The sequence below is a fragment of the Ornithorhynchus anatinus genome, chromosome X2 (assembly GCF_004115215.2).
Source record: "Ornithorhynchus anatinus isolate Pmale09 chromosome X2, mOrnAna1.pri.v4, whole genome shotgun sequence".
In the NCBI taxonomy this organism is placed as follows: Eukaryota; Metazoa; Chordata; class Mammalia; order Monotremata; family Ornithorhynchidae; genus Ornithorhynchus; species Ornithorhynchus anatinus.
This window is the reverse complement of record NC_041750.1, coordinates 4,392,662-4,450,486: the sequence shown is the minus strand read 5'-3', so window position 1 is coordinate 4,450,486 and position 57,825 is coordinate 4,392,662. Positions and strand designations below refer to the sequence as shown.

General features: G+C 55.8%; 3 protein-coding genes across 4 annotated transcripts; 1 reads left to right on the top strand and 2 right to left on the bottom strand.

Annotated features, from left to right (window-relative positions):
- Positions 1-2,686: 2,686 nt before the first annotated feature.
- Positions 2,687-3,311, bottom strand: PFN3 (profilin 3). The gene has a single exon (XM_001517597.4). The coding sequence runs from the start codon at positions 3,254-3,256 to the stop codon at positions 2,843-2,845; it is 414 nt and encodes a 137-aa protein (XP_001517647.1). The 5' UTR covers positions 3,257-3,311; the 3' UTR covers positions 2,687-2,842.
- A 90-nt stretch (positions 3,312-3,401) lies between these two features.
- F12 (coagulation factor XII) lies at positions 3,402-13,397 on the bottom strand. Its single transcript, XM_029052450.1, has 14 exons — positions 13,294-13,397; positions 12,352-12,460; positions 10,627-10,726; positions 10,316-10,395; positions 9,518-9,625; positions 8,865-8,999; positions 8,635-8,739; positions 8,287-8,452; positions 8,075-8,184; positions 6,726-6,984; positions 6,200-6,336; positions 5,465-5,611; positions 4,173-4,321; positions 3,402-4,018 (listed from the first exon to the last, which is right to left on the bottom strand). Exons 1-14 carry the CDS (start codon positions 13,348-13,350, stop codon positions 3,821-3,823), a joined length of 1,860 nt encoding a protein of 619 aa, XP_028908283.1. The 5' UTR covers positions 13,351-13,397; the 3' UTR covers positions 3,402-3,820.
- A 9,037-nt stretch (positions 13,398-22,434) lies between these two features.
- On the top strand, positions 22,435-45,562 carry GRK6 (G protein-coupled receptor kinase 6). 2 transcript variants are annotated; one of them, XM_029053245.2, is made up of 16 exons: positions 22,435-22,544; positions 28,848-28,943; positions 31,576-31,688; positions 32,330-32,407; positions 32,869-32,969; positions 34,916-35,008; positions 35,145-35,208; positions 35,325-35,465; positions 37,563-37,753; positions 38,187-38,224; positions 38,628-38,717; positions 38,864-39,072; positions 39,809-39,946; positions 40,319-40,456; positions 41,137-41,271; positions 43,621-45,562. In XM_029053245.2, the coding sequence occupies exons 1-16, from the start codon at positions 22,493-22,495 to the stop codon at positions 43,672-43,674; spliced, it is 1,731 nt and encodes a 576-aa protein (XP_028909078.1). In that variant the 5' UTR covers positions 22,435-22,492; the 3' UTR covers positions 43,675-45,562. The 2 variants fall into 2 exon arrangements, with proteins under 2 accessions (XP_028909078.1, XP_028909079.1); XM_029053246.2 differs by lacking the exon at positions 43,621-45,562 and adding an exon at positions 42,771-43,614.
- Positions 45,563-57,825: the final 12,263 nt, after the last annotated feature.

Below are 57,825 nucleotides of genomic sequence, written 5' to 3'. Positions count from 1 at the left end.
CCCATCACCCTGCCTCATGTCACACTCCACCCTAATAAAAAGAAATTAAAAAAACAACCAAATGGACCTTTTGGTGCAGTCCGTGCTCACCCCGAGAGAGCATCCTGGGGGAACCTGGAGAACGCAAATCCCTCCTCTCCACTTTCACAGCCTTAGGGTAGGAGGCTGGAGTTTCTGGGCCTGACACAGGACCACTGCCATCCCCGCGCCGTCCCTTCGCGTCCAGGATCAATCTATGGTATTTATTGAGTGCTTACTTGGCACAGAGCACTGTACTAAGCGCTTGGGAGAGTCCAGGATAATAGAGAAGCGGTGTGGTGTAGTGGATAGAGCATGGGCCTGGGAGTCAGAAGCTCATGGCTGATCCCGCCACTTGTCTGCTGGGTGACCTTGGGCAAGTCGCTTCACTTCTCTGTGCCTGTTACCCCATCTGTAAAATGGGAATCGAGACGGCGAGCCCCACGTGGGACAGGGACTGTATCCATCGTGATTTGCTTGTTTAGAGTGCCCAGCAACCAGTAAGCGCTTAATAAATACTACAATTATTAATATTCTTAGAGTTGGTAAATACTCTGCCCACCAGAAGCTTACAGTCCACAGGAAGAGGGGGACATTAAAATAGATTTGAGAGAGGGGAAACGATGTCTGATGTGCTAGGGCACGGGTCAGAGGTTGCAGTTCTTCCAAGTTCTGCCCTCCTCCCTGTTTCCTTCAACCCGCATCTCTGCCCTTGGAAGGAGGACATCTCTCTTGTCTCGATTCCTCTCTCTACCCCTTTCATTGCCCCCAGAGAGAGGCTAGGAGGTGCTGGATGAGTTGGGGAGGGTCAGGAGGAGAGAGAGAGGAGGGGGGAACCATGCATTCCTCATGATGCCTTTCTACCTGGAGCTGGGCCAGCGTGGGGGCAGGGGGAAGCAAGCGCTTCTGGGGGAAAGTCAGGGGTCTAGGAGCTTGAAGCTTAGGAGTCAGAGGTCATGGGTTCTAATCCAGACTCCTCCGCTTGTCTGCTGTGTGACCTTGGGCAAATCACTTCACTTCTCTGTGCCTCAGTTCCCTCATCTATAAAATGGGGATTAAGACTGTCAGCTCCACGTGGGATAACCTCATTACCTTGGATCTACCCCAGCGCTTAGAACCCAGTGCTTGGAGAATGTTACAAAATAGATGACTTGCTGGGTGTGGATCAGATGGAGGGTTCCCGGAGAATTAGCTTTGTACTCTCCCAAGCGTTTAGTACAGTGCTCCGCTCACAGTAAGCGCTCAATAAATACGATTGAATGAATGAATCCGGCGGCTGGAAGGGGGCGAGGAGAGTGGGGCGGGGGGCGAGCCCCGCAGATTGCTCCCACATTTGACGGCCGGGCTAGGCGGGGGGTAGCCCCCTCCTCCTCCGCCCCGAAGGTCCCCCGGGACCCGCTGCAGATGGCAGCCGCATTCCTGCCCCCAGGTTCCGTGCCAGCCGGGACGGTGACGCGCAGAGCCCGGGCTCCGGGCCAGTAGGGCCAGGAATCAGCCCCGGCTCCGGGGAAGTCGAGTCGCCAAGACCCGCCCTTCTCCGCCACCCAACACCTGGCTCCGACCCAAGCTCCAGCCCCACTTGCCTGATGTGCCACCTTGGGGAAGTCACTTCACTTCTCTGGGCCTCAGTTCCCTCCTCTGTAAAACGGCAATTAAGAGTGCGACACCCATTTGGGACAGGGACTGTGTCCAACCTGATTTGCTTGTGTCCACCCCAGCGCTCAGTACAGTGCCTGGCACACAGTAAGCGCTTAACTAACACCACACATTATTATTATTATTAGAGAAACTGGCACCGGCGTCAGGTGGCCAGAGCCTTCCTGCCTCTGGGAAAAAAAATCATGACCGTACTCGTGAAGTGGTTGCCAAGTGCCAAGCACTGTGGTAAGCGCTGGAGTAGATAGGATCAGGTCAGATGGTCCCTGTCTCAGGGGGAACAGGTGTTTCTTTACCATTTCACAGATGAGGCACAGTTCAGCGACTTGCCCAAGGTCATACAGCGGGGAAGTGATAGAGGGGGGATTAGGACCCAGGTCTCCTGACTCAAACCTGGGCTCTTTCCACTAGGAGCCCGGCTTTTCGAAACCCCGCAACCACCAGATATCCGAAGGGGCCGCAGGCTACTCCACCTTAAGCTCGTCGTGGGCGGGGAATGTGTCTGTCTATTGTTGTCGTGTACTCTCCCCAGCGTTTAGTATGATGCTCTGCACACAGTAAGCGCTCGATACTCCCGGTTTTGCCACTCGTCTGCTCGGTGACCTTGGGTAAATCACTTCACTGGGCCTCAGTTACCTCTCCTGTGAAATGGGGATTGAGACTGTGAGCCGCACACGGGGGAGGGCCTGTTGTCCAACTCGATTTGCTTGCCTCCCGCCCAGCGTTTAGTACAGTGCCTGGCACATAGTAAGCGCTTAACAAATGCCATGATTACGATGATTATAGAGAAACAGTGGGGCTCAATGGAAAGAACACGGGCTTGGGAGTCAGAGGTCGTGGGTTCTAATCCCGGCTCCGCCACGTGTCAGCTGTGTGACTTTGGACCAGTCACTTAATTGCTCTGTGCCTCAGTTCCCTCACCTGTAAAATGGGAAATAAGACTGTGATCCCCACGTGGGACAACCTAATTACCTTGTATCCCCCAGAGCTTAGACCAGTGCATAGTAGGCGCTTAACGAAGATCATCATTATTATTACTATTATCATTCCAACCCATTCCCCTCCTTGGGCCTGGCAGAGTCGGTGCGGTCCCGGGCCCAGCCGAGAGAAGCTGGCCTTGGGTTATAGGGGCTTTATTTCGGCTCGGGGCCCGGCCGTCGGCCTCGGCCTAGGTGCCTTGGGATTTGAGGAGCCGGATGAGGCTGTGGGCGGTCTTGTTGAGCAACCCGCCGTGGACGCCCCTCCGGCCCAGCAGCACGACCAGGACCTTGGGGGTGCGGCCCACGCACACGGCCCGCCCCTCCGGCCCCGCCGTCCGGCCGTCCAGGACCCCGTCGCCGTCCAGCAGCAGGTGGTCTCGGATGACATAGCAGCGGCGGCCGGCCAGGCGGAAGCCCGCCAGCAGGAAGGACCGGCGGTCCGGCCCGGTCAGCACGCCCACCTCCTGCGGGGAGATGGCGGCCAGCAGCCCCCCGGGCCGGGAGGCCCAGACGCAGCGGTTGGCGGAGTGCCCCACCACGGCCACGTCCTCGACGCGCCCGGGCCGCAGCACGGCCTCCACCAGGATCCGCCAGTCGCGCATCGCCGGGACCGACGGGGCGCACGCCCCGGCCCCCGGAGTGGCTTTTTCGCCGCTGTGACGTCACGGCCGGGGCCCGAGGGGCCCGTTGTGACGTCAGAGCACCCACCCAGCCCGCCCCAGCCAATAAGAACACGGAGGCGGGGGCTGCCGGATGAAGCTCATCTTGCCTCCTGGGCTGGAGGGGGAGGCCGCGGGGGAGAACCCTCTTTCAGGGACCCTGGGCTGGGGGCGGCCCTCCCTTAGGGGCCTGGGTTCGGGGTCGTCCCTCCCTTAGAAGGCCGGAATTGGGGGCGCCCCTCTCTCTGGGACCCTGGGCTGGGGGCGTCCCTCCCTTAAGGGGTCTTATCTGGGGCTCCCCTTCCCCACGAGGCCGGAGTCTGCCCTCCTACAGGGACCCGAGGCCAAGGGTGTCCCTCCCTTAGGGGTCCGGGATCAGGGACAGCTCCCTCGGGGGGCTGGGGTCGGCCCCCCTCCAGGCCCCCTGGGCTGGGGCATCCCTCCCTTAGGGGTCCTGGATCGGGGGCGCCCCTCCCTTGGGGACCCCGGGCCTGGGGGCATCTTCCCTCAGGGACCCACGGCCGGGGGTCCCTCCGAGGGGCTCTCGGGGGCGATGTGAGTCCGGATCCAGGGCAGGTGGTGGGCCACGTTGGTGTAGACCCCGGGCTTGTTCCGGTCCCCGCAACCCTCTCCCCAGCTGATGATCCCCCGCAGGGTGACCCGGCCCTCGGCCTCTTCGCACACCAGCGGACCCCCGGAGTCCCCCTGTGCAGCGAGAACCCCTATTAGGCCCGTGCTCCGGCCGACGGCACCCCGGGTAGAGAAACCCCAGCCCTTGCCCACCCACCTTCCGGCGACCCCCACCATTCCCGGGCCCCAACCCCCACCGGGTTTCCATCTCGGGGCATCCAGGGCTCACCTGGCAAGCGTCGGTTCCCCCCTCCAGGTAGCCGGCACAGAGCATGTCCGGGCTGATCTTGGCCCCGTGCACTTCCGGCGATGAGCATCTCTCTTGGGAGATGAGGGGCAGCTGAGCCTCTTGCAGAAAGTTGGAGTACTTTTCGGCCCCTGGAGAATGGGGGAGGAGGGTGAAGGCTCCCGAGGGGTAGCCTACCTAAGGAGGTGCCCCAAAACCAGATGAAAGTCCTGGGTCGGCCCAGTAGGACTGGGGCATCCTGGACCCTCGGCCAAGCGGTTAGGGTTTTCCCAAGGGCCTCTCCCTGTCGTGTCCCGTTTATGCCACCTGGCACCCAGGCTGGCACTAACCAGCATCCGGCTGCCCCCGCCCCATCTGCAGTCCCCATTCCCGGCCATCCACCGGACCACTCCCTGGCCACCATCTTCCATTTCCTGCTTCAGAAAGAAAGATGGTATTTGCTAAGCGCTTAGTCTGTGCCAGGCACTGTACTAAGTGCTGGAGTGGTTACAAGCAAATGAAGTTGGACAAAGTCCCTGTCCCATGGGAGCTCATAGTCTCAACCCTCTTTTTACAGATGAGATAACCGAGGTCCAGAGAACTGAAGTGACTTGCCCAAGGTCACACTGCAGACAAATAGAGGAGCAGGGATCAGAACCCATGAACTTCTGACTCCCAGGTTGGTGCTCTATGCACTATACCATTCTGCATCAGCAGGCTACGATGTTCCCAGCTGAGCCCTTACCCTACCTCTCTTTCTAACTGCCCCACCTTCCAGGAGAAGCAGCGTGGAATAGTGGGCAGAGTTCTGGCCTGGGAGTCACAGAACCTGAGTTCTAATCCCTGCTCTGCCACTTGTCTGCTGGGTGACCTTGGGCAAGTCATTTAACTTCTCTATGCCTCAATATCCTCATCTGTAAAATACTGGTAAAATATCCTTTTTCCCTCTACTTAGACTGAAGAACAGAGACTGTGTCCTAGCTGATTACCCCAACACTTAAGTGGGGACAGTGCTTCCCACTTAATTCATTCTTACCAAATGCCATGGTGGTTATTATTTGATACCTCCCACCCCGCAGCCCCCCCAGCACTTAGGTACATGTTTTTAATATCTGTCTCCCCCTTAGACAGTAAGCTCCTGCAGAGCAGGAACTGTGACTACCAACTCTATTGTACTGTACTCTCCCAAGCGTTCAGTACAGTGCTCTGCCCACAGTAAGCATTAAATAACTACCATTGGTTGATTGAGTGTTATTATCCAGTACCCACGGCTAGGAAGGCTTCCCCCCGGTTACCTTCATACTGGTGTCCCCAGCCAGCAATCTCACAGAGGGGAGCGGGAGCGCTGAGAGGCTCGGTGACGTTGGGCAGACACGCGGTCTGGATGAAGGGTGAAAACTGGGCACAGCCACCATCCTCCCTCTCCTTCAGGTGCAGCAGGGCTGATGGACCGAGGGCGAGACCCAGGGGAAATGAGGAAACTGGGCCCCCTCAGTTCCCGAGGGAAAGCTGATGGTCCTGACTCTCCCTCCCTGGAGTGGACTCATTGAATAATAATCATTACAGTACTTATTACGGGCTTACTATGTGCCAAGCACTGTTCTAAGCTCTGAGGTAGATTCATTCATTTGATTCAATCGCATTTATTGAGCGCTTACTGTGTGCAGAGCACTGTACCAAGCGCTTGAGAGAGTACACTATAACAATAAACAGACACATTCCCTCCCCGCAACGACCTTAGATACAAGTTGATCAGCTTGGTCAGAGTCCCTGTCCCACGTGGGCCTCACATTCTTAATCACCTTTTTGCAAATGAGGTAACTGGGGCCCAGAGAAGTGAAGTGGTTTGCCCAAAGTCACACAGCAGACATGTGGCGGAGCCGTGATTAGAATCCAGCTCTTTCTGACACCCAGTCCCCTGCTTTAGCCACTAAGCCATGCTGCAGTTCTGAGACCGGGACAGGGAAGAGGTAGGCGCGGAACCGCTTAGGGACCCCTTGAGTCTGGGGTGAAGGTGGGGAGGGTCTCACCAATGTCGTGTTGGTAGGTTTCGGATTTGTATCGCTCGTGGAACCGGTATTCCTGCACAGCAAACTCCTGGCACTGCTCACAGCTCACGTTGTACAAGGCCTGGCCCAGCACCACCCTCAGCTTCTCCAGAGGGGGCCTGCAGGCATGCCCCACTGAAACCCTGTCCCTTCACCACCACCACTCTCATCCCACTCCCCACCAGCCCCTCCCTCCCAAAGTGGGCAGACCCAATCTAGCCGTTATCCCTGACTGATCTCTACATTTCACCTCAGGCTGCAGGACAAGCTGGCTGTACCCCATTGGTATCAGGGTCCCTCCAGCTTTGACCGCCCCCCCTTTCTTGCCCACTCACCGCCAAAGCCCTGCCTCTTCTTCCACTCCCTTCTGGGTCACCCTGACTTTCTCCCTTTATTCATCCTCTTCCCAGCACTCAGCACTTAACGCGGTTCTGATGATTATGATTATGATTCCCGGGGCCATCTTCACGGCCAGTTGTCATGGGCACAGGAAGAGGGGTGCACTTGCCTGGTGTCCAGGCAGTGTGCGGCGGTCAGCACCCAGCAAGGGGCGATGAGGGTCCCCGCGCAGAATTCGCCCCCCAGGTAGAGGGCGGCCAGGTAGGGGTGCGAGCCCGGCAGGGCCACCAGCCCCCCGACCACCCTGGCCAGCGGGGACAGCCTCCTCTTCTGCCGCTGCCCACAGACGTGTGGAGGAGTCACCTTCCGGACGAGCAGCTGGGTGTCGCCGGGGTCCCCCCCAGGGGAGGTCGGGCCCACCGTTGGGGCTGCAGGGAGAGTTGGGGGGCTCTAACCAGTGGTCATTGTAGTGATGGTATTTATTAAGCGCTTACTGGGTGCAGAACACTGGACTAAGCACTGGGACAATTGTGGTATTTGTGATATTTGTTAAGTGTGAATTAAGCTCTGGGTGAATAATTATGGTATTTGTTATGCATTTACTGTGTGCCAGGCACTGTAATAACAATAACAATTATAAAATTTGTTAAGCGCTTACTACGTGTCAAGCACTGTTCTAAGCCCTGGGGTAGATACAAGGTAATCAGGTTGTCCCACTTGGGGTTCAAAGTCTTAATCCTCCTTTTACAGATGAGGTAACTGAGGCACAGAGAAGTGAAGTAACTTGCCCAAGGTCACACAGCAGACAAGTGGCAGAGCTGGAATTAGAACCCACATCCCCTGACTCCCAAGCCTGTGCTCTTGCCACTAGTCCATGCTGCTTCTCTGTACTAGGCGCTGGATATAAGGAAATCCAATTGGACACAGTCCCTGTCCCGCTTGGGGCTCACAGTCTTAATCCCCATTTTACAGATGAGGTAATTGAGGCAAAGAGAAGTAAAAGTGGGAATTGAACACTGTCCCTGTCCCTTCAGTGGCTCACAATCTAAAAAGAAAAAGGGGGAGAGGAGGTTGGACACCAAGACAGCATAGAAGCAGTGTGTCCAAGTGGATAGAGCACAGACCTGGGAGTCAGAAGGACCTGGGTTCTAATCCCAGCTCTGCCACTTGTCTGCTGGGTGACCTTGGGAAAGTCACTTCATTTCTCTGGGCCTCAATTACCTCATCTGGAAAACGGGGATTAAGAAAGACTGTGAGCTTCATGAGGGACATGGACTGTGTCCAACCTGATGATCTTGTATCTTCCCCAGCGCTGAGTACAGTTCCTGGCACAGAGTAAATGCTTAACAAATACCATACCAAAAAAAAAAAAAGAAATAAAAACAAAGATCAATAAGGCATGATGGCTAGAGAAGCAGAATTTCAGGCTCTTGGGGAGTCAGCCCATCTGGGGTGCAAGTTGCCAGAGAAGTTTCCCTCCCCAATTTTCCCCCCAAATCAGCCCTTCCCTGTTCCTACCTGTATATTTGGTGAGCTCGGGCTTGCACGAGGGCAGCTTACAGTATTCCCAGCTGAACTGGTCCCCCATGAACACAAAGCACCAGGGCCGGATGTCACTGTTAGGGTTCCTGCAGGTTGAGGATGTGGGGAGAAAGAGGGTCTTGGGTTCTCCGAAGACAGACCGACCCAGATCCTATACCCTCTCAGGTTCCATCCTGCCCCTGGCTCACCTGCAGTAGGGGTGGGCACCCAGACCCTTGAGCAGGGCCTGCTCCTGGGAGAGAGCCTGAAACGTGATCTCTGAGTTCCACGCCTGGCAGGGCCTCCCGGAAGTGGTGGTCTGGGCAGTGCCCCGGTAGCCGATTCCATTCCCCTCATAGCAGCTCGTCCGCAGGTCTGCCACAGAAGGGTGGCGGGGAGAGGGGCTTCCAGAGCTTTCCAGCAGGTCTGACCCTCCCCTTATCACTTCAGCCACCTGAGTGACCCACTTTCAGCTCCTCCCTCCAGGGATTACCACTCCCTCAGTCCACCTCCTTGGCTCCCCCCAGCCCCCACGGTGAGCCCACCTCAGCCCCTACCAATGTCACAGAAGGGTCCAGCAAATCCAGCGGGGCAGCTGCAGACCTGTCTCTTCTCGGCCTCTAAACAGTTCCCTCCATGGAGACAGGGGTTGGTGGAGCAAGCTGAGGAAGCGGAGAGGAAGGACTCTGAACAAGCGCCCCCTTCTCCCCTTCTCCTTCAGTTTCCTTATTCTCCCACCTCTGCTTGCCCACCTCCCTCCTCCCCTACCCCTGCCGGTTCTTCTCACCTTTGGTTTGTGGCACCCTCTTGCAGATAACTTGGGGCCCCTGGCACTGACACTTGGCCACACCAGGTGGCTCAGCCCTCAGCCACATCTCATTCTCAGGGAAAAGCCGCAGTAGCTGAGGCTCAAAGCATTTCTCTGTGGGCAGAGAGAAGGAGCAGGATGGCTGCAGGGAGATGGCTGACAGAGGGATGGGGATGGGGGTGGGGGCGATGCCAAAAGGGACCTGCCCTTGGCCCCCATTATTCCCACTACCACCACCAGCACCGTGGCCACCCAACTCCAGCGGGCTCACCCCTCTTTTGGTTCAGTTGTGGCACCAGACCCGCGGTGTTGAGAAAGAGTGGGTTTCCCAGGGAAGATCTGGGACCACCCTGTTAGGGTCCTAGTAAACAGCTTCCCCTCCCCACAACAGCCCACTGGAGCTAATGGTGAGGATGGAGGTGGAGGGAAGAGAAGTCAGGGAATTTCACAACTTGTTCTCAGCTCTTTTCTCCAGGTTACAGAGAGGTTCCCTGTCACCTGCATGGAGTGGGATGGGTCTGCTCTGGAGGCAGGGTGATTTTTTATTGTTGTTGCCGGGGCGGGGAGGGAGAGTGGTGTGTGTGTGTGTGTCTGTCTCCTGGCCTGGGCAATGTCAGGGTCTGGCTGGGCACCTTTTTGGCAGAACTGCCCTGTCAGATGTGAGGGGCAAAGGCAGTGGACCCTCTTCAAGGTGCTGATGCAGGTTCCTCCCTTCTGGCATGGATTCTGGAGGCAGCGATCTGTAATCAATCAATCAATGGTATTTACTGAGCACTTATTAACTGCAAGCAGAGAAGCAGGGCCCGTTACCCTCCCCCTGATTCCAGAGACCCCAAAGGGATGGGACCGGAGGTGTCTCTCGAGGAAGGGTCCCCGAGGGCGGTGAGGGCAAAGGGGGGGATCCCGGGCGTGGGCGCTGGACTGAGAATCGGGGAGTCGCAGTGGGCTGCAGGGAAGAGCTAAAGCCCGTAGGGGGCACTGTACTCCATCAGGTCAGCAAGATTAATAATAATAATAATGATACTTGTTAAAAGTGCTTACTTTGTGCCAGGCACTGTACTAAGCGCTGGGGTGGATATAAGCAAGTCAAGTTGGACACGGTCCCTGTCCCATATGGGGCTCAGAGTCTCAATCCCCATTTACAGATGAGGTAACTTGAGGCCCAGAGAAGGGAAGTGACTCGCCCCAGCACACAGCAGACAAGTGGCGGATCCGGGATTAGAACCCATGACCTTCTAATTCCCAGGCCCGGGCTCTATCCGTCAGGCCATGCTGCTTCTCTTGAGTGAGCGCCTACTGGGGGCACAGCGCTGTGCTGAGCGCTTGGGAACGAGGGAAGGGAGAAGGAGAAGCAGGTTCAAAGCTAGGGGACAGCGGCCCCGAGACCTGATCCCACCCCAGGAGCAGCCGCATGGCTGGATCTCACGCACCTCTCCCTTTCTTCTGGTCCTTCTGGTCCAGGCAGTAGGACCACTGCTGGTCCCTATCGTAGTTCTTGGTGGTGGCGCACCTGGAGGCGGGGCCGAACCCCGAACCTGGTAGCTGGGCAGACCAGGGGAGCCCCAGGCCGGGACCCCGCTGTTCCTGCCCTCCGAGACTGGTTTCTTTCCCACCACCCTAGAGCTGGCTCTCTGCCCGCCTCCCCCAGATGGGTGAGTCCCTTCCCCAGGAGTCTTTCCGGAGGGGGGACTGTGGGTTGAGGGTGGGGGGAGGCTGGTGAGCGAGGGACACCCTGTCTTACCAAGCTTTGAACCCGGGTCGTCCCCGTTTGATGCAGCCGTGGTAGAGCCTACGGTGGAACTGGAAGGGGAAGTGGCAGGGTTCTCCGCTCTCGGTGATCACTAATAATGTAATAATGTTGGCATTTGTTAAGCGCTTACTATGTGCAGAGCACTGTTCTAAGCGCTAGGGTAGATACATGGTCATCAGGTTGTCCCACTTGAGGCTCACAGTTAATCCCCATTTTACAGATGAGGTAACTGAGGCACAGAGAAGTGAAGTGACTTGCCCACAGTCACACCGCTGACAAGTGGCAGAGCAGGATTTGAACCCATGACCTCTGACTCCCAAGCCCAGGCCCTTTCCACTGAGCCACGATCACTGTGACCCAGACAGCAGTCAGCAAACAGACTCTGGGTCCTGCCCTCGTCCTCCTCACCCCCAATCCCGGGGCAGGACAGTCTCCCTCAGCCACCAATCAATCCATCAATAGTGCTTATTGACTGCCTAGTTTGTGCAGAGAGCACTGTGTTAATCACTCGTGAAAGTATAACAGAGTTGGTAGACACGATAATGATTACACAATAAAAACGATCGAACAATAATAATAGTGGTATTTGTTAAGCACTTACTAGGTGCCAGACACTGTACTAAGTGCCGGGTTAGATACAAGATAATCGGGCACCACATGGGGCTCACAGTTTAAGTAGGAGAGAGAACCGGGATTAAATCCCCATTCTGCAGATGAAGGAACTGAGGCACAGAGAGGTGAAGGGATTTGCCCGACATCACACAGGAGACAGTGGAGATTAGAACCCGCGTCCTTTGACTCCCAGAGCTGTGCTCTTTCCACTAGTCCATGCTGCCTTGATCCCTGCCCTCAAGAAGTTTACAGTCTAGCATTGGAGACAAGGCACTAAAATAAATGACAGGGAGGGGAAGCAGCTCTGTATAAAGTTATGGACATCAGTGCTGTCGGGGTGGGTTGAATATCAAAGTGCTTAGGGCCATGAGGACTGAAGTACATAGGTGACATAGGAGGGAGAAGAGGGTGGGGGAGAGGAGAGGTTACCCAGGGAAGGCTTCCTGGAGGAGATATGATCTTAAAAGGGCTTTAAAGATAGGGACACAGGTGATCTGCTGGTTGTGGAACGGGAGGATGTTCCAGGAAGGAGGGAAGATAGGAGCAAGGGGTTGACAGAGAGACAATAATAATAGTAATTGTGGTATTTGTTAAGCACTTACTACGTGCCAAGCACTGTTCTAAGGGCTGAGATAGATACAAGGTAATCAGGGTGGACATAGTGCCGGTCGCACATGGGGCTCACAGTCTTCATCTCCATTTTACAGATGAGGGAATTTATACCTAGAGAAGTAAGTGACTTGCCCAAGATCACACAGCAGGCATGTGGCAGAGTCCGGATTCATTCATTGTCATTCAATCGCATTTATTGAGCGCTTACTGTGTGCAAGGCACTGTACTAAGCGCTTGGGAGAGTACAATACAACAATAAACAGACACATTCCCTGCCCACAGTGAGCTTAGAATCCACATCCTCTGACTCCCAGGCCCCTGCGCTGTTCCCTAGGCCATGACGTGACTGGGGTAGAGAATATGTTGGTGTTAGAGATGAAGTGTGTGGGCTGGACAGTAGTGAGAGAGGAGCAAGGATAGGTGGTGGGGAGACCCTCCCCCCCACAGTCTGTTTTCCCACACCAGGATAGAAGACCCTCCTCACCAACCCACCTATGGGTGGATGTGCTTCCTCCTCACTGGTGCTGGACTCATTCACTGTGGTCATCTTCTCCTTTGGGCCCTTTTGGGGGTGGCCCCATCGGGTATGCGATCGTGTGGCCTGAATGAGCAGGATGAGAGCCTGCAGTCACTTAGTGGAGGGGTCAGGGCCCCGAATGGGGGTCACCCTAAGAAGTATCCACTGTCCAGCCCACCTCAGGGCCAGGCTGGAGTCCTGCATGGGCTCCCTTCCCCCTCAGCACCTTCCTCCTCCCCACCCCTTTAGCTGCTGTTCTGTCTTTTAATATCCCATCTGGCTTCCAGGGCTCATGGAAACTGTGAGCCCCAGGGGGGCCCCAGGTGGATGGGAATGGTCCCTGGGAGATGTGGATCTGCACCTCTCCCACTCCCAGGCCTGGGAACCGGCCCCCACCTCCCCATGCCCCTCCCCCCGGGAAGAGGGGCAGGGCCAGAGTGGGCAGGACAGGGCTGCCGGCGAGGAGCCTGCCATATTCCCACCCATCCCTGGCTCAAGCTGCCAGCCTGGGTGCCATCTTTCCACACCTCCATGCCCAACAGGGAATGGCCCCTCCCTCCTCCAGATCCGGGGCAGCGGAGCCCTGCCGAAATGGGCCGGACATAGGGCGGGAGGTGAGGGGACTGCAGTGTTCACACCCGTCCCTGGCTCAAGCTGCCAGGCTGGGCGCCGTCTTTCCACACCTCCCCACCTAACCGGGAACAGCCTCTGTCTCCCTTCCTGCCCCGGGCAGGGCAGCTCAGCCAGACTGGACCTAATGGAGTGGGCGCAGAGGAACCAGCGGTGTTCATACTTGTCTGTTGCTCAAGCTGCCAGCCTGGGAGCCATCTTTCCTCACCTCCCCGGCCCGGCTGGGAATGACCCCCGCTTCCCCCCCAGAACCTGGGCAGCCCCTCTGCTTTTCCCAAGGGCCTCACCAGAAGTCCGGGCCCGGTGCTCAGCAGCAGGAATCCAAACAGGAGCAGCAGCCTCATGGCGTCTGGTCTCAGGGCCTGGGGACATACGGCCTAATCGATAGAGCTGACCAAAGGTCCTCAGAGCAGCAGGGGCCCAGGGGCTGGGAAGTGGGGGGAGGTGATGGAGCCAGGTCACTCCCAGGCCCTCCCTGGACAGAGGAATGACAGGTAAGCAATCAATGCTCTCTACTGAGCCCTGACTATGTGCAGAACACTCTTCCATTGATTGATTAATTGACCCTCAGAAGGGGCTACATTTTGGAGTTCAGATCCCTGCTAGAGTAGAATTGCCAGCCTTCCCAGATTCCTCCATGCCTGGGCCTGACCAATGACATCTCTGGAGCCCTACCCTTGGCTAGGGTTGGGGAGAGCAGGAGGTCAATCAGTCAATCAATCACATTTAGTGAGCGCTTACTGTGTGCAGAGCACTGTGCTTAGCACTTGGGAGAGTAAGATATAACAATATAACAGACACATTCCCTGCCCCATCCACACCTTCCTCCTCTTTGTCCCCTGAGTTGATCTCGGGAAGAAACTCCAAGCAGGGTGGGAGAGAGAGGGTGGGAACAGCAGAAAGATAGAGTGGTGAATTATGTATTATAAATTACTCAATTATATTAATGTCTATCTCCCACTCTAGGCTGTAAGATCATTCAATCATTCAATTGTATTTATCGAGGACTTACTATGTGCAAAGCACTGTAAGCAGGGAAGGTGTCTGCTAACTTTGTTGGATTGTACTTTTTCAAGTGCGTAGTACAAGGCTGTGCCCATAGTAAACACTCAATAAATATCACCGATCGATTGATTAATTGATCAGTAAGGGACGGGGTTGGTGCCTCTTCTTGCCTCCCCTTCCCCTGAATTTTGCCTCCAAGAATCTCTGTCTTCACCTAGACTGTAAAATTCCTGAGGGTAAGGATCATTTCTACTCTTGTACTCTCCTAAGCACTTTGAATAGTGCGCCTATTGTATTCTCCCAAGTGCTTAGTACAGAGTTCTGCACACAGTAGACACTCAAAACATGCTATTGACTGATCCATTACTAGGTAAGCAGCATGGCCTAGTGGAAAGAACACAGGTCTGGGAGTCAGAAGACCTGGGGTTTTAATTCTGGTTCCACCACTTGCCTACTGGGTAACCTTAGGCAAGTCACTTAACTTCTCTGGGCCTCAGTTACCATATCTGTAAAGTGGTCATAAGACACCTCTTCTCCCTTTCTCTTAGACTGGGAGCCCTACGTGGGACTGTGTCCAACCCGATTATCCCAGGGCTTAGTACTGTGCTTGAAATAGTAACTCATTCATTCAGTCGTATTTATTGAGTGCCTACTGTGTGCAGAGCACCGTACTAAGCACTTGGGAGAGTACAATATAACAATAAACGAACACATTCCCTGTCCACAACAAGCTTACGGTCTAGAGAGGGAAGTGCTCTAGCACAGAGTAAATACTTAACTATTATTTTTTATTATTATTATTATCATAGTTATTGTTGTCAAATGGGCATGGGAGTTGAGTCCTTCCCAGAAAGAGCTTTTGGGAATCAGAGAATGACCTTTGGCTGTGGCCTTGAGCCCTAACCAGAGAAAAGCACTCCTGGGCAACTGCCTGCCAGGTGATCATTAACCCAGCCTGGATTCAGGTCTCTCCCAGATCCCTGCTTGGGAATGGAGACCTGAACCCCAGCCAGGCTAAGACTAGGTGGCCCGTTTTCCGGCTGCTTTTCCCAATCGAGTCGCCTCCCTTTTTCCCTTCTGTGCCACCCCTCGCTACCAGCTGAACTGGAAGAGTGGGCACCCACACCAACTTTACTCTGCCCCAACGCCCAGGTTCCTGGAGATGATGAGCCCTATATGGAACAGGGGCTGTGTCTAACCGGATGAAATCGTATCTACCCCAGCGCTTAGAACAGTGCCTGGCACATAGTAAATGTTTAACAAATACCACAATTATTATTGTTATTATTATTCCCACTGCTTCCTACAGTAGCCAGTTGTTCAACACTCTTCAGGAACCCTCCAGGGGTGGTGAAAACAAGGGAAAGGATGATCTTGGTGGAGAGCTTCTAGACTGCAAGCTCCTCTAATAATAATAATAATAATTATAGTAATTATGGTACTTGTTAAGTGCTTACTATGTGCCAAGCACTCTTCTAAGCACTGGGGTAGATACAAGTTCATTAGGTTGGAGACAGTCCCTGTCCCATATAGGGTTCACAGTCCCATTACATTTACCCCATTTTACAGATGAGGTCACTGAGGCCCCGGAGCAGTTAAGTGACTTGCCCAAAGTCACACAGAAGACATGTGCCAGAGCCAGGATTAGAACTCAGGTCCTTCTGACTCGCGCATCTGTGTTTTATCCAGTAAGCCGTGTTGCTTAAGCCCCTTAAGTTCAGGAAATGTGTCTACCAGCATTGTTGAAGTGTCCTCTCCCAAGCGCTTAGTACAGAGCTCTGCACACAGTCAGCTCTCTATAAATACCATTGATTGATTGATCAAGAGCTGTTTCTTCCAATGGCAGTGGAATTTCAGCACCGACCGCTCCAGGGCACGATGTGGAAAGGGCTCGGGTCTGGAGGTCAGAGGGTCGGGGTTCTAATCCTGACTCCAATACTTGCCTGCTGGGTAACCTTGGGCAAGTCGCTTAACTCTTCTGGGCCTCAGTTTCCTCATCTGTAAAATGGGGATACAGTAGAATGTGAATCTAATGAGGGACACAGACTGTATCCAATCTGATTATCTTGTATCTACCCCAGGGCTTATCAGGTCTTGGCACTTGGAAAGCATTTAACAAGAACCATAATCGTTATTATAGTGTATAATAATGTTAGTTATGATAATGACAATTATGATAATGCCCCTGCGCTCACCTCTTCACTCTTTGGGGCCTAAAAATAATTCCAATCTGTGTAAGGGAGAGGAGCGCATGTCTGGGAGGACAAGAGGGAGAGACTTTGGGAGCAGGGAATGTGTCTGACTCTGTTCCAATGTATGCTCCCAAGCGCTTACTGCAGTGCTTTGCACACAGTGAGCGCTCAATAAACACCACTGATTGATTGATTGGGAGTGCCCGCCAGGCTTTCTGTCTCCCAGATCTGGCAGAGGACTAATCTGGTTCTGCTGTAACTAGACTGTAAGCTTTTCATTCATTCATTCGTTAGTATTTATTGAGTTCTTACTATGTGCAGAGCACTGTACTATGCACTTGGAAAGTACAATTCGGCCACAGATAGCTTTGTGGTGGACAGGGAATGTGTCTACCAACTCTGAGACGAGGCTCACGGTCAAAGTAGGAGGGAGAACAGGTAATGACCTCCCATTTGACGGATGAGGAAATGGAGGCACAGAGGTCAAGTGACTGGCCCAAGGTCACACAGCAGGCACATGGTGGAGCCAGAACTAAAACCCAGGTCCCCTCTGACAGCTTGTCCTCCAGGGGGCAGGGCAGGACTGATCCTGATCCGGGAAGTCCCTACGAGAGCCACGCAAAGGGTGTACTGAACCCCCAGCTGTGGAACAATTTGGACGTCAATCAGTCAATTGTATTTATTAAGCACTTACTGTGTACAGAGCACTGTACTAAACACTTGTGAGAGCTTGATATAACAGACACATTCCTGCCCACAACTAGCCTCTAGTCTAGAAGGGAGACAGACATTAATAGAAATAAATAAATTACGGATTTGGACGTAAGTGCCGTGGGCCTGGGAAGGGGGGTGAATAAAGGAAGCAAATCAGAGCGACGCAGAAGGGACCTGGAGAAGGGGAAAGGAGGGCTTAGTCAGGGAAGGCCTCTTGGAGGAGATGGGCCTTCGATAAGGCTTTTGAAGGTAGGGAGAGTCATCGTCTGTCGGATTTCTGTTACACACGAAGCTGGGGGCTGCTCGGCGGGGCTGGGGGAAATCTCCTAGGTGAGCCCAGACAGAAGAGTGAATGTCAGGCGGTGACTTTTACCCATGGATCTAAGGGCGACTGATGACACTGATGGGGATTCCATACCTTCTATGTGGAAAATCTGCCCCTATGCCGACGGGCTGCATTTCCTACTTGCCACACTGAACACCAAATTCAAGTTTCCTCAATCAATCAATCAGCCACGGGTATTTATTCATCAACACTGGTATTTATTGAGCTCTTACTTTGTGCAGAGCGCTGTATTAAACACTTAGGAGAGTACATTGCAAGAGAGCTCGTGCCCACAAGAAGCTTACAGTTTAGAGGAATTATTAAGGATCTAGTGAGCACAGAGCACTGCACTTAGTGCTTGGGAAAGAAGCAAAACACATTCCTTTTCATCCAGGGTTTTTCACTGTAACTGGAGGGGAGGCAGGATGATTTACTAATGGTGGGAACTGGAGGAAAAATAGGATAAGTTAGGAGGTAAAAATAGGAACGTTGGAATCTGAAATATAAAATACCAGAATACAGAATAAAGCCATAAATGTCCAATTAAATATCCCTAAGAATGGAGGGTAGAGTCTAAGTATAAATATAGAAGGGTGGCTGCCGAGTTACTAGGATTGGGGGGGGGGGGGCAGAGGTGTTGTGAAATAATCAGGGAAGGCTTCCTGGAGAAGGTGGGGCTTCAAGAGGACTTTGAAAGTGGTCAAAGCTGTAATGATATTTGTTAAGTGCTTACTATGTGCCAGGCACTGTACTAACAACTGGGGTAGACACGAGCTAATCAGGTTGGACACAGTCCCTGTCCCCTGTGGCGCTCACGGTCGTAATCCCCATTTTACAGATGAGGGAACCGAGGCTCAGAGAAGTGAAGTGACTTACCCAAGGTCACAGAGTAGACAAATGGTGGAGTCGGGACTTGAGCTCTGGTACTTCTGACTCTGAGGCCCCGGGTGCAATCCACTAGATCACACTGTAATCAAGTGAACTGTGGGACGAGAGAGTTCTAGGTGGACAGAACAGGGTAAGCGAGGGGTAGGAGGCTGGGGTGTCCAGAAAGAGGTTCACATTAAGGTAAATTTGGGAAGAGCAAAGAGCATGAGCTGGGGTGTGGCAGATGAAGAGAGCTGATTTTGTGACCTCGAGCAAGTCAATTACCTCATTTACCTCAATTACCTCATCTGTAAAATGGGGATTAAGACTGTAACCCCCATATGGGGCAGGGAGTGCACCCAACCTGACAACCTTATATCTACCCCAGCGTTTAATATAGTGCTTGGCACATGTAAGTGTTTAACAAATGCCATCTAAAAAAATTAGGAAACTTTTATTGAATGCTATAGACTGGAAGCTCCTTGTGGGCAGGGAACGTGCCTACTAACTCTATTGCCCTGTCCTCTCCCGAGTGCTTAGTGGAGTGCTCTGCGTACAGTAAACGTCCAATAAATGCTACTGATTGATTGGCTGATGCTGAGGGAGATATCTCCTTTAAGAGAGTGAATGTATTTCTAAGCACTGGAGGCAGGGCAGGCAGTGTGCTTGCCAGCTGTCTACAACTTCACCCCACAGACTGAGATATTGTTTGATCCGGTCTGTAAAATCTCTCTGTCCTTGTTTGAGGTTCCATGCTCACACCCCAATTCAGCTCACCACAGAGCAGCTGTTTGGATATCAGACAATCATATTTATCCAGTGCTTGCTGCGTGCAGAGCATGGTACTAAGCACTTGGGAGAGCACAGTGTAAAAGACCCACTCTCTGCCCACAACGAGCTTACAGTCTAGGGTATCCTTAGTTTCCCGCTAGAGTTTCTTCTCATGCATCCTTACCTAATCAGTGAGCTAGCCAGTGGTATTTATCAAGCACTGACTTTGTGCACAGCATTGTACTAAGCTCTTGGGAGAGAGTAGAATAGGTTGGGTAGGCACGATCCCGGCCCTCGACGAACTTCCAGTCTACTGTGTGCAGAGCATTATACTAAGCACTTGGAAAAGTACAATAGAGTTGGTAGAAACAACCTCTGCCCTCAAGAAACTTGCAGTCTATGGGAGCAGAGCGCTGTACTGAGCGATGGGGAGAGGAGAGTTGAAAGACACCACCAGCCGGCCGTGTAAGGAGTGTTGTTTCACTCCTGTGGCTGATGATGGTTCAGTTCCTCATTATTTGGGAACTTGTCTTGACATCTGACCTTAATCTTGACCTAGGGGGAAGTTGGCAGTACTCTAAAAGTCAAACGGGACAACTGGGATAAGGCTTGTGGTGTCTTTCCTCCCTAATTCAAGTGTTTCTGTGTTCCTAGAGGTCTGTTATTATTATTATTCCTAATAATAATAATAACAAAATGGTATCTTTTAGTCCTTACTATGTGTCAAGCACCTGAGGTAGATACAAGATAAGCAGGCTGGACTCACGTCTTGGTCCCACAAGGGGCTCTCAGTTTAATTAGGACGGAGACCAGGTATTTATCTCCATTTTACAGAGCAAAATAACTGAGGTACGTAGAAGTAAAGTGACTTGTCCCAAAATGGGATTAGAAATCGGGTCCTTCTGACTCCGAGGTCTAGGCTCTTTCCACGAGGCCAAGTTTCTTGGCTACTTTTGGTTTGCCATCCATCAGGGGTATTATGTCTCCGTTACCTGTGTTTGATGTTAACGTGTGTGTTTGCACGAGGGGGTCTGTGCCATATCACCTAGCGATTAATCAATCAATGGTAATGGTAATCCAGGTTCTGCCACTTGCCTGCTGTGTGACCTTGGGCAAGTCACTTTATTCCTCAGTACCTCATTACCTCATCACTTGTAAAATGGGGATTAAGTACCTCTCCTCCCCCCCCCCCCTTAGACGGTGAACCCTGTTTAGGACAAGGCTTCTGATCTGATCGTAGTGTATTTACTCCAGGGTTTAGCACAGCGCTTGACATATTAAGTGTTTAATAAATACTACAATTGTAATTATTACCGTCCAAGCCTGTGGAGGTGGGACCTGGGGTTTGAAGTGCTGGGGGGGATTTCTCGTGGACCTAGTTGGGACTGTGGATGGGCGCTGGGCAGGGCAGGGCGGAGCAGTGAGTGGCGTCGGAGTCGGAGCTGGAGTTGATCAAAAATCCCTCTCGTGCCCAAGAGTGTCCTGAGGCAAAGGGAGTGTTTGTTTTCTCTACAGGTGGTTCCAGAAACCGACTATTCCGCCGGTAGGTAATTAATTGCGTCTATTGTCCTGGATCCCAGAGCAAAAGCTCCTGCCTCTGTAGTGGCTGGAAGCCTTTAAAGGGACCTCCTATGGGCTTTCCTGCCCCCCTGGCACGGATCTGTGGGAATGGAAGGAGAGGCAAGGAGCCCGTATGATTATTATCACAATAACAGTATTTGTTAAGCGCTTACTGTGCCAAGCGCTAGGACAGATTCATTTCAGTCAGATCAGCCACAATCCACAAGGTGCTCATTTTCCAGATGAGAAAACTGAGGCCCAGGGAGGTCAAGTGACTCGATCAAGGTCACACAGCAGGAAAAAGGCAGAGCAGGAATTAGAACCCAGGTCTCGTGACTTAAGGGTGCGGGGATGGGGCTGGGAAATCGAGAACTGCTTCCTTATAAGTCCTTAACCAATACCACAATTATTATCATTGTTATTATTGCAAGAAGGGGTGAGAAAGAGGGGGAGCGACCTCAGAAGGGGGGAGAGGGTTTAGGGCAGCTTGGCCTAGTGGAAAGATCATTGGGCCTGGGAGTCAGAGAACCTGGGTTCTAATCCCCGTTCTGCCTCTTGTGTGCTGTGTGACCTTGGGCAAATCATTGAACTTCTCTGTGGTTCAGTGACCTCATCTTTAAAACGGGGATTAAGACCGTGAGCTCCATGTGGGACAGGAACGGCATCCGACTTGATTACCTGGTATCCACCCCAGCATTTAGTACGGCGCCTGGCACATAGCGCTTAGAGAAGCAGCGTGGCTCAATGGAAAGAGCACGGGCTTGGGAGACAGAGGACGTGGGTGCTAATCCCGCCTCCGCCGGTTGGCAGCTATGTGACCTTGGACAAGCCGCTTAACTTCTCTCTGCCTCGGTTTCCTCATCTGTAAAATGGGGTTGAAGCCTGTGAGCCCCATGTGGGACAATCTGTTGACCTTGTATCTAACCTAGCGCTTAGAACAGTGAGTGCCTGGGGCACAGTAAACGCTGAACAAATACCGTTATTATTGTTATTAATCATAATAACAAATATCATCATTAAAGAGCCCGGACTTGGGAGTCAGAGGTCATGGGTTCTAATCCCACCTCCACCACTTGTCTACTGTGTGACTTTGGGCAAGTCACTTCACTTCTCTGTGCCTCAGTTACCCCATCTGTAAAATGGGGATTAAGGCTGTGAGCCCACGTGGGACCACCTGATCACCTTGTGTCCTCCCCAGCGCTTAGAACAGTGCTTTGCACATAGTAAGCACTTAAATGTCATCGTCATTATTATTATTCTCTGGGGCTCAGTTCCCTCATCCGCAAAACGGGGATGAAGACTGTGAGCCCCACTTGAGATAACCTCATCACCTTGTAAAACCACCCCCCCAACGCTTAGAACAGTGCTCGGCACATAGTATGAGCTTAAGAAATGCTATTATTACTGGGGCTCCTAAAGCCGATGCCCCTCGGAACCCGAATCCCCTGCAAGGGTCCGGCTGCACGGGGCGGCGTCTGCCCCCGGCGTGGCCGTTGCCCGCCCTGCCCTGCCCCGCCCCCCGGTCGAGCAGCAGCCGCAGCGCCCAGCGCAGCATTTAGCGCCCGGCGGGGCCGCAGTCCTCCGCCGAGGTTGAAGGACGTCCCGCTCCTCCAATCGCAGCCGGGCTCTCCCAGGGGAGGGCGGGGCTGGCGGGGGGTGCGCGGCTGCCAATGAGCGCCGGGGGTGGGCGGGCCCCGGCGGCGATTGGCAGCCCCGCAGCCTATCAGGGCCCCGAAATCAAACCCGGGCCTCCGCGCTCTGCCTTGGGGCCGATCTCGGGGGGGGGGGGGGTGACGCGCTGGGCCGGCCCCGCCCCCGGCGCCCGGGGAGGCGGGGAGGGGGGAATGATTGGCGGGGCTGAGGACCAATGGGAGAGCGGCGCGGGGCTCTCGCGGGCGCCGATTGGCGAGAAGGGGCGGCAGGGGGCGGGGAGGGGCGGGGAGGGGCAGGGCGGCGGCGGCGGCGGCGGGTCCGGAGGCCGGGGGCCGGAGGCGGAGGAGGCCGCGGCCGAGTCGGTGCGATCCCGGCGGGCGGCGCCGCCGCCGCAGCCCCATGGAGCTCGAGAACATCGTCGCCAACACGGTGCTGCTCAAGGCCCGGGAAGGTGAGGTCCTGGGGGGGGGGCGATCGGGGCGGGCCGCGCGCCTTGGGCCTCTTCCTCCTCCTCCTCCTTCCAGCCCTCCGGGCGTGCAGCCGGGACCGGTCGGTGGTTGGGGGGGGCGAGGCCGGGGAGCCTCGATGGGTCGCCCCGGGATGGGCCCCCCCCCCTCCCCCCTTCCTCCTCCGCACCTGCTCGGGCCCTCGGCCTGCCCGGCCCACGGGGGCGCCTGGGGGAGGATTCGATCTCAGAACCCGGCGGGGGCACCCCCAGACACCGCCCCGGCCGGGAAGGGGTCTGCCCTATTCCAGCGCTTAGCACAGCGCTGCGCACATTAGAAGCCCTCGGCAGATACCATCGATTACGCCCCCAAGCCCTTAGCAGAGCGCTCCGCACCCGGTGAGCACTCGGTAAATACCATCGATGGCGCTCCCCAGCGCTTAGTACAGTGCCCCGCACATTACGGGCGCTCGATAAATACCATTGATTATCCCCCCAAGTGCGTAGTACAATGCTCCGCACATTGTAAGCGCTCGGTCAATTCCATTGATTACGCCCTCAAGGGCTTAGTACGATGCCCTGCACGTTGTAAGCACCCGACAAATACCATTGAGGGCCCTCCCAAGCGCTTAGTGCAGTGCCCTGCACGCAGTAAGCACACAGTAAACGTTATTGATGGCCCTCCCAAGCGCTTAGTACAGTGCTCTGCACGTACTAAACGCACAGTAAATATTACTGATGGCCCTCCCAGACGCTTAGTACCGTGCTCTGCACATAGTAAGCTCACAGTAAATTCCACCGAGGGCGCTCCCATCGCATAGTAGAGTACTCAGCACATAATAAATACTCAATAAATACAACTGCAAATGCTCCCAAGCGCTTAGTACGGTGCTCTGCACACAGCGAGCACTAAGTATATGCCACTGATTGATATGGTGCAGACCTGAGTCTCCTTGCCAGAGACCTCTTTGCCCGGTGAAGGGCATGTCCAGGATATGGGCTTGGTACCCGTGGGAAACCCTTGGCAGGGAGTGTGTGTGTGGTTGGGGGCTAGGGGGAGGAGTTTGGTCAGTCTCCTCCTGGGAGATGGGGGTGACCAGACTGGCCGTAGTTTTCCCAGGGAAGCCTGGGAGAGGACCACCTCCCTCTGGTGATGGAGAAAGAGCTGCCATCCTGAAGCCAGAGTGTGGGGGAGAAGGCCCCCAGCAAAGTCACATGTATTTATTGAGCACTTAGTGTGTGCAGAGTATTGTACTAAGCACTTGGGAGTAGAGCAATAAATAGACATTCCCTGCCCACAACGAGCTTACAGTCTAGAGACCTCTCTGACAGTTGCCCTCCTCAGCCCCTTCGCTGGTGGCAAGAAGATGTCCTGATGAGAGGGGAGGGGACCTGGAAGCCGGGCCAGACAGAGAAACGTGGCCTTCCGGAACCCGAAGTCAGTCAGTCAGTGGTATTTATTGAGCGCTAACAGTGTGCAGAGCACCGTACTAAGCACTTGGGAGAGGTCAGTACAGCAGAACTAGCAGACACCTTCCCCGCCCACAGAGAGCTTACAGTTTAGAATGGCAGGGCGGGGGGGGTGCTCTCTGTCAGGGAAAGAAGCAGAAGGGTGCCCGGGGAGCCCAAGGTGATCTCAAGGGATCCCTTCCGATTGGAGGCCGGCTTCCCGCCGTCAGAATGAGCAGCGATGCCAGGACTGCAGGCTGGCTGTGGAGACCCGGTTTGGGCGCTGGAGGTGGAAATCCACCTTGTGCTGCCCTACAACCCCAACCCTGAAAGAGAAGGTCCTCAGCCTCCCCCCACCCGCTGCCGCTCCTCCCCATCCTGGGACCTGAAATGTTAAGAGGACAGAGGCTGTACCCATCTGGCCAAGCTTCAGAGGGGCCCTGCCAATCAATCGTATTTATTGAGCACTTAGTACGTGCAGGGCACTGTTTTAAGTGCTTGGGAGAGAAAACTATGATAATATAACAGATGACAATCGTGGTATTTGGTAAGTGCTTACTATGCCAAGCACTGTTCTAAGTGCTGGTGTTGATACAGCTGTGTGACTTTGGGCAAGTCACTTAACTTCTCGGTGCCTCAGTTACCTCATCTGTAAAAGGGGGATTAAGACTGTGAGCCCCACGTGGGACAACCTGATTCCCCTGTGTCTATCCCAGTGCTTAGAACAGTGCTCGGCACATAGTAAGCGCTTAACAAATACCAACATTATACAGGGTAATCAGGTTGAGTCCCTGTCCCACATGGGGCTCACAGTCTCATTCCCCATTTTCCAGATGAGGTAACTTGCACAGAGAAGTTAGGTGACTTGCCCAAGGTCATACAGCAGACAAGCAGCAGAGCTGGGATGAGGGCACAAGTCTGGGCTCTAACCGTTAGGCCACGCTGCTTCGCAGTTGGTAGGCATATTCCCTGCCCATAATGAGCTTACACTCTAGAGGGGGAAACAGACATTAATATAAATAAAAAATAAACTTCAGATAGGGACAGAACGGTGTGGGGCTGAGGGAGTCAGTAAGGGGAGAAAATTCAAGTGGGTCTCAGATGGAGGGAGGCTGGAGCCTGGAGCCCTGTCGTCTGTTGGGGCGGAGCTGGTTCAAGCACCTGCTCTGCTCTCTGTCTAGGATTCCCCGCCCCCCTGCCCCCTTAGGAGTGGGTCCCTGTCTCAATCAACTGGTCGATCATATTTATTTAGCGCTTACTCCGCTGGGGTGAGTATGGTATAACACCGTAACAGACACATTCCCTGCCCACAACAGGTTTACTGGGGAAAGAGCCCAGGTCTCAGAATCCAGAGAGCCGGGTTCTCATCCCAGCTCTGCCGCAAGCCCTCTGGGGAGACCCTGGGCAAATCAGATCGCCTCTCTGGGCTTTGCTCTCCCCCTTTTACAGATGGAGAGAATAAATCTCTCCCTCCCGAAGATGTGGCAAAGATAAGATGAGTACGCCGATGTGAAAGTGCTTCAAATTCATTGTGGGTCTCAGGACTCGATCTCCCTTCCTGCCCTCTGCCACTTAAGAAACAACTCTGTGTAGGCCCCGGGCTGCTTGGGGGGAAATTGTGAACTTAGGCCCCGAGTGTCTCTGGTCTGGCCACCCTCGTCTGCCCTTGGTCCCACGCCTCCTCTGTCTGTGCCAGCGTCCTCCTCTTGCTTCCTCCCTGCCCTCTCCAGCCTGAGGTCTGAGCTGCCCTGGCGAGAGCTGGAGCCAGTCCTCGGGGATTGGCTCTGCCTCCTCCTCCCCCGTGCCCTCTGTCTTCCAGTGCAGTCCCATGCCCCTGCCCTCCGGGTCCTGGAGGGTCTATGGAGGAGGATCCCCTCCTCCCCTTCACCCCGCTGCCACCCGGGCAGAGCTAGTCTGGACTGTGCAACTGATGCCCTGGGGACTGTCAGGCAGTAGGGACCCAGAGAAGCAGCATGGCGTAGAGGCTAGAGCACGGACCTGGGAGTCAGAAGGTAGTGGGTTCCAATCTCGGCTCCTCCACTTGTCTGGTGGGACACCTTGGATGAGTCACTTCACTTCTCTGAGCCTCAGTTCCCTCATCTGTAAAATGGGGATCGAGACTGTGAGTCCCATGTGGGGCGGGGACTGTGTCCGGCCCGATTTGCTTGTATCCACCCCAGTGATTAGTACGGTGCCTGGCACATAGTAAGCGCTTAAAAAAACACTGCGATTATTATTACTACGGAATTCCTGGGAGCCATTTTGCCTGTAGGTGGCTAAGCAATGAGGTGGGAGCTTGGCCTGATGAGGCTCCCAGCGGCCTGGCCGAGGGGCTTCCCCACCTTCTCGGGGAGCCTAGGAACCCCCAGGCTTTGATTGGGGGGCCGTGCCCTTGGGGGTTGAGAGGCTGCCGCTGGGCCAAGCTGCTGCCTCTGCCCTTCTCCTTATCACCACAGCCTCCTGGCCCCTTATCAACGCTGCCAGACGCCATTCTTCCCAGGCTGGGGCTTTCTTCTGGTTGTCCTTTCTGCCATGTCATTCTAGAGACAACCCGGCCCGGCTCGGCCCTGCCCGGCCCTGACCTGCAGGTGCTTAGGAGCCCGGCATTGGATCGGGTCGGGAGGTGGCCCTGTCAGGAGCTGGGCCCTGAACCAGGAGGAAGGGGGTGTCCAAGGTTCGGGGGAAGAGGAAGGGGCTGGTCCTGACTCCCGGGATTCCTGGATCGCATCCTCGGTGGAGGACCCGGTTTCCAGGAGGCCCAGATGCTTTCCAGATTGGATTGAGGGAGGGACTGGGGAGGGAGACAGCCGGCCCTGGGATTATTGGGGTGCTGAGAGTCCAGCCCTGAGGGGTGTGTGGGTGGGGGGCCTGGAGAGGCATGCTCCGAGAGGAGGGGGCGACCAGAGCGGGCCCTGAGTCTCCAGGCTGGGGTGCAGGGAGGTGGGCCCGTGTGGAAACGGGGGAGAGGGGCTGAGCCCTCCGGGCACCCCTCACCCCCCAAACCGGGTTAGTCCAAGCTCGTCCCCTCTGGCTTCCTTCTGTAGCTTGCACAACTCCGGGCTTTGCTGGCTCTTGACAGCTTCCTCCCCCCACTTCCCCTCCCGGGGGCCCTGAACCCCAGCAGTGCAGAGGGCCTCCCTCTCCCCTCCCGCCCCCAACCTACCACCAGCCACCCCAGGAACGACTCCCATGTGGGCTTGGGGGGCGGGGGGGTGGGGGGCTGGGGTGGAACAGTGGATGGTGCTTTGCATGAGTGGGACAGATTTTTGCAAGTTAAACTCGGAGCTGCCTTGATGTGGCCCTGCAGCCGGGTGGGAGGAAGTGGGGGTGGAGGGTGGGGGGAAAGGGAGGGGTGGGTGTGGCCAGGGTTAGGTTGACTGACCTGAGGGGGAGGGAAGTCCGTTGCAAATGAGTTCTTGCCTCTGTGCCTCCCACCCCTATTGTCCCCAGGGAGGCCCACCCTCCCAGTCCCCCACTTCCACCCCTCCCACCCCATCTTCCCTTGCTGGAGAGGCCGGAGCGAAACCTCCGCTCCATTCCTTCACGAACTGGTTGCCCTTGGTAAAGAGGGATGTCCAGTCCAACAGGACTAATGAGGCCCTTCCCCTTTGAAAATGGTCATCTTTTTTTTTTTTAAATGGTATCTAAGTGCGTACTAAGTGCCAGGCACTGTTTTAAGCACAAGGCAATCAGGTTGGATACGCTCCCTGCCCTCCATGGGGCTCAAAGTCTTAATCTCCATTTTTCAGATATGGTAACTGAGGAACAGAGAAGTTAAGTGATTTGCCCAAGACCACATTGCAGACAGGTTGCGGACCTGGAATTAGAGCCCAGGTTCTTCTGACTCCCAGGACGTTGTTCTATCCACTAGGCCACACTGTTTCTTTGTTCTGGGAGGCTTAGGCTCTAGAAGGGGTGACAGACATTAATAACAATAAATAAGTAATTCATAATATATAACTCAAAGATATGTCCATAAGCGTATTGAACTCTGCCAAGCACTTAGTACAGTGTTCTGCACATAGTAAATGCTTAGTATATTCAGTTGACTGATTGACAGTGGTTGTGGGATTGGGTGTGGGGTGAATATCAACTGTCCTAAGATTGCCTTTTGTCCAGTCTTCAGCCAATCTGCCCGTCTTTCTCCTCCTCCCCCCGCCCCAGGGACTCAGCCCAGGTTGCCTTTATATTTTTTATTTTCAGCAATGCAACTCCCACCCCATTGGCTCCCACCGCCAAGTTCTGGGACCTGGAAGCGGCGTCCATGTTAGGAGGGCCCTGGAGCGAGTTGGGGTGTCAGCATACCCCCAAGATATGCTTGAAGTTTGCATGGCACCGCAGTGGGCCGGGTGGCGGTAGCATGGGGGCTGTCCCGGGCCTCTTGGAGTCCGGGAGTGCCGTCACTGGCCACCCTGCCCATGGTCCCAGATGGAAAGAAAGGGTCAGGGTCTCCCTGCCTAGGAATTGGCACAGCTTTCCTCGGCCTCTTCTGTTTCAGGAAGAGTTGGGGTGTCCACTGGGGAGACAGAGGGAGAATATGGGAAGGAGGGAGTGTGGGGATTGCTCCACCCGCCAAGTGACAACTTTCAGTTCCCCCAGGACCCTCTGAGTTGGTGTGGTCCTGAGTGTAGCCCAACCCCAGAATTCTGCTTTACCAATTTCCCTTTGAAGCCAAACCAACCCCTCCCCAACTCTCTCTCTCTCTCTCCCTCCCTCTTTCTTTCACTTTGATTTACACTTTTTTCTCTTCCCCATTTCCTCCTCCCCCAACACCCAGAAGTCCTGTGGAGGGGGGAGGGGAGGGAAGTATCCTAGGGCTCCCTCTCTTCCCCTCCAAATGAGTATGATGTGTCCTTGCAGGTGGCGGTGGGAACAGGAAAGGCAAGAGCAAGAAATGGCGACAGATGCTACAGTTCCCTCACATCAGCCTCTGCGAGGATCTGCGGCCCACCGTGGGTAAGGGCAGGGGCAGGGGGGCCCTTCCCACTGTCGCCTCAGAGACCGCAGCTCCCTGCCCTCCTCCCCATGGGTGGAGGTGGCTCACAGTGGTAGGGACCCCACCTGCCCTTCGCCATCCCCCCGGAGCCTACCCCACCCCCAGGCAGGCATCTAACTCTGGCTTACTGCCCTCGAGAGACTCTGGGAGCAGGGAGGGGATGGGGCGCGTTGGGGAACCACGGACTTGCACCCAGGAGGAAGTTGGGGTGGGTCTGGAAGGAGCTGCCCCCTTCCTAATGTGAAGGTCAGGGCCCCAGTGAGCTCTGAACCTCAGTGACCCCCCCGGGGAGGTAGGGCTCCGGTGACAGGCCCTCGGTGTCATGGCCCAAGAGGAGTGACTGAGAGGGGCAAGGACTGGGGTGAGATGGGGTCACAGCCCCTGCAGGAAGCCTTGCAGTTTACACTGTGGCCTCCTCCTGAGGTTTCAGTTCCTGTGAAGGCAGGGGAGGGGCCTGGGCGGGAGTTGGGGGTGGAGGGATGGGGCCTCAGCATTGGTTCCCCCCCAACCCCCGGCCTGTGTGCGTAGAGAGAGAGGGGGCACTGAGGTCACGACTCCCTGACCCCAAATCTCTCTCTCGTGACCTACCCTAGGCCAAGAAGGGCAGGGAGAAGATGGGCCAGTCCCAGAGGGGCACTGAGATACTTCTCAGGGAGGCAGACACCCTCTCTGCTAAAAGCTGAGGAGGCTGGACTGTCAGCCCTTAAGGGCAGGGACTGTCTGCTAATTCTGTTCTCTCCCAAGCACTTAGTCAGCTGCTCTGCACGTAGTAGATTGGAAGCTCCTTGAGGACAGGGATTGTGTCCATTCATCGTTGTATTAAGCGCTTAGTGTGTGCTTGTACTAAGTGCTAAGTACTGTACTAAGTGCTTGGGAAAGTACAGTACAACAATAATCAGACACATTCCCTCCCCACAACGAGCTTACAGTCTAAAAGGGGGAGACAGACATCAATACAAATAAACAAACAAGTAACAGATATGTACTTAAGTGTTTTGGGGCTGGGAGGAAGAACAAAGGAAGCATGTCAGGGCGAAGCAGAAGGGAGTGGGAGAAGAGGAAGGGTGGGGTGGCTAGTCTGGGAAGGCTTCTTGGAGGAGATGTGCCTTCAAATAAGGCTTAGGAGGCAGGGAGAGTAATTGTCTGATGGATTTGAGGAGGGAGGGCATTCCAGGCCAGAGGCAGGACGCGGGACAGGGGTCGGTGGCAAGAGGGGCGACAGTGAGGCACAGTGAGAAGGCTAGCGCTAGAGGAGCGAAGTGTGCGGACTGAGTTATAGAGGGAGAGTATTGGACCTTTCCTGGAGCTTATTCTAGTGCTCTGCTCACAGTAGGCCCTGGCTGGATGAGTGAGCAATCATCCAGAGGGAGAGTGTCCATGAGCCAAGCCACGCAAGCGGGTCAGGCCTTCCCGGGCCATTGCAGAGGCCGGCTGCGTCATCCAGGCCTGAGCCAACAGCCCCCTCTTGCTCAGGGCCTCTGGGAGCGGGGCCTGGGCTGACCTTATGACCTGGAAGATGAAGGGGCCCATGCCCCAGAAGTCCCCCTGCCCTGCAAGTTTGATTTACAACCGTCTGCCTGGTGACCGGACCGTCTGCCTGGTGACCGGTTTGGTTCCGGATCTCAGCCCGCTCCTGTGCTGCAGGAGCTGCAGGCCCAGGGTGCCCGAGTCCCAACGGTCAGCCCCCCGGAGCCGGCTCAGTCCATCCGGCTCCAGGCCACCCACTGTCCCACCTCCAGCCCCTGCCTCCTCCCCCTCCCCCAGGCCAGATGTTGGGTGGGTGAGTTTTAAGGGTGCCACCCTCCCGCCCTCCCCACGTCGCCCCTTCAGGTCAGTCAGAACGGTTGGGCCCCTCGCCCCCCTTCGCTGACCGGGAGGCAGCGGTAACCTAAAATTAGCTCAGACCCGGACAGCCAAGAAAACGGGTCTGGGGTCCGGCTGCCCAGCTGGAGAGGGTAGGGTGGACAATAGAGGTGGGAGGGGTGGCGGGGGCGGATTGTGGGGTGGCGTGTTGGTGTGGCCCCTCGCGGTTGGGGCTGCCCCACCCTGAGTCCCAGCAGCGGTGGCCCAGGGAGGGGCTCAGGAAGCCCCAGCTTCCTCCAGCGCAATCGCTCCCCTTTCAACACTCCGGCAGGGGCAGCTGGGACTGGAGGAGCTCCAGTGCCAACTGCTACCAACTTCTCTGGGCCCGCTGTGCCCCCCAAGTGCCCCAGGGAGCTGCCCTGGGGGCAGGTAGCATCAAGCGTTTTGAAAGACCTGAGCCCACATGGGAGAGTTTCATTTCATTTTCTGCCAGACTAATGGGAGTGTCACCTATGCTCATCGGGCATGAGCTGGGTGGGGATGGGTGCTGCTTCCTCTTCAGGAGCAGAGTCTGGGCCCTCAGTTTCCCCAGGGAGGGGTGTCCCGGGTCTGGGTTTGGCACAGTCTTCCCCCAATCTGGATGGAGTCATGGTTGGGCTTCTGGTCTTTCCATGGCTGCACTGTCCTGCACACACATGCACTCGTACACACACATACAGGCACGCACGCACATGCATGCACCCCCGGCTCCCTCCCCCGGAGTCACGTGCCATCGCTTTTCTCTCGCAGAGCGCGATTACCACAGCCTGTGCGAGAGACAACCAATTGGGCGGCTGCTGTTCCGGCAGTTCTGCGAGACACGGCCCGAGCTGTTCCGTTGCGTCTGCTTCCTGGATCAGGTGGTAAGGGCCCCCACCCCCGTCGGCGGCTTGGCCCCGCCTGGGTTCTGTGGGCAAGCCGAGAGGAGCAGGTGTTCCAGCCGGCCAGGGCAGAAGGGAATAACGGCGGGCGGGGATGGGGGCGGTCGTCTGGGCCAGCCTGTGCTAAGAGCCAGACCTGGCCTTGGGGATGGGGTCCAGGGAATCATTCCCACTAGCTGGTGGAGGGGCACGGTGGGGGGGGTCTCTGTCTCCTCCCCCAGGACCCAGTTCCCCCTACCCCCCCGGCCCTCCTGTCTGCCCTTAGAGCACGGGCCTGAGAGTCAGAAGGTCATGGGCTCTAAACCCGTCTCTGCCACTTGTCTACCATGTGACCTTGGGCAAGTAACTTCACTTCTCTGAGCCTCAGTTCCCTCATCTGTAAAATGGGGATTGAGACTGTGAGCCCGATTTGCTTCTGTCCACGCCAGTGCTTAGTTCGGTGCCTAAAACACAGTAAGCGCTTAACAATTACCACCATTATTACTATGAGAATTGACACTTCTGATCCCAGTGCGCCCAATCTAGTAGCACTCCGTCTCCCGGTCCACCATGCCCCTTCCCTCCCCCCATGTCCAGCTCCTCCTCACCAGGGCACCCTGCCCTCCACCCCCATCCCCATACAGGCCGAGTATGAGGTGACCCCTGATGAGAAGCGAAAGGAGTGTGGACGGTGCCTGATGCAGAACTATCTGAACCCCAAGGTGAGCACATGCCCACCGCCCCTGGGCTAAACTGCAGGTCTGCGGACTGCCAAAGGGGGACCCTCTGGGGAGTATGGGGGGTTCAGGGCTGTGGCAGCTAGCTCTGCGGGTAGCCTGGGCCCTCAGAACTGCAGATGGTCCTGGCAGTAGATTAGTATCCAGCAGGTCAGCCCAGGTCAGAACAGCCGTCTGCCTTTTGCCTGTCTGCCCGTCTGTCACTTGAGCAACCTTGTTCCCCTGCCTGGTTGGGCATCTGAAAATCTCCAGTGCGGGAGGCTTGGGCAGCTTCCAGGGCCCTGCTCCATCTAGGTGGGGGACCGTCCGGTGAGAGGCCAGCCCCGGGCTCTGCCTTGCCTCACCTCCTCGGGGACCTTGGCCGGAGGCTTACGGAGGTCCTGCCGGGCGTGAGGTGGGGGAGGCTGCCGTCCTCTGACTCGGTGGTCTGCCCCGCCCTGGGCCAGTGTACAGACAACATCCTCCAAGTCCCCATCCAGCTGATGAACACGTGTGCTGAGAGACTGGAACAGAATCCCTGCAAGGAGCTCTTCAAGGAGTTCACCAGGTGCGTCATCTAGCCTGTGGGGGAGCCCGGCGGGGATGAGGGGGAGCTCCCAGCACCTTCCCAACTAGGAGTCTACCCCATTTCCTCTTCCTCCTCCTCCTGCCCTCCTCTCTCCCTGAAGCCCGCGATCCTGGGTCGCTTCAGTGCATGACAGTAATAATGACAATAATTGTGGCGTCTCTTAAACCTTTACTGTGAGCTAAACTCGGGTAGATACAGGATCATGAAGTCCAGCACAGTCCCTGCCCCACTTTGGGGGAGAGAACACATACTGAATCCCCATTTTACAGAGGAGGAAACTGAGGCACAGCAAAGTGAAATGACTTGCCTGAGGTTACCCAAAAAGCAAGTGGAGAGCCGGGATCAAAACCCTGCTCTCCCGACTCCCAGGCCAGGGCTCTTTGCACTAGCCACATGGCTTCTGTGGGCTCCTGGGGAGCCGCTGAGGAGGCTGGTGGCTCCCGAGCTCCCGAGTCTGTCAGCCCCAGACCTGGTCTAAAGCCGCGATCGGGGGAGGGAAGGGTGGAGGAGGGTCCGCTGGGTGTGGCCAGCACTTGGGGGCTTCTGCAGCACTAGCCTTTGGTGATGGGGTCCTCACCTGGGCCCACTGGGGGCTGGGAGGAGCCCTTTGGTCCTGAGCTGCTGGGGTGTCATGGGTGTTTCCCAGCTGCCGGGAGCAGGGCCTGCCTCCTAATGGCCTCCCATTATCCGAGAGCTGGCCGGGCGGCCCTGGTTTTATCAATCTCTGTTCATGCCACACTTTGCCTCTTCGTGGTAATGCTTGAGGTCTTCTCTCCAGTGGGCCACACCCCTGAGCCTGAGGTGGGGGGCTCTGGCAAGAGGGTTGGGGGTGGGTGGGGGTCATGCCCCTGTTGAGGAAGGGGGTGGTGGAGTCTGATTAGGTGTCCCCCCTCACCCTCAGAGAATCCCCACCCAGACTCCTTCAATCATCCAGCACCAAGGAGGCTGGAAAGGTGAGACCCTCATCCTCCCCGAGGAGAATGCCCTGGGTGGGGCTGGGGCGTCTGTGGTTGAGGGCATCCACCTCAGACCCCAGTAGTGCCGTGGACCCGCCCGACTGGGGGGACAGGGAGCTGGACTCTCTGCCCCCCTTCCCCATTCCCTCCTCCTTCCTGCTTCCCCCGCTGGTCTCCTATTCACCATTCCAGAACTCGAGCAGAGAATGGTGTCTAGCCAGGACTCCGCTGACCCACTCCTTGGGCCCCGGAAAACTGAGCAGGATTAAGCCGATGGCTTCTTTTTTGTAGCGGTGGTGGTAGAAATAATTTTAGTATAGTTTTAGTATACTGTAGTATAGCTATCCTGTGGTTATAGCAGTGGTGGAGGAGGTTGAGAAACAGCATGGCCTAGTGGCAAGAACACAGGCTTGGAAGGCAGAGGATGTGGGTTCTAATTCCAGCTCCTCCACCTGTCTGCTGTCTGCTTGGGCAAATCACTTCACTTCTCTGTGCCTCAGTTACCTCCTCTAGAAAATGGGGATGAAGACTGTGAGCCCCATGTGGGACAGGGACTGTGTTTGACCTGATTACCTTGTATCTACCCCAGTGCTTGGAATAGTGCTTGGCACATAGTAAGCACTTAACAAATACCATAATTATTATTGTCATTATTGTGTTCCTTCCTGAGTGCATTGCCCTGTACTAATCAAGTGGGAAAGCCCAGGACACGTTCCCTGCCCACAAGAAGCTTTCACTCTAATGCTAATAAGGATATTTATTGAGCGTCTACTGTGTACAAGCCACTGTTGGTGAAAGCTCAATAGAGGCACGTTCCCTGCCTACAATAAGTTTCCATTCTAACGGGGCCTAAGCTCGGGTAGCCCTTTGGAGTGTCCCAGTAGTGGATTGAAGAGATCTGTGGCCTCCGGAGTCCAGCCTAGCCACCGCTCACATTTCTGTCGTTCTCTCCTACCTCCCTTCTTCCAGGATGACCCATGATTATCTGAGCGTCGCCCCCTTTGCCGATTACCTCGACAGCATCTACTTCAATCGTTTCCTGCAGTGGAAGTGGATGGAGAGGTGAGCACCCCTCCCCTGCCGGCAGACGCTTGGGAGGTGGTCTGAGTCCCGACAGGGAGGCGGGAGAGCCCCTTCCCACCCCCGGGGCTGAGAGCCCCAGCTCCCCTCTGGTAACTCTTCCACCTCGTGTGTGCAGGCAGCCAGTGACCAAAAACACATTCCGTCAGTACCGTGTGCTCGGGAAGGGCGGCTTCGGTGAGGTGAGTGGCAGGTTGGGGGGGGCCTGGGCGGGGGGAGCAGCATGCCCATGCCAGGCAGACCGATCCCCCCGACCCCACCCCTGAGCCTGGCACCCCCCGACTCCTTCCCGCCACAGGTCTGCGCGTGCCAGGTGCGAGCCACAGGGAAGATGTACGCCTGCAAGAAGCTGGAGAAGAAAAGGATTAAGAAGCGCAAAGGCGAGTCCATGGCCCTGAACGAGAAGCAGATCCTGGAGAGAGTGAACAGTAGGTTTGTAGTAAGTACATAGGCGGCCTTTTCCTTTTGTCCCAAGAAACATCTTCTGGAAGGAGAGAGAGGCCTTGGGGCAGAGGGTCGGGTGGTCCGGGGAGGGCTACGAGCCTGGGAGCCCCCTTCTCAGCGTCCCCTGAGCCCCCGGGCCAGTGGCCGGTAGCGCTGAGGACCCATGTCGCTGCTGCCTTTTATCCCAGGCCTCAGACAGAAGGTGTCAGACTCCCTGCAAGGGGTCTAAAGTCTGCTGCCATGAGGCTTCCCAAAATGGGGACGTCCCCCACTGTTTCCACTTCTCCCTGCTGCTTCTTGCTCTGGAGGTTTGGCCGAGGTTTCCCAGGGCCCTTTGGGGCAGGCCCGATTCCGCTCTGGGCCCTTTCCTCTGGGGCTGAGGGGTGGGGAAGCCAGCGGGGGTTGCCATGCTGCTGCTCTTGGGGCCGAGTGATTACCAACTGTCATTTGTTAATGAGTTAATTGGGGGTAATTAGTCTGTGCCACCTGTCTGGGGACCTGAGGGCCCCGCAGCAGGAGCCAGCGGGAATCTTGCCAGTGCTGGCTCAGGCTATGCCAGGCTGTGCCAGACAGGGCCGGGTCGCTTCCCGGCCGGGCCTCTCACGGCCCCTGGACTCAGGGAAGAAGCTCATTGCCCCTGCTGGTGGCCGTGGGGCTCGGGGAGGCACCGGGGGGTTCCCCTGGGACTCTGGCCTCTGCTGGGGAGAGTCCCTGACCCTGCCCACTCCTCACATACTCCAAAAGGGGCACTACCCTCCTCCTAACCCCTCCCAACCAAGGCCAATAAGCACAGCCCTGAAGGGGACCTCTGTGTGATTGTGGGTGATGCTAAAGGCAGCTCGGGTCCCCACGGGGTCTGCCCGGAGCCAGCTCCCAGCTCGTTTCCCCCTGGACTCAGTTCTAACGCGTAGCCTGTGGAGGTACCCCACCTTTTTGTGGGGCTCACGTAGTCCTTAAGGGGCGGGGGTATCTATTAACTCTTTGATCATCTCCCGGGCGCTTAATCCAGTGCTCTGTACACAGGAGACTGGAAACTCCTTGAAGCAGGGATTGTGTGTCTGATGGTACTATCCTAAACAGTACAGTGCTGCGCACAAAGCACAGTAGACTATGACCTCTTGAGGACGGGAATCGTGTCTATTAACTCTTTTAACTGTAGCTGTGCACGGAGTAAGAGCTCAGTAATCACCATTGGTTAACTGATGGACAGACTTCAAAGACGAAGCAGGCTAGGCAGCCACCATTTGGGATGGGCGGCCCAGCCCAGATAGCTGTTAGGACTGGAATTCCTGAGAAGTGAAGGGCTGTGGTTTACACATTCGGGGAGCAGGGGGCCGTGGTTCAGACACCCGGGGAGTGTGGGGCCGTGGCTTAGGTGCCCAGGGAGCGAGGGGCAGTGGTTCGGACCCCTGGGGTTGTGGGGCTGTAGTTCGCGTGTCTGGGGAGCTGTGGGCTGTGATTTGGATACGCAGGTTGTAAGGGGCCATGGATCGAGCGCCTGGGGAGTGGGTGTGCTTCAGTTGCTCTGGGAGTTGTGGGGGCAGTGTTTGGATGCCTTGGAAGCAGGGAACTGTGGTTTGGACACCTGAGGAGCAAGAGGGCCGCAGTTTGGACATTCAGGGAGCAGGGGACCGCAGTTTGGATGTCCAGGGAGCCATGGTTCAGACATCCTGGGAGCGGGGGACTGTTTTGGACACCTGGGAAGCGGGACACCATGTGACCTGGTTTGGATGCCCAGGGAGCAGGAGGCTGTAGTCCAGGTAGTCCAGGGAGCTGGGGTTCGGTTGCCCAGGAAGTGGGGGGGTGCATGAGACCTTGATTTGGGTGCCCGGGGAGCAGGGGGCCTTGATACCGAGGTTTGGGATGCCCAGGGAGCCGGGGAGCTGCGGTCCAGATGCCCAGGAAACAAGAGGTGTGGTTCAGTCACCCAGGGAGCAGGGGATCGTGAAACTGGCTCAGATGCCCAGGGATTGGTGTGTGTGTTTGGGGGCGGGGGCATGGTTCAGTTGCCCCCGGGGAGCAAGCAGCAGTGCCGGGTGCCGAGGGTCGGCCAGTCCAGAGAGTTGAGACCCGTGGCCGCCCCTCCCCGCAGGTGAGCCTGGCCTATGCCTACGAGACCAAAGATGCCCTGTGCCTGGTGCTGACGCTCATGAACGGGGGCGACCTCAAGTTTCACATCTACCACATGGGGGAGGCCGGCTTCCAGGAGGAGCGCGCCGTGTTCTACGCGGCCGAGATCTGCTGCGGCCTCGAGGACCTGCACAGGGAGCACATCGTGTACAGGTCGGGGCACGGGCTCCGGGGGCGGGCCGGGTTGGGCCGGGGGAGGGATCAGAAAGAAATCGGAAGTCATCAGAAAACCTATAAAAATCTTAACTAACTCACGTAGGGGCAAGTCACCATATAATTGCTTTGATCAAATGAATCTTTGAGTCAGTAAAAAAAGATCAGCAGCAAAAAATAAAGCTAATATGCAAAAGTGAAAAACCATGACAAAATTATTAGGTTTGCATAGTAGTTAATCACAGCAAAAAATACAATACATTTTTGTGGCTGATCTTTCGATACAGCTTACATTTTAAATTACGACACTGGAAACAAACAATTGAAAAAAAACCTCTACCGTAAAATGAATTCCATAAGTCTGTGCCCCCCGCCCGCCGTCCCGCCTGGAAGGGCCGGATTTGGATCTGATTCCATCCCTTTCTTGCCCCAGGGACTTGAAGCCGGAAAACATCTTGCTGGATGACCATGGTAAGGAGGGAGGCAGCTGGGGGATGGGGCACGGCTGGTCAGCGTTGGGGGGCGATGATCTGCCCCCCCCCACATACGTACACACCCCGAAGCCTGCTACTGTGTCCACCTTCATCCCTTTCTCATCCTCAACACAGCCTAGTACAAAGAGCAAGAGACCCAGGGCCTAATCTTGGCTCCTCCACTTGCCTTCTATGTGACACCTTGGGCGAATGCCTTAACTTCTCATGCCTCAGTCTCCTCATCTGTAAAATGGGGATTCGATACCTGTTGTCCCCCCTCCATCGACTGTGAGCCCCATGTGGGACAGGGCCTTCTCTTCTAACTCCCCCGAAGCGTAGTACAGTGCTTGCCACATAGGAAGTGCTTAGCAAGTGTCATTGCTTTCTCTTATCAAAATTAGGTCACATCCGGATCTCAGACCTGGGGCTGGCGGTGCACGTGCCCGAGGGCCAGACCATCAAAGGGCGCGTGGGCACCGTGGGCTACATGGGTGAGTGTGTGTTACGTGGGAGTCAGGGTCCCGGGTGAGGCTGCCCCTCACTGGCAGGCGTGGGTGGGGGCGGCCCAGACGATAGACTGATGGGGGACCCTCCCACCCCACCATGTGTGGGTGTGTATGTGCATGTGTCCCCACAGCCCCCGAGGTGGTGAAGAACGAGCGGTACACCTTCAGCCCGGACTGGTGGGCCCTTGGCTGCCTTCTGTATGAGATGATCGAGGGTCAGTCGCCCTTCCAGCAGCGCAAGAAGAAGATCAAGCGGGAGGAGGTGGAGCGGCTGGTGAAGGAGGTCCAGGAGGAGTACTCGGACAAGTTCTCCGAAGGGGCCCGCTCCTTCTGCACTGCGGTAGGAGCCTGGCCACAGAGGGGTGGAGGGGGTGGGACTCTTGAGCTAAGAGGGAGGGAGAATGGGGAGCATCTAGGGGAAAAAAGCACCGGCCTGGGAGTCAGGAGCCTTGAGTTCTAATCCCAACACTTGTTCCTGTGTGACCTTGGACACTTTTCTGGGCTTTGGTTTCCTCATCTGGAAAATGGGGGTTTAATACCTCATCTCCCTTCCCCTTAGATTGGGAAGCCCCTGGGTGGGACAGACACTTATCTTGCATCTACCCCATTACTTAGTATAGTGCTTGGTACATACGTTTTTAGAAATTTTAAATGATATTGAAGTGCTTACTGTGTGCCAGGCACTGCACTAAAGTGCTGGAGTAGATATGAGCTAGTCAGGTTGACACAGACGGTATCCATATGGGGCTCACAGTCTTAATCCCCATTTTACAGATGAGGGAACTGAGGCACAGAGAAGTTAAATGACTCACCCAAGGGCACACAGCAGACAAGAGATGAAGCCAGAATTAGAACTCAGGTCCTTCCGACTCCTAGGCCCATATCCTGCCCACTAGTCCATGCTGCTTCTCAAACACTGATCTCAAACAACAGTAAACATTCTACAGGGGAGGAATCTGAGACCCAAAGAGGTTAGGTGACTTCCCCAAGGTCACCCAGCAAGCCAACGGCAGATTAGAAACCCCCGCATCTCCCAAGCTGACCCATGTAACCCGCTCCCCTTGGCTCTTTTGTAGCTCCTTTGCAAAGACCCCAAGGAACGGCTAGGGTGCCGCGGTGGGGGCGCCCAGGAGGTGAAGGAGCACCCTCTATTCAGGCACCTCAACTTCAAACGCCTGGAAGCTGGCATGTTGGAACCCCCGTTTAAGCCCGATGTGAGTACTGCCCGTTGCTGGTGGGAGTGGGAAGAGAGGCTTCTGGAACCACCGGGGCTGACTCTCCCTCTGGACTGTAAGCTCGTTGTGGGAAGGGATTGTGTTTATTATCGTATTGTATTCTCCCAAGTGTTTAGTAAAGTGCTCTGCACACGGTAAGCACTCAATAAATACAATTGATGGACCGACTGCTAGACCTCATGAGGCTGGGGGTTTCTCGGGAAGCCCTCCTCCTCCCCAGCGTCTACCTCGTCCTTGCCAACGCGGTGGTTATTGTTGGGAGGTGGGCGGGACCCAAGGAGGGGGTTCATCTTGGCCTTGAGCCTCTCCTGAGCTTGGCTGACAGCCCTCCCGGCCCCTGCCTCTCTCCAGCCCCAGGCCATTTACTGCAAGGACGTCCTGGACATCGAGCAATTCTCTACCGTCAAGGGGGTGGAGCTGGAGTCCACCGACAACGACTTCTACCAGAAATTTGCCACAGGGAGCGTGTCCATTCCCTGGCAGAACGAGGTGGGTGCGGTGGGGTCTGGGGGACCACAACGGGTCTCACTTGTCGTGTCGGGGTTCCCCCCAACACCCTCCTATAAGTTGGAATCAGCACCTAAAGCTTGGAGTCCCTCCCCTGGAGAGAGTCAAGGTGGGAGGTTTTGAGGTGAGAGATGAGCGAAGAGAGAGGCAATGTGACTCAGTGGATAAAGCCCGGGCCTGGGAGTCAGAAGGACCTGGGTTCCAATCACGGCTCCTCCACTTGTCAGCTGGCTGACCTTGGACAAGTCACTTCACTTCTCTGGGCGTCAGTTACCTCATCTGTAAAATGGAGACTGACTGTGAGCCCCATATGGGACAGGGACTGTGTCCGACCCGCTCTGCTTCTATCCACTCCAGAGCTTAGAACGGTGCCTGGCACATTGGAAGCGCTTAACAAATGACACAATTTATTATTACCATTATCAACATTATTACTTCACAGATACTGTCATTGTTATTATGTGAATGAGGAGAAGTGGGCAGAATCGGGGGAGGAAAGGGGAGCGGGGAAAGTCTGGGAGAAGGGCCAGACGGGAGTTTTGGGGGAAGAGGGGAAGCTTGGGATTGTTGGGGGGATGGGAGTGTTGGGAGAATGTCGGAGAAGGGGGCAGGGGTGCGGGAACGTAACGGAGAGTCGTGCTCTTTGCCGTGACCCGGTGCAGATGATCGAGACGGAGTGCTTCAAGGAGCTAAACGTGTTCAGCCCGGATGGGACGGTGCCCCCCGACCTGGACTGGAGGGGCCAGCCGTCACCCCAGCCTAAGAAGGGGCTCCTCCAGCGCCTCTTCAGCAGACAGGTAACGCGGTGGGGGAGCACCAGAGGCCGCCCCAACTCCCGGCCAGAGGGGATCGCTGCCTTCCGCCTTCTCTCGGGGCTTGGCCGGGCCTGAGCTTGCCTCTCCTCTGCCCCCCAGGGACCGGTCCCCTCCCTCAACTCGGGGGCGCAGCTAGATCCGGCAGTCCCCTTCACCTGCTATCCCGTTGAGGGTGGAAGTGGAGATGCTTGGAAACTGGCAGGGGAAGAGGAGCTAGTTGTCGGATTGGGACCTCCTTTTTAACCCATCTGTTAGTAGGATTATGGAGTGCATACCTGGGGCAGAGCACTGGACTAAGCACTTGGGGAGAGTCCAAGGGTTAGACACGATCCTTGTCCTCAAGGAGCTTCCAGTCTACTGTGTGCAGAGCACTGGGCTAAGCACTTGGGAGAGTCCCATAGTCAGTAGACCCTATCTTTATCCCTAAGGTCCTTCCCGTCTGTTGTGTGCAGAGCACTGAACTCAGTACTTGGGAGGGTCCGTTAGTTAGTAGTTGCGATCCCTGCCCAGAAAGAGCTTCCACTCTGTGTATAAAGAAGCAGCATGGTCTAGTGAATAGAGCACAGGCCTGGGAGTAAGAAGATGCCGAGTTCTAATCCCAGTTTCGCCACTTGTCTGCTGTGTGACCTTGGGCAAGTCACTTCACTTTTCGGTGCCTCATTGACCTCATCTGTAAAATGGAGATTGAGACCGTGAGCCCCATGTGGGAAAGGGACCGCGTCCAACTTGATTTGCTTGTATCCACTCCAGCGCCAAGTACAGTGCCTGGCATGTAGTATGTGCTTAACAAATATCACAGTTATTATTATTACTCCACTAAGCGCTTGGGGAGAGTTTTAAATTCTTGAACCCCGCCTTCAAGGAACATACAGTCTACTGTATGCAGAGCACTGAGAAGTTGAGAAGCAGCATGGCTCGGTGGAAAGAGCCCAGGCTTGGGAGTCAGACGTCATGGGTTCTAATCCCAACTCCGCCACTTATCAGCTGTGTGACTTCGGGCAAGTCACATCACTTCTCTGTGCCTCAGTGGTCTCGTCTGTAAAATGGGGATTAAAACTGTGAGCCCCACGTGGAACAACCTGGTTACCTTGTACCTCCCCCAGCACTTAGAACAGTGCTTGGCAAATAGTAAGCGCTTAACGAATACCATCATTACTATTAAGTTCTTGGAAGAGTGCAATAGAGTTAATAAACAAGATCCTCGCCCTTGAGAAACTTAGTCTACCGTGTGTACGGCGCTCTACTAAGCTCTTGGGAGAGTGGAGTACAAGTAATAGATGTGATTCGAGGAGCTTCCAGTCTAGCCAGGGTGATGTTCGCTTCCCCAGGGTAGACTTGTCTGCTGCCTTTTCCCCTCCATCCCAGAAGGTCAGAGTGTCTACCACCGGCCCCAGGGCCGGTGGGGGCTGGGGCGGGGGGAGGGGGGAGCCAGGAGTGCCCTGCTGCCCGGAACACTCACACCAAGTGTTTTCTCCTTCCAGAGGTGAGCAGTGTGGGGTCCCCGCTGGCTGGGCTTCCCCTCACTGCTCAGGGACACACACCAGGCCCAAACCCTCCACCGGAAAGGCGAGATCTGGGGAAGAGGAGTCTTGTGCTTGGTTCCCCTCCCCTCCCTTCCACTCCACCCTCCCGCTACCCAATGCTTGTCTCCTGTTCACCCTGCTCTAGCCACTGATGGCCACTTGGCCAGTGGCATGCGCTGGGCTGCTGGCTGCCAGGCCCTTCTGGGCCTTTTTCCGGGTGGGGCCCGGGGCCTCTTCGGTAGAGCAGGGAGGACCACCACCCACCCCACCCCCCGCCGCCCCGAGTAAACATGCCCTGCCTGCCCGCCTTCCCCTGGGGGAACTTGGCTGTGCCCAGTGTGCCCTCAGCCCAGCCAGGCGGGGCGGGCCCCGCTGTCCACATCTCCCCGGACAATGGAGCGGGGCACCAGGCCCAGGGGCACCGTGGAAGCCCCTTCCCTCCCTTCTGGGCCAGGGGACCTGCCGCTGATTCCGGGGCCGTGGGTGGCCGGACCGCCGCCTGCCCACACGTGTGCCCCTTGGGGTCCCCCTAGTCCTCCCCGTCAATTTCCTCGGTGCCCAGGAGGCCACCACCCTCACCGCTAGCTACCTCGCTCGACTCTGCCCCCCCTCCAACCACCACTCCTTAGCCGCCGTCCCGGCCAGGGGGACCCCCAACGGGGATCTGTAGCGGGTGTCCGTGGCGGGCAGCCCGGGGCTCCGTTGCCTTCAGTTAACAGCATCCAACTCCACGCGGTCCTCTGCTTCTCTTTCCCTCTCCTGTGCTCTCCCCGCTCCCCTCTCCCCTCTCCCTCGACCTCCTTTCCAGGACTGTTGTGGAAACTGCAGCGACAGCGAGGAGGAGCCTCCGACCCGGCTCTAGACCCGGGGTCCCGCCCGCGCCCGATGGAGCTCTCACCTGCCCCGCCGCGGCGTGCCTTTGTTTACAGTTTTGCACATTTGTATTTTAAAATGTTGTCTGGATGGATGGATGGATGGATGGATGCCAACACCAGGGCGGGCGCTGGCTGCCCAGCCACCCTGGCTCGGGCGGGCCCAGGCCCCGTGCCCTCCCATGCCCGTCCCGAGTGACGGGGGAAAGAGGGAGAGGGCCAGCAACCCCCCCCCCCGCCCTGCCCGAGGTTGTTCTAAATCTCCGGCTCATACGATCAGCCTGCCTGCAGCCCCCTCCCCTCTAACCCAGCCCAGTTAGGGGCGGGGGCTTTTCCCTCCCTCATACATTCCAGGGGACCAGTCCCAGTCCCCGGCAGCCCCCCGCTGTAGCCCGTTTGATTTTATATATTTATATATACATATATATATATATGTACGTATGTATATATCAACTGTAGATTTTTAATCTCCGTTGGGGAGGGGCCCGTATCTGCCCACCCTCCCCCCCATCGAGCTGGAAGCAGGGGAAGCCGGGAGGGGCCACCCATGTCCCCTGACTGGGGGGTGGGGCGGCAGTGCCCGGAGAGCCCCCTCCGGGATTCTCTCCGGAGCGAGCCACGGGCAGCCGGTCTCTAGAGCGACCAGGAGGGAAGGGGACCGGGCCAGAGTGTTCCCCCCGGCTGGGCTGCCAGGACCTCAGCCCCCTCGCCCCCTGATGGGCGGGTGGGCACCCCCTTCCACCCTCCGGCCCCGTCTCCCAGCCCTCACACTGTGTTAGCCGCCGTGTACTAGTGACAGCCGTGCCTACGCCGTCCCCTCCCCGGCCGGGCCCCGGGGCTCTGGGCCGCCGAGGCCTTTGGCGAGGGGCAGCTCGCCCCCAGCCGGGAGCAGGGTGGGGAAGGCGGGGACCAAGGCTCATCCTCTTCCGGCGGCTCCTGGAATTCATCTTCTCCCTCCCCGGAGCAGCTCCCCGGGAGAAGCGGGCACACGTGACCCCGGACACCCTGGAGGAGCCGCCTTGTGCCAGGGCTCCGCAGGCCCCGGCTCCCGCCCAGCCTCACACCAAACTCCCGGGATGGGAGCGGCCCTTCCCTCCGGCTCCTCCTTGCCTGGGTCAGCCGCCCTCCCCCCCGCCCCCGGCCCAGCCACTGCTGCCACACTCGAGTGGGCCCTGGACCCCCCCGGGTTGGCTGCCGCCCGGCTTCTCCCACCCAGGAGGCGCCTCCGGCCACCTCAGGGGCCAAGGCTGGTGCCCTAGCAGGAGTCCAGTTACTATTTTTCCCTGCGGGAAGTTCTTCCATTAAGGCTCCTGCTGGGCCGGAAGCTGCTCTCCTTTCTCCCCGTGCCGGCCCCCAGCGCGCACCTTCCAGGGATTCTGGGAGAGAGGATTTGGCCTGGGCCGTGCTGGGCATAGAGCCTTAGGGTAACCACCCCCTTCCTTCCTGTCCCCCTCAGCCCAAGCCCCTCCGGAAGCTTCCCCAGGATCAGTCCCTGGAGGAGGGGTCGGGTTTTCTCAATATTCCGGTCTTGTCGGGTGGTGTTCCCTTGTCGTTTGAGTTCCTAGCAATAATCTGGACCCTCCTTGTGTGCCCCAGGATGGACCGCCCCCCCCCCCAATACACACACACACACCCCATTCTCCCCATACCTCATCCTGGGGACGTTGTGCCGTTGCTGAGCCAGGCTTCTTGGGACTGTGACTTACCCAATACGGCACCGTATCTGTGGTATCGTTTGCTTGCGTTGCACTGATGTTCCGAATATTTAAAGACTGATTTTTACTACTTTTTGTTTACTGTTAAAATACCAAGTGTCTCCGTGGTTTCTGACGTGCGAAGGTGAATACAGTTAAGCACAAACCTGCCACCTCCCCATCACTCCTGCCTCTTTCTTCTACCCGGTCGAGGTCCTCTGGTCCAACCTCCCCTGTACCTATCCGCCAGTCGTGTCCCTTGATTATCCCCCAGCTCCTGATGTCCTCTGCATGTGGGGCCGCTGGCTGAACCCAGGAGTAAAGAACCTGAATGTTCAGAAAATCTGGTTCTTGCCCAATGGCCTCACAGCCCTCTGCGCTCGCTTCCTAAGGCGTCTGGCCTTGTGGAGGCAGGGAGACTGAGTCAAGCCTGCACAGGGGAGAGGAGCTGGTTAAGTTGAGTAGCCAAGGGCTGGGCTTCCTCCCCTCCTTCCTCTTGCCCTTCATCTTTTAGGCCCTACGTACATGTCAGTCGTTTCTATTGATCAATCAGTGGAATCTGTTGAGCGCTTACTATGGACAGAGCTCTGTGCAAAATTCTTGGGAGAGTACCATACAACAAAGTTGGCAGACACATTCCCTGCCCACAGCGAGTTTAAAGTCTAGAGAGGGGAATGGCTTAGAAAGTCAATAGAGTGGGGACAACTGGAATCAGCTTGGGAGATTAAAAGTGATCCCACTCCAGAAATACCTAGAATTGGGGGTGGGAGGGACTGCGCTAAACCCGGTTTCCATCTTCCTGGTTCCCTAATCTCTACGCTATATTCTCCTGACCTCTGTGACTTATGTGATGTCATCACTCCCATGCCCAAAGCCGGTTCACGGAGAAGTTGCATGGCCTAGTGGATAGAGCAAAGGCCTGGGAGTGAGGAGGATCTGGGTTCTAATTCCAGATCTGCTGCTTACCTTCTTGGGTGACCTTGGGCAAGCCACTTCACTTCTCAGTTCCCTCATCTGTAAAATGGGAGTAAGACTGTGAGCCCCATGTGGGACAGGAACTGTGTCCAACCCGATTTGCTTGTATCCACCCCAGCACTTAGTACAGTGCCTGGCACATAGCGCTTAACAAATATCACGATTATTAATATGTTGTTATTCACAAAGGTAAGGGGATGTGCTGGGAGCCAGCAGTCTCTCGGAGACCAAAGGAAGGGGTGTGAGGGGGAGTGAAAGGGCCCAGGGATGAGTCCTGGGTGCGAGTCAGATGAACTGACTTGCTAATGACCTCGTCCCAGCATCAATTTGATGGAACTCCCAGTAGCCACTACAAGGTATGTGTCCACTCTCACCCTGGCCTTGTTTGGGGTGGGATGGAGAAAGAGCAAGAGGACCGGCGCCGTGGGAAAGTGACTCAAGGTAATCAGATGGGACCCGGTCCCTGTCCCACGGGGTTCAGAACCTAGGAGCTAAGGACAAGTATCTTATACCCACTTGATGACAGAGGAAATAGGCCCACAAGGGTGAAGTGACTTGCCTAAGGGCCCACAGCAGTCCAGGGGCAGAGTACTCTGCTCTTTCCATTAGGCCACACTCTCTCATGGAACTAGTGCCAGTGTCTGTAAAGGCGCTTAGGGCTCCTGTGATGTGGCACCATTTCAGGGGTGATTGGAGCTCTCCTAATCCTAAGAGAAAGACTGGCTATGTCCCATTTTACAGGACAATCAAGAGTACTTATTGATCATTTACCTTGCAGAGCACTGAACTAAATATTGAGGAGAGCACAGAAGAAAGACTAGATGTGATCCCTGACCTCAAAGAGTTTATGATTCATTCAATCATATTTATTGAGTGCTTTGTGCAGAGCACTATACTAAGTTCTTGGGAGACTACAACAATAAGCAGACACATTCCCTATCTAGAACAAGCTTATAGTCTAGAGGCTGGGAGACAGACGTTAATATGTAAAAAAAATTACAGATGTGCACATAAGTGCTGTGTGGCTGGAAGAGGGGAAGAACAGAGAGCAAGTTTAGCAGGGGAGATACACTAAAATCAGTTATAGGTAATAATAATTATAGTATTAAGCACTTATGTGTCAAGCACTGTTTTAAGCGCTGAAGCAAAGGTAGGGGGAAGCAACAGTGTAAATATAAAACATAAATGCCACAAGAGGGGGTGACTACCCAAGTGCTTAGGTGACACAAGTGCTGGAGAGTCAGTTGTGGGGAAAATAAGGTAGGGAGAAGGGAGGGGAACCAGGGAAGACCTTCTGGAGGAGATGGGCATTCAAGAGGGCTTTGAAACCTGGGAGAGCGGGTGATCTGCCAGATATGAGAGGGGAGGGTGTGAACAAAAGGTCAACCGGGAGAGACGTGCAAAGGCAATACTAAGCATTGGGGTAGATGCAGGTCAGGTCAGACACAGTCCCTGTCCCACATGGGGCTTACAGACTAAGAGGGAGGAAGAAGGGGCAAGTGAAGTGACTTGACTTTACAAAGGTCACACGCAGCAAGGCCAGGTGGAAAGCGCATGAGCCTGGGAGGGGACTTGGGTTCTAATCCCGGCTCCACCTCTTGTCTGCTGTATGACCTTGAATAAGTCACTTCTCTGGGCCTCAGATCCCTCGTCTGTAAAATGGGGATTGAGACTGTGAGGCCCATGTGGTATCCAACCTCATTACCTTGAACTTACCCTGGTCCGTAGTACAGTGCCTGGCATACAGTAAGCACTTAAATACCACAAAAAAACCTGTGATTTACCAAAGGTCATGTGCCAGGCAAGCGGCAGAACAAGAATTAGAACTCAGGTCCCCTGACTCCCAGGCCAGTGCCTTTTTCTGTATGCCACAGTGTATCTCATCTCTTTGGCAGAGTGGGGAGAGAAAGACCTTCAACCTTCACACTAGACTATAAATTCTGTCTTATAAGCTCCATGTGGATGTGGAGTGGGTCTACCAACTTTGTTATATCGTAATCTACCAAACACTTAGTACAATGCTCGGCACAAAGTAGATGCTCAATACAATTGGTTGATGGGTTGACACCGCACCCCATGATTGCAGATGCCTCTCCACGGATCATGTGTGTTCAGTGTGTACGTGCTCCATGTACTTTTCTATGATTGGTTTACCCAAATCTCCATTTCTCTGTAAAAGAGGAGGGTGGAAGAGTTGGTTAGGCCTCCTCAATTCCTCGGTTGATTGGTTTGTGGCCTGGTGCCTGTCTTCCCCACTCTAGACTGTAAGCTTTGTGGGCAGTGAATGTCACTGTTACACTGTACTTCCCCAAGCGCTTAGTAAAGTGCTCTGCCTACAGTAAGTGCTCAATAAATATGATTGAATGAATTAATGAATGAATGTTTTGGGGTGTGATTTCTGCTGGGTGTGAATACTTGGTATAGGTCTATGGCTGTGGGGGCACTGTGTGAATGTGGCTTCTGGGAGGGGTTTTTTGCTTAGAAAACTCTGGCTTTGTGCTACTATTAGGTGTGTGCTGTGATTTCACTGTGGGCTCAGTCTGAGGGAGTTCTCTATTGCAGCGTGTGTGTGTGTGTCTCTCTGTCTGTGAATGTGTGATCTGCGCCGGGGGTGAATAGTTGGGGTAGGTCTATGGGTGTGGGTACATTGAGTGAATGTGTGGTTTCTAGAAGGGTTTTTTTGCTAGAAATCTGTCTTTGTGCTGCTGTTTTTTGTGTGCTGTATAAAGTGCCTATGCTTTTTATTTTGTGCTGGGTCAAAGCGGTTCTCTATTGCAGTGTGTGTGTGTGAGATTTGTGCTGGTTGTGAATACTTGGGGTAGGTCTATGGTTGTGGATGCACTGAGAGAATGGGGGGTTCTTGGAAGGTGTTTTTTTTCTAGAAAACTCTGCCTTTGTGCAACTATTCTGTATGTGCTGTATGAAGTGTCTGTGCTTGTGATTTGTGCTGGGTCTGAATACTTGGGGTAGGTCAATGGGTGTGGGTGCACTGCGTGAATGGGTGGTACCTGGAGAGATTTTTTGTTTCGCTTGGTTTTTTTTTTTGCTAGAAATCTGTGTCTTTGTGCAGCTATTCTGTGTGTGTGCTGTATGAAGTGCCTGGGTTTTTACTTTGTGCTTGGTCAAGGGGGTTGTCTATTGTAGTGTGTGTGTATATGTGTGTGTGTCTGTGTGTGTGTGTGATTTGTGCTGGGTGTGAATACTTGAGGTAGGTCTATGGATGTGGGTGCATTGTGTGAATGGGTGGTAACTGGAGAGGTTTTTGGTGGGTTTTTTTGCTAGAAATTTGGGTCTTTGTGCAGCTATTCTGTGTGTGTGCTGTATGAAGTGCCTGTGCTTTCACTTTGTGCTCCGTCAAGGGGGTTCTCTATTGCAGTGTGTATGTGAGATTTGTGCTGGGTGTCAATACTTGAGGTAAGTCTATGGGTGTGGGCGCATTATGTGAAGAGAGAGGACCTGGAGGGGTTTTGGGGTAGAAATCTGTGTCTTTGTGCAGCTATTCTGTATGTGCTGTAGGAACTGTCTGGGTTTTTACTTTGTGCTCGGTCAAGGGGGCGTTCACTATTGCAGTGTGTGTGTGATTCGTGCTGGGTGTGAATACTTCGGGTAGGTCTATGGGTGTGGGTGCCCTGTGTGAATGGGGGATACCTGGAGGGTTAGGGGGGTTTGGGGGAGATAGAAATCTGTGTCCTTGTGCAGCTATTCTGTGTTGTGCCATAGGAAGTGCCTGAGTTTTTACTTTGTGCTCGGTCAAGGGGGTTGTCTATTGCAGTGTGGGGGTGTGGGGGTGTGATTCGTGCTGGGGTGACTACTTAGGGTAGGTCTGTGGGTGTCGGTGCCCTGGGTGAACGGGAGGGTACTCGGAGGGTTTGGGGGGCTTTGGGGAGGGTAGAAATCCGTGTCTTTGTGCAGCTGTTGTGTGCGTGCCGTAAGAAGTGCCCGGGATTTTACTTTGTGCTCGGTCAAGGGGGTTGTCTTGAGAATCACACAGTGTGGGGGTGTGATTCGTGCTGGGGGTGACTATTTGAGGTAGGTCTCTGGGTGTGGGTGCCCTGCGTGAATGGGGGGGGGTACCTGGAGGGGTTTGGGGGGGTTCGGGGTGGGGTAGAAATCTGTGTCTTTGTGCAGCCGTCGCGTGTGCGCTGTAGGAAGCGGCCAGACTTGCAGGGTGTGCTGGGTGTGCAAGGGGGTTTCTCTCCTGTCTCTGCCGGGGCGGGGGGCGGGGGGCGGAGGCGGCGCGCGCGCCCGGGGGCGGGGGAGGTGGGGGACCCGTGTGCGTGCCTGCGCGCGCGTCCGTTGCGGGTCGGTGCACGCGCCCGTGCGCGCGCCGAGGGCAGCAGGAGACCCCGCGCTTGGAGCCGCTTTCACTTTCCCAGCCCGAGCGGCGAGGTCGGAGCGGCCCCGGGCCCCCCGCGCCCCCCGGACCCCCCGGACCCCCCGGACCCCCCGGACCCCCGGACCCCCGGACCCCCCGGACCCCCGGACCCCCCGGACTCCCCCGCCGGAGGACAGGAGGATGCCGGGGCTCGTGAGTACGGGCGGGCGGGGTCCCCCGGTCCCCCGGTCCCGCGGCTCCCCCGGGGCGCGGCCCAGGCCGGAGGACCCCAGCCGAAAGGGCGCTGGCGCCGGCGCCGGCCGGGCTCCCTCTCTCCGCCCAGAGGTTCGCGTTGCCGGAGACCCCCTGCTCCCCGCCCCCGCCTTCCCCTCCCCTCCCCTTCCACCCCTCCCATAATAATAATTCTTATTACGGTGTTTGTTAAGCTCTTACTATGTGCCAAGCACTGTTTATCCTTCCTTCCACCCCTCCATCCCTCCCTCTACCCCTCCATCCATTCCTCCACCCCTCCAATCCCTCCTTCCACCCCTCCAATCCCTCCATCCCTCCTTCCACCCCTCCATCTCTCCCTCTACCCCTCCATCCATTTCTCCACCCCTCCATCCCTCCCTCTACCCCTCCATCCATTCCTCCACCTCTCCATCCACCCTTTCATCCCCCTTCCACCTCTCCATCCCTCCTCTCCCTCCATCCATTCCTCCACCCCTCCAATCCCCCCTTCTACCCCTCTATCCCTCCTTCCACCCCTCTATCCCTCCTTCTACCTCTCCATCCCTCCTTCTACCCCTCCATCCCTCCCTCTATCCCTCCATCCATTCCTCCACCCCTCCATCCACCCCTTCGTCTCCCTTTCACCTCTCCATCCCTCCCTCTCCCTCCATCCATTCCTCCACCCCTTCAATCCCTTCTCCCACCCCTCCATCCCTCCCTTCCACCCCTCCATCCATTCCTCCATCCCTCCATCCACCCCTCCATCCATTCCTCCACGCCTCCAATCCCTCCTTCTACCCCTCATCCCTCCTTCCACCCCTCCCTCCCTCCCTCCACTTCTCCATCCCCCCCCCCCCATCCCTCCATCCCTCACTGCTCTCCTCGAGGCAGTCTTCGGCCTTCCCGCCGCCCAGATGTGGACTCCTAGCCTGTGGAGAGCGGGGTCCGTGCCCCCGGGGGCCGGGCGACCTCTCCCGCCCCCAGCCCGCCCCTCCCCCAGCCCGCCGCCGCCGCCGCCGCCGCGCGGAGAGAGGGAGAGCGCGAGAGCAGTTGGTTCGCTTGGTAACGGTTGCCATGGCAAAGAGGCTGCGCTCACCAGGGAAACGCCATCTCCGCCCGAAACCCAGCAACGCCCCCTCCCCGGGAACCCGCTCCGCCGCGGGTTACGGGGGGAGGAGGGGGGGACCCACCTCACCCCCACTCCCACCCCAAGCTACCGCAAGGGGACCCGGGGCGCACGACTCCCCATCATCTCCCACCCTAGCATCCCTCACCCCAGACCTGGGATTTTCCCATCCCCCTAGGGGTCCAGGGCCCCAGGCTCCAGCCCGGTGGGGGATTCCCGCCGGGATTCCCCCCAAGGGTGCTTCGTGCCCTCTCTGGGTTGGCACCACAGGGAGGGCTCGGGTCCTAAGACCCTTCCCTCGTCCCTCGCTCCACCCTGGTCTCTGGACTTGACTAAGGAGATGGCTGTTTGCCCCAGGTCAGGCCCAGCACCCAGAGCGGTCAGCCTGTTCTCGGACTGACTGGTCCCCGTTCTAGCTCTGGGCAAGGCTGGGTCAGTCCGTAATGGGCAGGAGCTGGGGGTGGCCAGAGACCCACCTGCACCCCACGTGCAGGAAGAGACATATGGGCAGGGGAGGACACAGTCCTTTTTAGCTTCGGATTTCCATGCCGACACCCCCGCCTCCAGGCTCCAAGTCTCTGCGTTAGCCAGGCCCGAGGCGAGGGCAAGATGACCGTCCACCTCGGCCTCTCTGTCTCTCTCTTTGTCTCGCTGTCTCTCTCTGTCTCTCTGTGCCTCTCTCTCTGTCTTTCTGCATCTCAGCACGCTAGGTAGGGAGGAAATCCCCTTGAACTGCAGGGCTTTTCTTCTGGGCACGGCCCAAGTGAACTCCCCCTTCTCATTCAATAGTATTTATTGAGCGCTTACTATGTGCAGAGCACTGTACTAAGCGCTTGGAATGAACAAGTCGGCAACAGATAGAGACAGTCCCTGCCGTTTGACGGGTTTACAGGCGGGGCCGACAGCACACCGATGCGGCTTGGGTAACTCCCTAAAACGGAGGGAGACCCGCCCAGACTGTCGCAGCCGAGGAAGGTGGGAGGGGGCTGCGGACGAACTCTGAGGACCCCCGCCCCCGAAATCACTGCCAGAGAGTTTAGGGGACCCGGGAGCCCCCCCCCCCCCAAATTCACATTCCGCAGGCCGACCTTTTGGGAGACTGGCTGGGGGGATGCCCGAAGGTGGGGAAGGGAGAGGCTGTGAGTCACGTGGAGTCGGCCAAACACACACACACACACACACACACACACACAACACACACACACACACACACAGTAAGGTCTGTGTGTCTGCGGCTCAGATCCGCCCCGGGGTATGCGCACGCGTCAGCTTCCACGTGGCTGTCGAGCTGGCTGTGAAACTGCAAAGGTGGGGGCGTCCAGGACACCCCTCCCCCCCACGCCCCGGTGCATAAAGCGGGAGGGGATCGGGGCCTCAGTAGACCCTCCTGTCCCTTCGGGCTCGGACGGTCCAGCCCCGGTGAGCGCTGTTGGGTGCGCAGAAATGGCTGTATGCAAACCCTCCCCATCTCCCGGGGCCTGTACATCAGTGGCATTTAGAGAGTCGCTTGCATTTCCCTTAGCCCCGAGACAAGCGAACGATCTAAAAATCCCGGATTCCCCTTCCCCTGTGGGTCAATTGAGGGCACATCTCTTTGCATCCTCTCCAGGAGCCTATCAAACGACTGTCTTAGCCCCTGGACCCTCTCCAGTGCCACCTGATCAGAAGCCTGTTTCTACAGGGATGTAGGCGGATGGGAAAGGATGGGGGGAGTAGCAGGGGGAGCAGGGCAGTGGTGAGGGGGGAGAGCAGGATATGACATTGGTCCTTGTGGGATGCGGGGGCAGGGGCGGGCATTTTTCCTAAGTCATCCGGGGCACTGCTGACACACTTTCAGCCGGGATTTTCTCTCCCTTTGTTCCTGGAGCCAGAAATGTCCTATTCTTGTCGATGGACAATAAGGGATCTGTGCTGGGGTGTCCTGAGCTTGGGGTGAGGATGGGGCCTACCTCCCGCCTCTCTCTTCCCCCCCTTCAAAGCCCTACTGAGAGCTCACCTCCTCCAGGAGGCCTTCCCCGACTGAGTCCCCCTTTTCCTCTGCTCCTCCTCCCCTCCCCATCACCCCGACTCCCTCTGCTCTACCCCTTTCCCCTCCCCACAGCTCTTGTGTCTATTTGTTCATATTGATTATTCTATTTATTTAATTAATGATGTGTATATCTCTATAATTCTGTTGATCTATTTTGATGGTATTGATGCCTGTCTACTTGTTTTGTTTTGTTGCCTGTCTCCCCCTTCTAGACTGTGAGCCCGTTGTTGGGTAGGGACTGTCTCTGTTGCCGAATTGTGCTTTCCAAGCGCCTAGTACAGTGCTCTGCACACAGTAAGCGCTCAGTAAGTACGATTGAATGAATGAATGAATGAGGGTAGGCGTGGGGCAGCCAGAGCAGCTTTCAGGGGGAAAGAGGAGGAGAAATGAGTTGGGGAAATGACCTCTCATCCTGCCTCCCACCACCTTTCCCAGCAGCAGCAGCAGCAGCAGCAGCAGCAGCAGCAGCAGGGAGACAATAACTCTCCAGACTGGCTCTCTACCGCCTGACTCAGCACAAGGCTAAGGATAGTCCGGCCCAGCACACTCCGAATAGCGATCAGTCCATCCATCTATCCATCAACGGCATTTGAGAGTTTACCGAGGGCACAAACTTGTAATTGAGCGCATGAGAGAGTTCAGTAGGATGAGTAGATGTGATTCTTACCCTCAAAGAGCTCACTGTCTACTCTGGACAGAGCACTGGACTGAGCACTGGACTGAGCGATTGGGAGAGGACAATGGAATCAGTAGGAGTGATCCCTGCACCCAAGGAATTTTCGATCTACTGTGTGCAGAACACCGGACTGAGCTCTTGGGAGTAGGGTTAGTATGTGTAATCTCTGCCCTCAAGGAATTTACGATTTAGGTTATTCATTTATTCATTCAATCGTATTTATTGAGCGCTTACTGTGTGCAGGGCACTGTACTAAGGGCTTGGGAAGTACAATTCAGCAACAAAGAGAGGCAATTCCTGGCCATACCGGGCTCACAGTCTAGAAAGGGGGAGATAGCAAAACAAGTAAACAGGCATCAGTAGCATCATTATAAATAAAAAGGATTATAGATATATACACGTCATTAATAGAAATAAATAGAATTATAGAGCACAGAATTATAAGTGTTGTGGGGCGGGGAGGGGGATAGAGCAGAGGAAAAGGGAAGTTTAGTCTGGATTATTTCCTCCCAAACCCTCGACGCTTGGGTCCCCCCACAATTAAACCTGCCGAACCAGAGAGGAGCAAATCTGGGTGTTCCAGAAGCCCGAGGTGTGGGGTTCCACACCTCCCCGGCTGCGTTTCCATAGTCCCCGGCACTAGGTCTGAAAGGCACCTTGTTGAGGAGTCACCTGATCTAGCCCACCCACCCATGGGGCTTTAAAGCATCTAAAGCCACCCACCCGGATGAGGGGAATCTTGTCTGGCAAGACCGCTGGGAAGACGGTGGCCCAACGCCGCGAGGATCCCAAACTCTCACGTAAAGCCCTGCTGCTGCAGTTCGGGCGGATCCTCTCCCGCGCTGACCTCAGCGGGGCGGAGAACCCAAGCAATCCGTCCTCCGTGTGAAGGCTAGCGGGAACTCGCCCCTCCTTCCCTCCTTTCTCTGGGTTCATTCACCCCAGATCCCTCCCCTCCCAAACGCGGAGTTAGGCCGCCCTTTTTTTCCAACGTTTTTCCTTCGCCCTGGGTTCCTTTGGAGGGTCGAGGGTCCCCGTCGCTCGTTGCCAAGGGGGGAGGCTGCTGGGGTGTTTCATTCGGTCCCCAGTGGGAACAGCCTGTGCGGGAATCAAAGGAAACCCCGATTCTCTGACCCTGGAGCCCGGGGAGCAGTATTTTTTTTTGTCTTTTTTTTAATTGGGGGGAGGGTGCTCCTGGAGATGGGGAAGGGGGAATTACGGGGGCGGTGGGGAGAAGACGCGTCTTGATCAAAGGACAAGAATTAGCCCTCGGAGTTCCAGGGCACAGAGCTGAAGGAATGAATCAGGGGTGGCACAGGGCTTTGTGTTTTCTGTTTTTGATTGTCCCGATGAAAAATGCAGCCGTTGCCGGAAAGCCTGTAGGCTTGTGGACAAAACAGAAGCAGTGTTGAGAGTTTCTATTCCTCTGCCCCTCTGCATTTGCAAGGGGTCAGCCAGGATTTTTTGATTACGGTTCTCTACCCCCCTGGAAGGAAGGAATCGTTGCCCCCATACTCCAGCTGAGGAAACCGAGGCACCAGGAGGGGTAGGGATTTGCCCAAGGTCACCTAGTGGATCAGCTGCAGAATCCAAATCAGACCCTCACGGCCCCTGCGTTATTCTTGCTGGGCCAGAACGGCCCCGCTGTCTCTCGAGCCTGGTCACCCCACATGATCTCAGAGTCACGGAGCAGGGTTTTTTTTTATGGTATTTGTTAAGCACTTACAGTGCGTCATGCACTATTCTAAGCGATGAGGTAGATACAGGTAGGACTCCCCCTCTAGACTGTCGGTTTGTTGTGGGCAAGGATTGTGTCTGTTATATCGGACTTTCCCCAGTTCTTAGTACAGTTCTCTGCACACAGTAAGCACTCAATAAATACGATTGACTGGCAAGGTATTCAGGTTGGACATGGTCCCTGTCCCACATGGGCCTGACAGTCTTAATCCCCATTTTACAGATGAGGGAACTGAGGCTCAGAGGAGTCACATGGCTTGGCCCAAGGCCACACCACAGACAAGAGGCAGAGCAGGGACTAGGACCCAGGTCCTTCTGACTCCCGGGCCACTGCTCTTTCTACTCGGCCACTCTGCTTCTCAGGGTTGGGGAGAGGGCCACAGGGAGCCTCCTACAATCAGGTCTAAGAGGGTGGACTGGACCACTTCCTGCTGACTTCCATTCTCCTGCACCCTGATTCCCCCGGTTAGATCAAGAAGCAGCGTTGTCTGGTGGATAGAGCCCAGGCCTGGGAATCAGAAGGACCCGAATTCGAATCCCGGGTGCGTCACTTGTCTGTCGTGTGACCGTGGGTCACTTTGCTTCTCTTGTGCCTCACTTACCTCCACTGTAAAGTGGGGATTCAGGCTGTGAGCCCCCTGAGGGACAGGGACTGTGTCCCACGTGACTAGTTTGTATCTACGCCAGTGCTTAATACAGTGCCTGGCACATTGTAAGAGCTTAACAAATCCCTCAGTTATTATTAAGAAGGCCAGGGAATGCTGAGGGCAGAATCCCAAAGACTATTTGCTCCCACGAAAGGATCTTCCCTGTCCCCTCATCCCATCCCCAAGTGTTCAGGACCAGGAGATTCAAGAAACAAAGTGTTGGCAACCCCAAGGCTAGGAGAGCTGCAGTACCGCTGCAGCTGTGCCCCAGCTTTCCAGCCCCTTCCCCAGAGGAGGCTGCTAATGACCCAACTGTTCTGTACCTGGGGGCCAGGGGAGCCCAATACCCTATTTGCCCCCGGGGTCACTTGAATGAGCCATCCAGGCCCAGGAAAATTCCCGCAGGTCCCTGGAAGCTGAAAGTCAGGTTGGAATTTCCCTTGCCCAGCTGCCAGGTTCTACGTCTCCTGGCCAGTCTGGTGAGGAGGATTGACAGGGGCGGGGAGGTTGGCGAGGGGTGGGGAAGGTGGTAGGGGGAGAGAGGAGTGGGCCAAAGAGGTGGGCGGCAGAGCAGACCAACTAGCCCAGGGGCCTGAAGGCCAAGGTCTGAAGTGAACCTAGCGAGAGAGAAGCATCTTCCGTAATTTATTTTAAAGGCCCGTCTCCCCCTCTGGACTGAAAGCTCCTCGAGGGCAGGGATTGCGTCTACCT

Excerpts from the sequence above, each read along its gene's own strand:
- PFN3 (XM_001517597.4), bottom strand. The coding sequence starts at position 3,256 with ATGCGCGACTGGCGGATCCTGGTGGAGGCCGTGCTGCGGCCCGGGCGC.
- F12 (XM_029052450.1), bottom strand. The coding sequence starts at position 13,350 with ATGAGGCTGCTGCTCCTGTTTGGATTCCTGCTGCTGAGCACCGGGCCC. Across the intron at positions 10,727-12,351 it reads GGAAGCACATCCACCCATAG|TGATCACCGAGAGCGGAGAA; the intron begins GTGGGTTGGTGA and ends TTACATTATTAG. Across the intron at positions 9,626-10,315 it reads GGACCAGAAGAAAGGGAGAG|ATCGCTGCCTCCAGAATCCA; the intron begins GTGCGTGAGATC and ends GATTGATTACAG.
- GRK6 (XM_029053245.2), top strand. The coding sequence starts at position 22,493 with ATGGAGCTCGAGAACATCGTCGCCAACACGGTGCTGCTCAAGGCCCGG. Across the intron at positions 32,970-34,915 it reads CTCTTCAAGGAGTTCACCAG|GATGACCCATGATTATCTGA; the intron begins GTGCGTCATCTA and ends CCCTTCTTCCAG. Across the intron at positions 38,718-38,863 it reads GGGCACCGTGGGCTACATGG|CCCCCGAGGTGGTGAAGAAC; the intron begins GTGAGTGTGTGT and ends GTGTCCCCACAG.